We start from the raw sequence: 72,089 nt of genomic DNA on the forward strand, positions 1-72,089 counted from the left end.
CAAGTACGAGCAACGCATGAACAACGTGGGCTTGTGCCGCCTAGATCGCAAGATGCGATCTAGGCAGCATGTCGCTTACCTGGTAGAAACCCTCGAGACGAAGGAGTTGGCGATGCGCCGAGATTGGTTTGTTTTGGGTTGAACGTGAGTTTTTGTTTATTCCATAAACCCTAGGTACATATTTATAGTCCAGGGGACTTTCTAACGTGGGAATATCCCCACCGTACACGAGACAAACTCTAACTTTTAATCCATGACGCAATCTACTATAAAAAGATACACGGGTAAACTAGCCCAAATTCTCCACATAAGGCCGCTTCAGAAATCTTCCACGTGTAATCTTCCAAGCCCATCTCTCTCGCGGCCCACCTCCTAATTTGACCAAAATCTGGTGATAACAGACACGCACACTGACAGATATGAGACACATACCTGGCATGGCTAGCAATTTGATCTCTCTCAGTATCCTTGATGTTGATGGGCATAAATACTCCGGTTCTCGTTCTGAAGGTATCAAAAGGTTCCCTCGTTCACATGATTGGTGATATGAATTATGCGAAATTATATGTTCTTAGAGGTAGCACTTTGTCTGGTGTTGTTGCTGATGTTATTCTTGATGAACCTAGTAAAACTAATCTGTGGCATATGCGTCTTGGACATATGAGTGAACATGGCATGGCAGAATTGCACAAAAGAGACATGCTAGATGGCTGCAATTTGAGTAAGTTTGAGTTCAGTAAGCACTGTATTTTTGGTAAGTGTCGGCGCAATGGGACCCAGGGTCCACAGGATTACGCCGCGGTGCACGTGGGCTCCAGCCCATGGCATCTCGGATGCAACTACGATAGGCAACCCAGGTATGACTCGCGTTAAAAAATGGCCTAACTACACTAAAGATTCGCCTTTTTGACGTAGGCTCTCCGGAAGAGAACAAGCGCTCCCATACAAAGGCAAGTCTGGATGAACAAACATGATACGAAGATCAGGACAAACTGGGAAAGGAGCTGCCCACGGCCTCCTCCCGGGAACATCCCATGGAGAAAGGCTAAGGACACGGAAGCGAGGAAACTAGGCCAAGGCGTAGCTCAGACTGCCCCGGGAAGGGCTCGGGAGCCTTCTCTCCTTGTCCAGGCAAGGCCAGGGAGCAAGGGAACAACTGGGTTTGATTGGACAAGTCAGTACTTGCGTGGGGAACATGCGAGGCGCCTGCACCCCTGCGCGCCATCATGGCGTAGAGCGATAGAGGCCTGCGTCGCGGGAAGGAATGACAACTCACTGCCCGAGCTGTCACGCCATCATCACAAACGTCAGTGCATCGCCCGTGGCCGTCCACTGGCCATGTGACCCACCTGCTGGTATGTATTATTACCAATAAGTCGGTAACTCGCTCCATTATACAGGAGAATGGAGTCATAGTCATTTTACCCATTAGACATGCTTCGCATCTATCAAGTGATTCAAGAAGTCCATTGGAATGGAGTTTCTTCATGCGCTTCTCTCCAATGTGACCAAGATGACAATGCCACATATATGTAGAATTATCATTCAATTTAATTTGTTTAGCATCAATGTTATGAACATGTGTATCACTACTATCAAGATTTAACAAGAATACACCATTCATCTCAGGTGCATGACCATAAAAGATATTATTCATATAAATAGAACAACCGTTATTCTCTGATTTAAATGAATAACTGTCTTGCAATAAACAAGATCCAGATATAATGTTCATGCTCAACGCAGGCACCAAATAACAATTATTCAGATTTAAAACTAATCCCGAAGGTAGATGTAGAGGGAGCGTGCCAACGGCGATCACATCGACCTTGGATCCACTTCCAATGCGCATCGTCACCTCGTCCCTCGCTAGTCTCCATTTATTCCGCGGTTTCTGTTTCGAGTTACAAATGTGAGCAACCGAACCAGTATCAAATACCCAGGCACTACTACTATTACTAGTAAGATAGACATCAATAACATGTATATCAAATATACCTTTCTTCTTGACTTGGCCGCTCTTCAGATCAGCCAGGTACTTGGGGCAATTGCGCTTCCAGTGCCCATCACCCTTGCAGTAATAGCACACAATATCAGGCTTAGGGCCAGCCTTGGGCTTCTTAGGAGGCGCATCAGCTTTCTTGCCGCCCTTCTTGAAGTTGCCCTTTTCCTTAGGCTTGCCCTGCTTCTTGAAACTGGTGGTCTTATTGAATATCAACACTTGGTTCTCTTTCTTTATCTCCACTTCAGCGGTTTTCAACATGGAGAAGAGTTCAGGCAACTCCTTGTTCATGCACTGCATGTTGTAGTTCATCATGAAGTTCTTATAACTAGGTGGAAGTGATTGGAGGACACGATGAATACCGAACCGGTTAGGAATCAGTATTCCCAGATCATTGAGCTTCTTCGCGTGCCTAGACATCTTGAGCACGTGTTCGCTAATGGAGCTACCCTCTTCCATCTTATTGCCAAAGAACTGTTCTGAGGCTTCATAGCTTTCCACGCCTGCATGAGTTTCAAATATTGCTTTGAGCTCACAGACTGTCTCACAAGGGTCGTGGTTTTCAAAATGCTTCTGAAGCTCTGCCTCTAGGCCGTACAAGATGGCGCACTGAACTGCGGAGTAGTGAGTTTTCCGAGTGAGGTAAACATTTTTGACCTCATCGGGAGCAGTTTCTGTAGGTGGGGCATCTAGCGGTGCATCGAGCACATATTGCAGTTTTCCAGTAGTGAGGACAATCCTCAAACTATGGAACGAGTCCGTAAAGTTGCTTCCATTGCTCTTAAGCTTTTCTATCTCTGATTAAAATTGATGGTGGGGGCTGCCATGATCTACAACATATTTGCAAAGAGTTTAGACTAAGTTTATGATAAATTGAGTTTAATTTTAATTCTTAAATTAACTAGGTGGACTCCCACTCAAAACAGCATCCCTCACGTTGCCTTAGTGATAACACGAACAAAATCCACTACACCAAGTCCGATCTTCACGACATAAGAGGTAGTTTCAAAGGCGATCATTCAACATGTTCATCATATCATTCATATGACTCATGCTCTACCTTTCGGTATCTTGTGTTCCGAGACCATGTGTGTACATGCTAGGAACGTCAAGTTTAACCTTACTATCTGCATGTGCAAATCTAGCTTGCACCCGTTGTATGCACACGTAGAGTCTATAACACCTGATCATCACGTGATGCTTCGAAACGACGAGTCTTAGCAACGGTGCATACTAAGGACGAACACTTTATTATCTTGATATTTAGTTAGAGGGATCGTCTTATAATGCTACCGTCGTGATCTAAGCAAAATAAGATGCATAAAAGATTAACATCATATGCAATTCATAATATGTGATATGATATGGCCTTTCTTCTTGTGCTTTTGATCTCCATCTCCAAGCACGGACATGATCTCCATCATCACCAGCATGGCGTCAAGTTCAGTGGCGCCGCTTCATGGTTGTCCATCACTAATAGCAACTATAACAACTACTTGAAATAAAGCTATTACATGATGAATAGACACGCATGTCTTAACAAATTTAAAGACAACCATTAGGCTCCTGCCGGTTGCCATAATACAATAATGATCATCTCATACATCAAATATAATCACAATCACATAGCCATATCACATCACATGCCCCTGCAAAAACAAGTTAGACGCCTCTAAAAAGTGTTTGCATGTTTTACATGGTTTGGGGCTTTCGAGTAAGATCCGATCTACCTACGAACAAGAACCGCAACGCTGATACAAGTGTTGTCAAGTGCAGATTGTAAATTGGATCTTAACTATGGTGAGAGAAACTGACACCCGCAAAGCCACTTATGCAATAAAAGTTGCATGTTAAGCGTGGAGCAAGTCTCATGAACGCGGTCATGTAAGGTTAGCCCGGGCCGCCCCATCCCCCCATCCCGCAAGATGCAAAGTACATGAAAAGCAAGCGACAACAAAAGCATCAACACCCACAAAACTATTGTCTTCGTCCAACATATCTCTGCATAGACACCGCTCTGATACCACTGTAGGGTTCGCTGCATGGAAAACAAAAAATTTCTACCGCAAAGACGAATAAATCCATCCAATCTATGGAAAAGCCAAGATCTAATCTATGAGATCAGAGCAACGAGATAGAAGAGAGACTAACCCTCAAAGATCCAAAGCCTTAATGAGATCAGATCTCGTGGTTGATGAAGACGATCCTTTCTATCCCGCAATCCGGCATCACTTCCGTACTCGGTCACGCGTACGGTGTTGATGAAGTCCTTCCTCTCCCTGTTGTAGCGGGCAGCTGAGGAGTAGATGTAGGGATTCGTTGCATAGAAAACAAAAAATTTCCTACCGCGAGAACGCAATCCAAGCCAAGATGCAATCTAGAAGACGGGAGCAACGAGGGGATGATCAAGACTCACCCTTGAAGATTTCCAAAGCCTATAAGAGTAGGCTCTTATTGCTGCGGTAGACAATCACTTGCCGCTTGCAAAAGCGCGTAGAAGATCTTGATCACGGTGCCACGATCGGGCAGCACCTCCGTACTCGGTCACACGTTCGGTGTTGATGAAGACGACGTCCATCTCCCCGTTCCAGCGGGCAGCGGAAGTAGTAGATCCTCCTCGGAATCCCGGCAGCACGACGGCGTGGTGGCGGTGGTGGTGGAGATCTCCGACAGAGCTTCGCCTAAGCTATGTGGGAGAGATAGTAGGAGGGAACCGCTAGGGTTTGGGAGAGGGGGCACCGGCTAGGGAAGCCTTGAGGGGTGCGGCCATGGTGGTCTTGGTGTGGCCGACCAGCCCCTCCTCTCCCCTCTTTATATAGGTGGAAGCCCCAAGGGTTAGGTCAAAAAGTCTCCGAATAAGACCCCAACATAAACCTTCCATATGACCAAACCTAGGGGGAGTGGGACTCCCCCCTTTCCTTTGGTGGGGTGGCCGGCCACCATGGGGAGGAGTCCACTTGGGACTCCTCCTCCCTTTAGGCTGGCCGGCCAAGGTGGGTGGAGTCCCTTTGGGACTCCACCTTCCATGCCGATTTATTCCGGACTCTTCTAGTGATGTCCTGGATCCCATCCGAGACTCCGAACAAAACTTCGAACTCCATTCCATATTTCCATATCTACTTAAACGACATCAAACCTTAAGTGTGTCACCCTACGGTTCGTGAACTATGCGTACATGGTTGAGACTTCTCTCCGACCAATAACCAATAGCGGGATCTGGAGATCCATAATGGCTCCCACATATTCAACGATGACTTTAGTGATCGATTGAACCATACACATACGATACCGATTCCCTTTGTCACGCGATATTTTAATTGTCCGAGGTTTGATCATCGGTATCTCTATACCTCGTTCAACCTCGTCTCCTGACAAGTACTCTTTACTCGTACCGTGGTATGTGGTCTCTTATGAACTTATTCATATGCTTGCAAGACATTAGACGACATTCCACCGAGAGGGCCCAGTGTATATCTATCCGTCATCGGGATGGACAAATCCCACTGTTGATCCATATGCCTCAACTCATACTTTCCGGATACTTAATCCAATCTTTATAACCACCCATTTACGCAGTGGCGTTTGATGTAAACAAAGTACCTTTCCGGTATAAGTGATTTACATGATCTCATGGTCATAAGGACTAGGTAACTATGTATCGAAAGCTTATAGCAAATAACTTAATGACGTGATCTTATGCTACGCTTAATTGGGTGTGTCCATTACATCATTCATATAATGACATAACCTTGTTATTAATAACATCCAATGTTCATGATCACGAAACCATGATCATCTATTAATCAACAAGCTAGTTATACAAGAGGCTTACTAGGGACTCCTTGTTGTTCACATAACACACATGTATCAATGTTTCGGTTAATACAATTATAGCATGGTATGTAAACATTATCATAAACACAAAGATATATAATAACCATTTATTATTGCCTCTTGGGCATATCTCCAACAGCTTCTCCCACTTGCACTAGAGTCAATAATCTAGTTTACATTTGTAAAGATATAACACCTTGGCCTTCGGGTGCTTTATCATGTTTTGCTCACGGGAGAGGTTTTAGTCAACGGATCTGACACACTCAAAAACGTATGTATTTTGTAATTCATTTGCGTCTCAATGCATCACTCATTTCCAAATGAGTCGGCATTAAATATGTTTGGTATTCTGGTGGAACCTTAATTCTGCGGTCTGAAATATGTCACTAATATTGTCACACACAATATAGCTTCAAAGTTCTGACTCTGTCGGAACTACACCAAGTTCTCAAAGAACCTCTTGACTTTAACATCCTTTCTCATTGTCAAAACAATGACATACTCTGCCTTCTTTCGTAGAATCCGTTACAATATTTAGAACTCTTCTAAATCTAGCATAGACAATTTCTAGCTTATTGTGCTACCTTTTAAACAATACTTAGTCTAATTTGAGATTTGAAATTTTATTTTCATATGTGACAAAAAAAATATCGGTGCAACACCTTACAGCGATTTGTTTGTCATTTCTCCATACAAAACTATATATATATATATCCTTGGTTCTTCTTAAGTACTCAAGAATTTTCTTACTATTTTTCAATGATAATCACATGAATCATTCTGGTATATGCTCATAACATTTTTAAGAGCACATGACATCTGATTGTGTACATATTATTTGTGATCTATAATCACTCATGTGTTTTTACTCATTGAGTGTCAGATACACTCAAGTCTTATTAAAACTTCACATGACAAGAACATTTTCTTAATATTTCTATATTGAACTACTTCAATATCCATTCTATGTACTTTGACTTAAACTTATTATGTGTTTCCATCTATCTTCATAGATCTTGACACTAAATTTGTTTCAGTCCATATCCTTTCATTGAAGTTAATTTCTCAATGAAACCTTTTTAATCAAGTATATAATTATATCATTTATAACCAACTATATGTCATCTACATAAAGTATTATAAATATGTCTCAGCGCTCCCACTTAATTTCTTGCAAATGCAAGCCTCTTCATCGTTTCTGATGAAATCAAAAACTCTTTGACTATTTCATCTGGTGAAGATTCCAACTCCGCGATACTCACTTCATCCAATTGAAGTTCGTATACCTATCTAGTATTCTACGGACTAGCAAAACTCTTGTTTGTATCTTGTATACACCTTTAATACACACTTCTGATAAGTAATGTATTTTGCCATCCTACTAGCATATCCCATAAAACAAATATGTAGTGATTACTAGAATAATCCACATAGACTATAAGAATTGCTACGGAAGATCTAATCTTATCGTAGTCAACTCTTTGAACTTCTTATCGTAAACAACTTTTCAACAAGTCGAGCTTCTTCAAGGATATTTCATCCAAGTCCATCAATTTTATAGATCCATTTACTTTCAAAAAGTATTCATCTATCTTGGATTTCATGGCGTATAGCCATTTTAACGGAGTCAGGGCCCATCATAACTTCTTTGCATGTAGTTGATTTATCATTGTTCAAAAAACAATCCTTTGTCCACAAATCATTTATTTGATCACAAAGTAAACCATACCTACAAGATTCAATAGGTACTTCGATCTCCATGGCTAAAACACTTTGTAGTCATGGGAGCTATGATCGTCGTGGCCGCTTCCGGAACCAATTCCGATGCTGCGCTACTCTGATTATTATGCTCAGGTTCATAAACCTTATCAAGTTCTATTGTCCTCCCACTCAAATACTTCGCTAGAAACAATTTCTCGGAAATAAGAAACATTGACAAACACTTTTATCTTTGTCTCGTGGGAAGAATTCCCATTAAATCTCTGGGATAACCAACAAAGACATTCATCCGATTTTGGTTGTAAATTTATTTACTCATGCTATGCATACCAAAATTTAAGAAAAGACTATCAAGGTTCATACCCATGTCATAACTCGTATGGTGTCATTTCAACGGATCATGATGATGCTTTATTCAGTGTAAAAGCGGTAGTCACTAAAGCATAATCCACAAAAATATAATGGCATCAATATTTTATCTCATCATTGACCCAACAAGGTTTGGATACATCTCTTGGATACTTCATTATCACTATGATACTCCAAGAAACGTGAGTTGTAGAACAATTTCATCACTCTCTTAGAGGTTCGCTAAAACTCGTAATTCAAATATTTCCACCATGATCCAATCATAGATATTTGACTTTTCTATTACGATGATTTCCACTTCATGCTGAAATTTATTTGAATCCATTCAAATGTTTCAAACTTCTTCCTTATTGAATATATCCACATATATATACTCAATTCATTGTTGAAAGTTTTCATGAAGTAGAAGAATCTCCCGCACACAACTATGCCCAGTGAACCACATATATCATTATGTATGTTTTCACTAAGTTAGTTGCCCGTTCAACTCTCGGCCTATGAATGGTATTTCAGTCATTATTTTTAGAAAAGATTTTGCAAGCGCCAAACGATTCAAAAAACCAAATGACTCCAAAAATCCATTTGCATGGAGTTTCTTCATGCGTTCCTTTCCAACATGACCTAAATGGCGGTTCCACAAATAAGTGGAATTCAAATCATTTGCCTTATGGCATTTTAGCGTCAGTGTTTATGTATGTGTGTTTTACCATTAAGATTTATAATAACTTTATCCATCGTACATGGAGTAATGTCATAATTTGAACAACTCATTGTTTTCATTTGACCAGAGCAAAATAACAATTATTAAGTTCTTTATTATAAATTCTAAGGGCTAGATAGAATGCCAACGACGAACATAATAACACTTTATTTTGTTTCAGACGTGTATTCCTATCATATTCCTTGTCAGTCACTTAGGCCATTGTATTCTTGTATTATGTTGTTTTGTATGACACTTCATACCAACCAATATGGTACTAATACCCAAGAATTTCATTGTGTGACCTAACTAGGAATACAACCATAACATGTATATCATTTATATACACCTGAGCTAGACTTTCTAGTCTTTTCTTTTCTTTCTACCAAAATATCTTTTGTAATTTCTCTTTTAGCTTTCCTCATTATTCAGAAAACACTTCATTTTCAATAACTTCTAGGTTTGTTGGTCAAATACCAATAACCTTGAGGTTCTTACTTTGAAGTTGATCATCATATGACAAGTGTTCCGGATTTCACTTATTAGTAACCTTTTAATATGATGAACAATTTCACTCATAATTTTATCCATCATATCATGACGACTTTTCGAGACCATGTCTGTACATGCTAGGCTCGTAAAGTTTAAACCTTAGTATTCGCATATGCAAATCTGGCTTGCACCCGTTGTATGTACACGTAGAATCTATCACACCCGATCATCACGTGATGTTTCGAAACGATGATGGCGTGTATTTCACACGTTCGTTGGGCAACCCCAAGAGGAAGGTATGATGAGCACAGCAGCAAGTTTTCCCTCAGAAAGAAACCAAGGTTTATCGAACCAGGAGGAGCCAAGAAGCACGTTGAAGGTTGATGGCGGCGGGATGTAGTGCGGCGCAACACCAGAGATTCCGGCGCCAACGTGGAACCTGCACAACACAACCAAAGTACTTTGCCCCAACGAAACAGTGAGGTTGTCAATCTCACCGGCTTGCTGTAACAAAGGATTAACCATATTGTGTGGAAGATGATTGTTTGCAGAGAAAACAGTAAAAACAAGTATTGCAGTAGATTGTATTTCAGTAAAGAGAATTGGACCGGGGTCCACAGTTCACTAGAGGTGTCTCTCCCATAAGACGAACAGCATGTTGGGTGAACAAATTACGGTTGGGCAATTGACAAATAAAGAGAGCATGACAATGCACATACATATCATGATGAGTATAGTGAGATTTAATTGGGCATTACGACAAAGTACATAGACCGCCATCCAACTGCATCTATGCCTAAAAAGTCCACCTTCGGGTTATCATCCGAACCCCTCCAGTATTAAGTTGCAAAGCAACAGACAATTGCATTAAGTATGGTGCGTAATGTAACTAGTGACTACATCCTTGAACATAGCACTAATGTTTTATCCCTAGTGGCAACAGCACAACACAACCTTAGAACTTTCGTCATCGTCCCGGTGTCAATGCGGGCATGAACCCACTATCGAGCATAAGTACTCCCTCTTGGAGTTAAAAGCATCTACTTGGCCAGAGCATCTACTAGTAACGGAGAGCATGCAAGATCATAAATAACACATAAGCATAACTTTGATAATCAACATAACAAGTATTCTCTATTCATCGGATCCCAACAAACGCAACATATTGAATTACATATAGATGATCTTGATCATGATAGGCAGCTCACAAGATCCGACAATGATAGCACAATGGGGAGAAGACAACCATCTAGCTACTGCTATGGACCCATAGTCCAGGGGTAGACTACTCACTCATCACTCCGGAGGCGACCATGGCGGTGTAGAGTCCTCCGGGAGATGATTCCCCTCTCCGGCAGGGTGCCGGAGGCGATCTCCAGGATCCCCCGAGATGGGATCGGCGGCGACGGCGTCTCAGTAAGGTTTTCCGTATCGTGGCTCTCGGTACTGGAGGTTTCGTCACGGAGGCTTTAAGTAGGCGGAAGGGCAAGTCGAGAGGGGGCACAGGGGCCCAGATGACAGGGCGGCGCGGCCAAGGGGGGGCCGCGCCGCCCTAGGGTTTGGCTCCCCTGTGGCCCCACTTCGTTTCGTCTTCGGACTTCTGGAAGCTTCGTGAGAAAATAGGCCCCTGGGCTTTTATTTCGTCCAATTCCGAGAATATTTCTTTACTAGGATTTCTGAAACCAAAAACAGCGAAAACAGCAATCGGCACTTCGGCATCTTGTTAATAGGTTAGTTCCGGAAAATGCACGAATATGACATAAAGTGTGCATAAAACATGTAGATAACATCAATAATGTGGCATGGAACACAAGAAATTATCGATACGTTGGAGACGTATCAGCATCCCCAAGCTTAGTTCTGCTCGTCCCGAGCAGGTAAAACGATAACAAAGATAATTTCTGGAGTGACATGCCATCATAATCTTGATCATACTATTTGTAAAGCATATGTAGAGAATGCAGCGATCAAAACAATGTGTATGACATGAGTAAACAAGTGAATCATAACGCAAAGACTTTTCATGAATAGCACTTCAAGACAAGCATCAATAAGTCTTGCATAAGAGTTAACTCATAAAGCAATAATTCAAAGTAAAGGTATTGAAGCAACACAAAAGAAGATTAAGTTTCAGCGGTTGCTTTCAACTTGTAACATATATATCTCATGGATATTGTCAACATAGAGTAATATAATAAGTGCAATAAGCAAGTATGTAAGAATCAATGCACAGTTCACACAAGTGTTTGCTTCTTGAGGTGGAGAGAAATAGGTGAACTGACTCAACATTGAAAGTAAAAGAATGGTCCTCATAGAGGAAAAGCATCGATTGCTATATTTGTGCTAGAGCTTTGATTTTGAAAACATGAAACAATTTTGTCAACGGTAGTAATAAAGCATATGCATCATGTAAATTATATCTTATAAGTTGCAAGCCTCATGCATAGTGTACCAATAGTGCCCGCACCTTGTCCTAATTAGCTTGGACTACCTGGATTATCACCGCAATACATATGCTTTAACCAAGTTTCACAAAGGGGTACCTCTATGCCGCCTGTACAAAGGTCTAAGGAGAAAGCTCGCATTTGGATTTCTCTCTTTTGATTATTCTCAACTTAGACATCCATACCGGGACAACATAGACAACAGATAATGGACTCCTCTTTTAATGCTTTAAGCATTTGACAACAATTAATTCTTTTCTCATTAGAGATTTGAGGATATTTGTCCAAAACTGAAACTTCCACCATGAATCATGGCTTTAGTTAGCGGCCCAATGTTCTTCTCTCACAATATGCATGCTCAAACCATTCAACTCGGTGTAGATCGCCCTTACTTCAGACAAGACGAACATGCATAGCAACTCACATGAAATTCAACAATGAGTTGATGGCGTTCCCTAGTAAACATGGTTATCGCACAACAAGCAACTTAATAAGAGATAAAGTGCATAATTACATATTCAATACCACAATAGTTTTTAAGCTATTTGTCCCATGAGCTATATATTGCAAAGGTGAATGATGGAATTTTAAAGGTAGCACTCAAGCAATTTACTTTAGAATGGCGGGAAAATACCATGTAGTATAGGTAGGTATGGTGGACACAAATGGCATAGTGGTTGGCTCAAGTATTTTGGATGCATGAGAAGTATTCCCTCTCGATACAAGGTTTAGGCTAGCAAGGCTTATTTGAAACAAACACAAGGATGAACCGGTGCAGCAAAACTCACATAAAAGACATATTGTAAACATTATAAGACTCTACACCGTCTTCCTTGTTGTTCAAACTCAAAACTAGAAATTATCTAGACCTCAGAGAAACCAAATATGCAAACCAAATTTTAGCATGCTCTATGTATTTCTTCATTAATGGGTGCAAAGCATATGATGCAAGAGCTTAAACATGAGCACAACAATTGCCAAGTATCACATTACCCAAGACATTTATACCAATTACTACATGTATCATTTTCCAATTCCAACCATATAACAATTTAACGAAGGAGAAACTTCGCCATGAATACTATGAGTAGAAACCAAGGACATATTTGTCCATATGCTACAGCGGAGCGTGTATCTCTCCCATAAAGTGAATGCTAGGATCCATTTTATTCAAACAAAACAAAAACAAAAACAAACCGACGCTCCAAGAAAAAGCACATAAGATGTGGCCGAATAAAAATATAGTTTCAGGGGAGAAACCTGATAATTTGTCGATGAAGAAGGGGATGCCTTGGGCATCCCCAAGCTTAGACGCTTGAGTCTTCTTGATATATGCAGGGGTGAACCACCGGGTGCATCCCCAAGCTTAGAGCTTTCACTCTCCTTGATCATGTTGCATCATACTCCTCTCTTGATCCTTGAAAACTTCCTCCACACCAAACTCGAAACAACTCATTAGAGGGTTAGTGCACAATATAAATTGACATATTCAGAGGTGACACAATCATTCTTAACACTTCTGGACATTGCATAATGCTACTGGACATTAGTGGATCAAAGAAATTCATCCAACATAGCGAAAGAGGCAATGCGAAATAAAAGGCAGAATCTGTCAAAACAGAACAGTTCGTATTGACGAATTTTAAAATGGCACCAGACTTGCTCAAACGAAAATTCTCAAATTGAATGAAAGTTGCGCACATATCTGAGGATCATGCTCGTAAATTGGCGTAATTTTCTGAGCTACCTACAGGGAGGTGGACCCAGATTCGTGACAGCAAAGAAATCTGGAACTGCGCAGTAATCCAAATCTAGTACTTACTTTTCTATCAACGGCTTAACTTGGCACAACAAAACTCAAAACTAAGATAAGGAGAGGTTGCTACAGTAGTAAACAACTTCCAAGACACAAAATAAAAACAAAGTACTGTAGGTAAAAACATGGGTTGTCTCCCATAAGCGCTTTTCTTTAACGCCTTTCAGCTAGGCGCAGAAAGTGTGTATCAAGTATTATCAAAGGGTGGTACTTCTACAGCGGGGTGTGAGCTCTTCTCAACCAGGCATATTATATTAGATACATAAGTTTTAGCATCTCCCTTTTCATTAGTCTTAGGCGTGCTACTCTCATCAAACAAATTTTCAGGAACAAGCCAAGCATAATTATTTTCTAGTGCATCATTCATAGCTAGGAGCTTGCATGGTATTGGTGCTTCGATCTCCCCACAATCATCAATATTATTAGTGTATCTTATTCTATCCATATCCATCTTTTCAAGGAGACTAACAAAATTAGTAGGAGAACCAAGCATATTAAATTTAGCAAAGACCTTTCTAGCTTCTCTTGCTAGACCACCAAATTCTCTAAGAAGGGTTTCTAAAACAAAATCTTTCTTTTCCCCTTCTTCCATATCACCAAGTGTGAAAAACATATATTGGATTATAGGATTGAGATTAACAAATTTGGTTTCCAACAAGCGAACTAAATGCGCAGCAGCAATTTCATAAGTAGGCGCAAGGTCTACCAAGTGTCTATCTTCAAAATTTTCAATGGTACTAACATGGTTGAAGAATTCTTCTATATTATTTCTCCCAACTATAGACCCACGTCCTACCGGTATGTTCTTTGTGGTAAAATTAAAAGGAAACATGATGAAATAAGTAAAGTAAATGCTAGTAACTAATTTTTTTGTGTTTTCAATATAGCAAACAAGATAGCAAATAAAGTAAAACTAGCAACTAATTTTTTGTATTTTGATTTAGTGCAGCAAACAAAGTAGTAAATAAAATAAAGCAAGACAAAAACAAAGTAAAGAGATTGAGAAGTGGAGACTCCCCTTGCAGCGTGTCTTGATCTCCCCGGCAACGGCGCCAGAAAATATGCTTGATGGCGTGTATTTCACACGTTCGTTGGGCAACCCCAAGAGGAAGGTATGATGAGCACAGCAGCAAGTTTTCCCTCAGAAAGAAACCAAGGTTTATCGAACCAGGAGGAGCCAAGAAGCACGTTGAAGGTTGATGGCGGCGGGATGTAGTGCGGCGCAACACCGGAGATTCCGGCGCCAACGTGGAACCTGCACAACACAACCAAAGTACTTTGCCCCAACGAAACAGTGAGGTTGTCAATCTCACCGGCTTGCTGTAACAAAGGATTAACCGTATTGTGTGGAAGATGATTGTTTGCAGAGAAAACAGTAAAAACAAGTATTGCGAGTAGATTGTATTTCAGTAAAGAGAATTGGACCGGGGTCCACAGTTCACTAGAGGTGTCTCTCCCATAAGACGAACAGCATGTTGGGTGAACAAATTACAGTTGGGCAATTGACAAATAAAGAGGCATGACAATGCACATACATATCATGATGAGTATAGTGAGATTTAATTGGGCATTACGACAAAGTACATAGACCGCCATCCAACTGCATCTATGCCTAAAAAGTCCACCTTCAGGTTATCATCCGAACCCCCTCCAGTATTAAGTTGCAAAGCAACGGACAATTGCATTAAGTATGGTGCGTAATGTAACTAGTGACTACATCCTTGAACATAGCACTAATGTTTTATCCCTAGTGGCAACAAGCACAACACAACCTTAGAACTTTACGTCACTCGTCCCAGTGTCAATGCGGGCATGAACCCACTATCGAGCATAAGTACTCCCTCTTGGAGTTAAAAGCATCTACTTGGCCAGAGCATCTACTAGTAACGGAGAGCATGCAAGATCATAAATAACACATAAGCATAACTTTGATAATCAACATAACAAGTATTCTCTATTCATCGGATCCCAACAAACGCAACATATTGAATTACATATAGATGATCTTGATCATGATAGGCAGCTCACAAGATCCGACAATGATAGCACAATGGGGAGAAGACAACCATCTAGCTACTGCTATGGACCCATAGTCCAGGGGTAGACTACTCACTCATCACTCCGGAGGCGACCATGGCGGTGTAGAGTCCTCCGGGAGATGATTCCCCTCTCCGGCAGGGTGCCGGAGGCGATCTCCAGGATCCCCCGAGATGGGATCGGCGGCGACGGCGTCTCAGTAAGGTTTTCCGTATCGTGGCTCTCGGTACTGGAGGTTTCGTCACAGAGGCTTTAAGTAGGCGGAAGGTCAAGTCGAGAGGGGGCACAGGGGCCCCAGATGACAGGGCGGCGCGGCCAAGGGGGGGGCCGCGCCGCCCTAGGGTTTGGCTCCCCTGTGGCCCCACTTCGTTTCGTCTTCGGACTTCTGGAAGCTTCGTGAGAAAATAGGCCCCCGGGCTTTTATTTCGTCCAATTCCGAGAATATTTCTTTACTAGGATTTCTGAAACCAAAAACAGCGAGAAAACAGCAATCGGCACTTCGGCATCTTGTTAATAGGTTAGTTCCAGAAAATGCACGAATATGACATAAAGTGTGCATAAAACATGTAGATAACATCAATAATGTGGCATGGAACACAAGAAATTATCGATACGTTGGAGACGTATCAAACGACGAGTCTTAGCAATGGTGCATACTAAGGACGATCACTTCATGGATATGCGAATATCGTTAGTGCCCCAATAGTTGGAGGATTGTGACGCCCAGCATCTTCAACCTTCATACATTCCCATAAAACTTATGAGTTTATGTAGTCTCACCAAATTATATTCTATCATCTTGCAATAAGGTCTTAGATATCACATATATCTCATACCTTGATTATTTCTAAAAACTAAATTTTCAGCTCCTTACTTTTCAAACAGATTTGAACTTCAAGTTTCACGGAGACAAGATAACTTTAGGTACTTATTGAAACCATAGTTCTTTGAATCAACAATGTGAGGTTTACTAAAAGTTTGCAATAGGACTTAATCAATTCTTGATTCTTTAATAATACGGTACCAATCCGTAAAGTTTCTTGTCAGATTTTAACAGTATTTCTATCTCAATTACGAGACTAGCGCATGGTAGAAAACGGATGCCAATACTACAAAATTAATTCAAAATACTACTCAGACTATGTTTATGATAATTAGTTCATGTTCTAATCTAATTACTAATGAACTCCCACTTAATACAACATCCCTCATAGTTGTTAAGTGGTACACGATCCACATCCACTACACCAAAACCGATCATCACGTGAGATGATGTAGCTTCAATGGTGAACATCAACATGTTGATCATATCATCCATATGACTCGTGTTCAACCTTTCGGTTTCCGTTGTCCCGAGGCCATGTCTGTACATGCTAGGCTCGTCAAGCAAACCCAAGTATTCCGCGTGTGCAACATGGCTTACACCCGTTGTATGTGAACGTTGAGTCTATCACATCCGATCATCACGAGATGCTTCAAAACGACGAACTATATCAACGGTGCATACGAGGGGAGAACACTTTATTATCTTGATATTAATGCGAGGGATCATCTTATAATGCTACCGTTGCGTTCTAAGAAAAATAAGATGCATAAAGGATTAACATCACATGCAATTAATATGTGATATGATATGGCCCTTTAGTCTTTGCGCCTTCGATCTTCATCTCCAAAGCACGGACATGATCTCCATCATCAACGGGCATGATCTCCATCATCGTCGGCGTAGCGTCAAGGTCCATGGCGCCGTCTTCATGGTTGTTCACCTCATGTAGCAACTATTACAACTACTTTGAAAAACTACTCAACATGAAATTTAAAGACAACCATAAGGCTCCTGCCGGTTGCCACAATACAATAATGATCATCTCATACATATTCATCATCATATAATGGCCATATCACATCACCAAACCCTGCAAAAACAAGTTAGACGTCTCTAATTTGGTTTGCATATTTTACGTGGTTTAGGGTTTTCGAGTAAGATCTAATCTACCTACGAACATGAACCACAACGGTGATACTAATGTTGTCAATAGAAAGAGTAAATTAAATCACTATGGTGGGAGAGACAGACACCCGCAAAGCCACTTATGCAATACAAGTTGCATGTCGAACGTGGAGCAAGTCTCATGAACGCGGTCATGTAAAGTTAGCCCGAGCCGCTTCATCCCACCATGCCACAAAGATGCAAAATACTCGAACTAAAGACAACAAAGCATCAACGCCCACAAAACAATTGTGTTCTACTCGTGCAACCATCTATGCATAGACACGGCTCTGATACCACTGTAGGGATTCGTTGCATAGAAAACAAAAAATTTCCTACCGCGAGAACGCAATCCAAGCCAAGATGCAATCTAGAAGACGGGAGCAACGAGGGGATGATCAAGACTCACCCTTGAAGATTTCCAAAGCCTATAAGAGTAGGCTCTTATTGCTGCGGTAGACGATCACTTGCCGCTTGCAAAAGCGCGCAGAAGATCTTGATCACGGTGCCACGATCGGGCAGCACCTCCGTACTCGGTCACACGTTCGGTGTTGATGAAGACGACGTCCATCTCCCCGTTCCAGTGGGCAGTGGAAGTAGTAGATCCTCCTCGGAATCCCGGCAGCACGACGGCGTGGTGGCGGTGGTGGTGGAGATCTCCGACAGAACTTCGCCTAAGCTATGTGGGAGAGATAGGTAGGAGGGAACCGCTAGGGTTTGGGAGAGGAGGCGCCGGCTAGGGCAGCCTTGAGGGGTGCGGCCATGGTGGTCTTGGTGTGGCCGGCCAGCCCCTCCTCTCCCCTCTTTATATAGGTGGAAGCCCCAAGGGTTAGGTCAAAAAGTCTCCGAATAAGACCCCAACATAAACCTTCCATATGACCAAACCTAGGGGGGTGGGACTCCCCCCTTTCCTTTGGTGGGGTGGCTGGCCACCATGGGGAGGAGTCCACTTGGGACTCCTCCTCCCTTTAGGCTGGCCGGCCAAGGTGGGTGGAGTCCCTCTGGGACTCCACCTTCCATGCCGATTTATTCCGGACCCTTCTAGTGATGTCCTGGATCCCATCCGAGACTCCGAACAAAACTTCGAACTCCATTCCATATTTCCATATATACTTAAACGACATCAAACCTTAAGTGTGTCACCCTACGGTTCGTGAACTATGCAGACATGGTTGAGACTTCTCTCCGACCAATAACCAATAGCGGGATCTGGAGATCCATAATGGCTCCCACATATTCAACGATGACTTTAGTGATCGATTGAACCATACACATACGATACCGATTCCCTTTGTCACACGGTATTTTACTTGTCCGAGGTTTGATCATCGGTATCTCTATACCTCGTCCAACCTCGTCTCCTGACAAGTACTCTTTACTCGTACCGTGGTATGTGGTCTCTTTTGAACTTATTCATATGCTTGCAAGACATTAGACGACATTCCACCGAGAGGGCCCAGAGTATATCTATCCGTCATCGGGATGGACAAATCCCACCGTTGATCCATATGCCTCAACTCATACTTTCCGGATACTTAATCCCACCTTTATAACCACCCATTTACGTAGTGGCGTTTGATGTAATCAAAGTACCTTTCCGGTATAAGTGATTTACATGATCTCATGGTCATAAGGACTAGGTAACTATGTATCGAAAGCTTATAGCAAATAACTTAATGACGTGATCTTATGCTACGCTTAATTGGGTGTGTCCATTACATCATTCATATAATGAAATAACCTTATTATTAATAACATCCAATGTTCATGATCACGAAACCATGATCATCTATTAATCAACAAGCTAGTTATACAAGAGGCTTACTAGGGACTCCTTGTTGTTCACATAACACACATGTATCAATGTTTCGGTTAATACAATTATAGCATGGTATGTAAACATTATCATAAACACAAAGATATATAATAACCATTTATTATTGCCTCTTGGGCATATCTCCAACAGTAGATCCCCTCGGAATCCCAACAGCACGACGGCGTGGTGGTGGTGGTGGAGAATTCCTGCAGGGCTTCGCCTAAGCCGGAGCAGGAGAAACTGGGAGGGAGGAGATTTGGCAAATTAGGGTTGCGTGCGGAGCCGCTATGGCTGGCCAACCCATCCCTCTATATATAGTCGGGGGTAGGGTTAGGGTTTCCCAAAACCCATCTAGGATCGGCGCCTGGTGGGCCCAGACCATGTCTGGGCACGACCTGGGGTAGGCCCGCGCCCAGGGGTGGTTTGGCCCACTCCTAGCCTTTCTCCGTCTCCCCTTTTGACTCCGTCTGTGTGAAAGAAAAATAGGAGTTCCTATTTTTGTTTTGTCCAATTATGAAAATATTTCTAGAACAACTTTTCTGAAATACAAAATAGCAGAATTCTTCTAGAACAATTCCGAAACACAACTTGCCTCCGGACCATTCCGGACCTCCTCGTGATGTCCTGGATCCCATCCAAGACTCCGAACAATATTCGGTCTCCAACTCATATTCCGTATCTACTAAACAACATCGAACCTTAAGCGTGTCACCCTATGGTTCGTGAACTATGCAGACATGATCGAGACTCCTCTCCGATCAATAACCAATAGCGGGACCTGGAGATCCATAATGTCTCCCACATATTCAACGATGACTTCGTGATCGAATGGACCATTAACATATGATACCGATTCCCTTTGTCGCGTGATACTTTACTTATCCGAGGTTCGATCATCGGTATCTCTATACCTAGTTCAACCTCGTTACCGATAAGTACTCTTTACTCGTACCGTGGTATGTCATCCCTTGTGACCTTGTCACATGCTTGCAAGCTAATTGAATGAAATTCCACCGAGAGGGCCCAGAGCATATCTATCCGTCATCAGGATGGACAAATCTCACTCTTGATCCATATGCCACAACTCATACTTTCCGAATACTTCATCCCATCTTTATAACCACCCATTTACGAAGTGACGTTTGATGTAATCAAAGTACCCATCCGGTGTAAGTGATTTACATGATCTCATGGTCGAAGGATTAGGTTACTATCTATCCAAAGCTCATAGCAAGACGAACTTAATGACTTGATCTTATGCTAGGCTTATTATGGGTGTGTGTCCATTATACCATTCTCCTAATTACGTAACCTTGTTATTAACAACATCCAATGTTCATGATCAGGAAACCATGATCATCTATTAATCAACAAGCTAGTTTAACAAGAGGCTTACTAGGGACTCTTTTATGTTTACATGACACACAAGCATCAATGTTTCCAGTTAATACAATTATAGCATGGGATGCAAAGATATAATAATAACCGCTTTATTATTGCCTCTTGGGCATATCTCCAACATGTCCTGCATGTGTGATCTATATTTCTCTGGATTGGAGATGAACTAGACGATTACATGGAGAAGGAGACTCTTTCTAGGGCTCCCGGATACAGGATGAACTATCCAAAGACCTATCTCTCTTTTGTTTCGATCGCCCTTCTACTAATCACCTCTTAGATGGCCTCCTTCCTTTTCTCCTAGTCCATGATCCTCCTTTTATAGCGTAAGGGGATACCACAGTGACCTTGGATGCTCATGCCACTTCCACTTGGCTTCTTCGTCATGTTGAAGGCGACGGGCGTATGACCGTGTTCCGCTAGGGTCCTATCTTATCTCTGATCTTGGATCATCGCGCTTTGCCCACCTTTTGCTTCTTGGGTTTTGGCCTTATTATCTTGTTAGATTGCTAGGGTACCTCCTGCACTGGCCTAGCTACGATCCTCCTAACTACGGATACCACACAACCATATATTTATTTGTATCCTCCCTTTCTTTACTCATGGAAGAGGAAATCCCACCATGCGAGGTAGGAGGCCCCCGCCGCTGCCAATCGCACTCGGAGATGAGAGTCCGACATCGCCATCTGCTAGGAGGTGCTTTGCTAGACGGCTTTGATGTGGGCATTACCCTTCGGGTACCCGAAGTTTCCCTACCTCCTCTGGCCCAACAAGGGGCCCATCTGAAGCACCGCAGCCCAAGATGGACCAATACACCGGTTGCATGGTGGAAAGATGGAAGGAGATAGATCCTTGAAGAACAAGGCAAGAAGACGTCGAATAAGGAAGGGATAGATCGAACCTCTTTGTATTGTAGTCGAATCCGTGAAGGACTATCGGAACCTGGCCTCCTATATAAAGGCCAGGAGAGGGCATGCCGGATCCTATATCATAATCTCGTACAACCACGCTGACGAGGGATCACCTCGGCAATGCCTACGTATTGTAGACTTGGGTTTCGGGAGAGAGCGACGATGGAGATTCCGGGAGCGAGATTAGGCACATGACGTACCCAGCTTCGGGTCCCCTCGGTGGAGGATCCCTACGTGCTGCTAGCAATCCAGTATATGATCATAGATGTGTTTACAGGGTGCCGCCGTAAGCGGAGCTATGTTGTCTATATTCTGTCTATCTCTTCCCTCCTCTATTTCGGGTGCCCTGGCTAGCTTTATATATGCAACCAGCCTAGGGTTTTACAAGAGTCCTAGTCGACTACTTCTTCGGGTTGCCTTGTTGGGCCTTCTCCATATTTGATCTTCTCCATATTGGGCCGAGCCAGGTATACTAATAATGGGTAACCGAAGGGTATGCCCATGTCAGTAGCCCCCGAGTTTATAGGGAAGTCAAAGACTTGCGTAGAAACTCCAAGCATAACCATCTCCGAAGTCGAAGAAATACAAGGCGAGGTCCATGTCGTAGATCTTGTGTAGTGTAGATGATGTCGATGATTCTCGAAATTGTTTTTCTATCGGGTGCGCGGCAGCGCTCCCGATGGGAGTAGCCCCCGAGTCTATGGGCAAGTGCTTGCACTTGGGCATAGACTCAAGTTGTACTACTCGATGAAGAATTTAACTATATTTCTAGAGGACTTGATGAAATCCATGGACTCCCGATGGGAGTAGGCTCCACTCGAGTCGTAGAATCGAGTTGAGTCTACAAACCTTGATTGTCATAGATGCTGTCGAAGTTATTTTTCTATCGGGTGCGCGACCAGCGCTCCCGATGGGAGTAGCCCCCGAGGCTATAGCCAAGTGTTTGCACTTGGGTGTAGGCTCAATTTATTTTAATCGACACCACAATTTTTCTTCTTTCTTTTATCTTATCAAGAGGGTGAACAATACTCTCGATAAGAGGAGCCCCCGAGCCTATGGGCAGGTGCTTGCACCTAGGCATAGGCTCGAGTTGTACTACTCGATAAAGAACTTGGCGCAGCCCCTCTTTTTATCGACTCCAGGCCGTTGCTATTTTTATTTGACATCCATATCTATATTTTACAGGGATAATGGTAATTGGGGCTAGTTCATCTGACGGATCAGGTACTAGTTAACTGCTCTAGTGGCAATCCGCAAAAACCTACTTCAAGATCACATCCTTGGACATGATCCCGGGATACTGGTGTTAACTCGACAGGTGCCGCTTAAGGTCTTACCATCTGTCGAGCCCCAGTCATGTTTTATCGGGTCCACAGCGCGTCCGCTGGGATATTTCTTCACATCTGTTGATGTGGAAAAAAGTAGCAGAGCGCAGTCTCTGGCGATGCCACACCACACAGGACGGACCCGGGGTCTTACCTTCGCAAAGTTTTGCGGCATTCAGAGATTATTCGCGACTTTGGCGCTCTGAGAATATTTTGTCAAGTGCCTTGTTCAGCTGATGCAATGACCCATTTTGCGGGTTCTTCTATTTTTCTCTCGGGCTTGATGAGATAGCCGAATATATTGGATTCTTCTATATTGTCGGGTTCATCACCGATGCTCTTGCTCGGAAGAATATGACGAGTCAATGGACACGAAGATTTGTCTATCCTCTTCTCTTTCCTTTTTTTTTGGTTCCTCCTTGATAATAATTTCGTCGAGTTCCTCCTTCAGGAAAATTTCTTCGGGTCCTCTTTGAGGACAATTCTTCGGGTCCTCCCTGAGGACAATTCTTCGGGACCTTCTTGAAGATAATTCTTCGAGACCTCCTTGAGGATAATTTTTCGGGACCTCCTTGAAGATAATTTTTCGGGACCTCCTTGAAGATAATTCTTCGGGACCTCATTGAAGATAATTCTTCGGCACCTCCTTCAAGATAATTCTTCGGCACCTCCTTGAAGATAATTCTTCGGCACCTCCTTGAAGATAAATTTTCGGCACCTCCTTGAAGATAATTTTTCGGGACCTTCTTGAAGATAAATTTTCGGCACCTTCGGCACCTCATTGAAGATAATTCTTCGGCACCTCCTTGGGGATAATTTTTCGGCACCTCCTTGAAGATAATTCTTCGGGACCTTTTTGAAGATAATTCTTCGGGTCCTCCTTAAGGATAATTTTTCGGGTCCTCCTTGATTAAAATTTCGTCGGGTTCTCTTTTGAAGAAAATTTCGTCGGGTGCTATTTTTATTTCGTCGGGTTCCTCCCTGAAGAAGATTTCGTCAGGTGCTCTTTTGATTTCGTCGGGTTCCTCCCTGAAGAAGATTTCGTCGGGTTCATCCTTGAAGACTTTTTTGTAGGCGCAATTATTCTTTCTGTCGACCTGAGATGTAAAGTGAAGAAGTATGGCGCAGCCCCCGAGTGTCGGGTGCGGCAAAAGTAAATGATAATCAACTTTATGCAAATCAAATGAACACTTAGCTTATTGGGCACGACGGAGTCGGCGCGATGAAGTCTTCGAGTGCGGAGAAGAAATCGAGCCGAAGTAGAAACCACCAACTAGCGAAAATAAATGCCGCCAAATTGTTTGATGAAGAAATAGCCGAGCCCCCCAGCGCTGCTAGGGTGATGTCATGATTGTTGCTTAGACGCTGTGTCACCATTGTTACTCGGGACGAAGTCATTGTCGAGCCCCTGAGTATTATCCGTGTCGCCGAAAGAAGGCCATTAAGGATGAAATACTGAAGATGAAGTCCGAGATGAAGTACTTGAGATGAATCCATATTAAAGATTACACTATCATATATTGAAGATGAATCCGCCGATATCATAGAGGATGAATCCATTGACCCGAAGAATCCAGTAATAACCATAAAAGATGAATCCGTTGATATCATAGAGGATGCATCCATTGACCCGAAGAATCCAGTAATAACCATAAAAGATGAATCCGTTGATATCATAGAGGATGAATCCATTGACCCGAAGAATCCAGTAATAACCATAAAAGATGAATCCGTTGGCCCGGAAATGCATCGGGTAATATTGTATAAATGAACCAATAATAACCCAAAGAAAACCAATTTAGTAATCCGGAGAGAATAAATCCACTTAGCCGAAGAAGATAAATCCACTAAGTCGAAGAAAATAATTTCACTAAGCCGAAGAAAATAATTTCACTGAACCGGAGAAAATAATTCCAGTGAGCCGAAGAAGATAAATCCAGAGTCGAAGAAAAGAAATTCACCAAGTAAACGAATATATTTGTGGTAACAAAGTAATGGTACAACCACGAGTGTCGGGTGTATTTGTTGTAATGATGTAATGGTGCCACCCCCCGAGTATTCAGGTGTAACGGAAGTAAATAATAATTGAATCTTGAAAGAGGGACACTTAGCTTTTTTATCGGATGCGGTGGCGCCGACATGAAAGGAGGTCGTGCGGTGGACACAGTCGATGTACTCGCGCGGCGCCTGGCCGGTAGCAGTTGATGAAGAGGACACAGCGATATGGAGGATCCGCGACAGGTGAACCCCCAAGTGTGGCGAGTGCGCGACGACGAAGTAGTTGGAGCTTATTCCGATCCGTAATTGTATTGAAGCGAAAAGATTCTGCGCGCAAGTAACAACAACACGAGCCGAAAATATTTGACCAAATAAATATTGCAAATTGTAATTAATTGGAAATATAGCACCTCATGGTCCTTGTGTCTGATGGTATCGATATGGCAGTGTTTGTAGTCGAAATTGTTGGCGGCCATACTGAAATCGAAGTATCCTTCGAGTTGCCCGTTCGGCCCCGTGACTTGTTGGTACAGTATACTGCCGACTCGTCGTCTTCATCGGAGATAACGCATATGGACGCGAGGTACAGTTGATCGATCTCGGCCTTCCTTTTCTTTTCTTTTTGCTAGTCTAGCTTCTCATGAATATCCTTTACACTTGCGATCTTGCATGAAAGTAAGCTGCTTCTTTCCTCTTCTTTTCCCTTACGAGCACTTCCTTGACCCGTGCGCTTCTATGATCTTTTTCTTGTGTGCTTGGATTGAACTCATACGTGAAACATGTAGGTATTAGAGATTCAGATAATATAAAATATTCAAAAGAATGTATGATGCGGCATAGAGGTCACGGTTTAGTCTTTGAGGAACAATGACTCGGAAAATTTGAAGACTGATTGCGAGAATGACAAGAAACTTTTCAAGCTACGTATATGGTTAAATCTTGGCAAATAATCAACTACTAGATAGGTAATTAATGCAAGAAAAGGAAAGTGAGATTCAATAGAGGAAACCGATCAGCTGCATGATTAAGAGCCATTGTCGGATGCGCTTGTTTTCTTTCTTCTGGAGCCTTGATGGAGACGTGCGCACGCACGCTAGCAAGTTTCCGATCTTCCAATATTGTTTACCATGCTCTTCGACGGATCTGGTACTGTTATCAGATTTGAACTTTCGGATTCTCCGATCATGTTGACGATGCTGCTGGCGAACTTTGAAAATTTTCAAGATTGTTGATGATGAACTCGACGGATCCCGCCCGGATAACGAAATCAAATCGTCGCGATCCCCACAGACGGCGCCAATTGACGAGGGATCACCTCGGCAATGCCTACGTATTGTAGACTTGGGTTTCGGGAGAGAGCGACGATGGAGATTCCGGACCAGCTTCGGGTCCCCTCGGTGGAGGATCCCTACGTGCTGCTAGCAATCCAGTATATGATCATAGATGTGTTTACAGGGTGCCGTCGTAAGCGGAGCTATGTTGTCTATATTCTGTCTATCTCTTCCCTCCTCTATTTCGGGTGCCCTGGCTAGCTTTATATATGCAACCAGCCTAGGGTTTTACAAGAGTCCTAGTCGACTACTTCTTCGGGTTGCCTTGTTGCGCCTTCTCCATATTTGATCTTCTCCATATTGGGCCGAGCCAGGTATACTAATAATGGGTACCCGAAGGGTATGCCCATGTCACACGCACACACCAAACCCTAGAAACCTTGCCTCTCAGCGAGATCACCACCACGCAGTCCATCTATCCCATTGTAATCGATTTCACCTATAATCAAGATCAGACATACATGACGTAAGGGTATTACTTCATCGAGGGCTCGAACCTTGGTAAATCTCGCTCCCCGCTTGTCTTGTATCCGATGTCTCGTGCTAACCTGCAGGATTCCGCTAACCCTAAGCCCATCATGGTGGGCATTGCCGAGGAACCACCTCGTCAGGCTTCCTTCCGACGGCGGCATGGAGATGCGTGGGAGGATCGGAGGAGAGGTGAGGGACGTCATCGACTAGGGTTTCGCCTGAGCGCCCCCTGGGAGTGATGCGAGCATTTTTTTTCCACCCAAGTTCAAGATGTTGGGAGGAGAAGACATGGATACTAACGTCATGATAAATTCATTGTTCGATAATACTAACCATAGCGGAGTAACTTAGGAAGTAACATGCAACTACATGCATTGCTAATTAGGCAACTTGATGACATGGCATGACATCAAATGTAGATATGTGCTTGTAGTAACTAGCTATATTACCACACCATCTCACTAATTTTCAATAAATTTGCAGTCATCCATACGACACTATGCACTATGAAGATATTAACTGCACTAGTCTATGTTACTCTCCACTATGACCAGCCTTGTAGTCCACTCTAAATATTAACTACACTTGACAAGTAGCATTGGTATGCTAAAAATTATTCATCATCCGACCAAATACCAATATTGGTAGGGTAAATATTGGCCACAATGAACTTTTCTCTAGCTGGTGGTGAGATGGAAAGATAGCGAGTGAATATCGATGGTAAGGGTTACTCCAGGGCGATAATCGCGCAATCAGGTGTTCCCGGTGACACTCATATCCTCTATGTTGCCGCCAACTGGTGGCGAAAGCGAGGCCTCTACAAAGCTCTCTTAGTCTTCCTGCACGAGCACACCCCTGTCTTTGTCGCCCCTCTAGCGATCCCCGTCTTCCTCGGCGGAATATATGCATGATAGGCTACATCGTTTCTTTGTCGTTTTCCCTCGAAGCAGTGCCATACCACCCCATGGAACTTCCCCTTGCTCAGGTGCATGGTCTCTCCCATGTCCAGAGGGTTGGATCCAGGGGCCGGGCAGGCTTCTGAGGGCATGTAGAGTATCTCTCCCGCAGAATATGTCCTGGAGATGATTCACCGAAAGTCGTGGTGCTGTCTAGATCTAGAGTCGTTGGGGCAGATTTTTGATTTGGAATGGGTAGGTCCATGATTGAGGGTGTTGTTCGCATCTTGAGAGTGTGTGCTTTTTCCCGACCTGGCATGCGTGTTGTTGGTGTTCTTAGCAGGACTGGATCCCCACGTATTGTAACACCCCATTTTTCAGAACCTGCATATTTTCCAAACAAGTTAAAATTTTGAGCCAACAAAAACTTTGGTTTAGCACTTGTGTTTGAATGTAGGTTAGAATCTTGCTTAACTTGAACTCAACTACCTCCTTTGTGTTTTGTTTTGTATGTCACCACTTTATGAACTAGGCAAGCACACCACTTCTTATTATTTTCATGGTAGCACTTTTTAATTTATTGGGCACCATCTCCGGTGCACCTCACCCTCAAAACCCTAACCCCGGCATGGTGAGCATCACTTCAGGTTAAGAGGGAACACTTGCCCCTCTTCTTTACACCACCACCAGCCCACCTAGGGTTACATCACCAACACCACCCTCACCTTATTTTATTTTCCCAAAAACTTTCTACACCTGTGCATATGCACTTGGTCACATCTTGGCACATGCACACGGCATGGCCCCCTCTCTTTTTCACCCCTGCCCCTTTTTCCTTATCTCTCTCTTCTCTCTTTGGTTTTGGCCGAGAGACAAGAGGGGGAACTTCCCCTCTCTTTTTCCTTTCTCTTTTCTCTCTCTTTCTTTTCTGTTTTGGGCCGTGGACACCACCACCTCTCTCTCTTTCGGCCCAAACCTCACCAAAGCACCTCTCTCCCGCCCAAAACCCTAGCCCCTTAAACACACGCGCGCGCCACGGCGCGGGGAGACATGATGGCGTCGCCTCGCACGACGCGCCATCGGCCTCGACCGCCCGCCCACCGCCTCGACTCCCTCCCGACGCTGACGCCACCAGGGCGACGTCACCGTGGGGCCAGCCTGTGACGCCAGCCCTCGCGCGCCCGTTGGCCGTCGCCACCGCCCACGCCACTACCGCGCCCCCGCCTGCCTATAAAACCCTCCCCAAACGCCACCCTCTCCCTTCAGCTCCCACCTCCACAGCGCCGTTAGGCTGCCCCACTCCACCCCTGGCCGCTCGAGCTGCCGCTCGGGCCGCTGCCACCACTGCCCGACGCCATCCCGTCGTGGTCACCGCGAGGGTGACGCGCAGGTGGTCACCGTCGCGACGCCGCCAGCACTCCTCTCCTCACTCTCTCTTCACCCGCACCCTCTTCGCTTGTCCTAACCCCTGCTCCCCGCATCCGACGCGCAGATCGGCGGCAGAACGACGACGCCGACGACAAGCCGACGCCGCCCGTGTTGCCGTTGACGCCGCTCGAGGAGGAGCGAGACGCCCCGGACGCCGCCGGTACACGCACCCGACGCACGCCTACGCCTCCACACCACCCGCACCGATCCGCGCCACCGCCGGCCGCCGGTAAGCCCCCGGCCGCCCCTTTTTCCCCTCCGCGCCGGCGAGCGCCTCCGACGTCGCGCACGCGCCGGATCCGGGCCGTCGGATCCGGATCGGGCGGGCGCATGGCGCATGCACGGCCACGTCGGCGTGCATGGCCACGTCGGCCTGCCCGGCCCGCCACGGGCCCCGGCCATTTTTCTTTTTTCTTTTTCACCGGCCACGGGAGAGCCCCACTGGGCCGGCCCATTCGGCACAACACCGGCACGGCCCAGGGCGTTCCCGCCCTTTTCTTTTGTTTGAAAATTAATAAACAGAAATTAAAATGTAAAAAGGGCAGTATACTGTTTTGCTAATTAAGTTAGTTTGGTAACTCTGATTAATCTAATTCCAATTGCATTAGCACCGGCATAAAATTATCTTTCAGATGCCACTGGCCTAGTATTTTTAGGATTTTTGTGCGATTTTTAATAAATATAACAAGATTTCTGTTTCTGGTTAGTATTCCTAAATCCTAAAATTGAAAAATTAATATTTTTGAATGATTCCAACTCGGGTTAATCTTATATTGTTACTGTGCACCTAGAATAAATACCTGGAGCCTCCGATAGTAATGTTAGTCTCTGGTTATGTTTATATGTGTGCCACATGCAATGATAGGTTATGAATTAGAAGTTCTTAATTAAAATATTGATGCATTATTTATAAAAATGGCCAAATCATGTTTTGCTATCTGTCAAGCAACTCCCCGCATATTCTTCTGTTTTATTTTAGTTGCTCTTGTTTCTTAAGCTATGTGTTGATTGTATGCAACGTTTATTTTTGCGACGCTAGATACCAACGAGGGAGAAGTAGAAGGGGAGGACTTTGGTGAAGAACTTGAGGAAGACCAGGGACAAGCCAACCAAGGCAAGCCATCTTTGATCTCTGATTGATGTCAAGTGGATGTCATTTGTGGATGTCCCAAAGTATCTTGTTTCTTTGTGTGTTGTTCTCTTTATATGTGTCATCTTTATATGATTGCAAGTGGGGTACTCTCTAGTGGTGCTACCCCACCTTTGCTCTTATGTTGGTGGGAATGCATGGTATTATGGCCGTGCTACCCTCATTGGTCTACTAGAGTACCCAACATGATCATGTCTTGTTCCAAGATAGAGGTCTACATCACACCCACCACTTTGTTAAATCTAGAGGTATCCAAGTCATGAATCTTGGTGTAATTCTCAACTTGAGAGAAGTATGCCGTGTACCCTTGTGAATGTGGATTGGATAGTGAACCATCACCATCCAAGTTGTATCATAACACCACCAAATCTGAAAGTTGATCCACCCTATATTATCATCTTACATGCTTACCTTAAGCAAGTGAGACCCTTTTCTTTTACCACCCACTTATACTCTCATGGCATGATGACCCTCATCTCGGCCATGGTGCCATAGTAGTTCCTTCTCAAGAAACTTTAGGATGGGAACCCCTCAAGGTTTACCTTGTTGTAAATGTTTATGAAAACCTTGGGTGAGTCAACCCAAGTGTATGGTTTATGAAAGCAAAGGATCTTGATAAAGATGTTTGGGAAAGATATGTATGTGAGATGGTTGAGCAACCGTGGTGTTGTGGGGAAAAGGAAATGGTTTTTCTAAAAGGAGCACTCGCGTATAAGTGTTCGCCGTCCCAACTTTTATTCGCGCAACCACATTACCCAAAGTGGGCACGGGCTTAGTCCGTAGTCCGTTGAAATTGGCATAAGCACCCTTCACAACTCTCTAGGGAGGGTCAAGAGGACCTCCGACGCCGGGTTGCGCTCCGGAGGAGGCAATACACCGTCTTAACCGATAGCCGGACGATTGCGAGGGTCTTCCGTCGTGGCGCCGGAGATACGCTCAAAAGGAGGTATCGTCGCCGGGGTGCCGGGAAGGGGTAAGCCCGCGAGGAAGGACTTGTGCCAAGGGAGACGGGCGAAAGACTATGACTAATTATCCGAGACTCGCATACTTTCGTATGACAACCCGGGGATGATCCCGGCGGATTTATTAGTTCTTGTGGGGAAAGTGTGCAAACTCTGCAGAGTCAAATCTATTCGAATAGCCGCGTCCGCGGTCATGGACGGGTTGAGGTGGCCATACTTAATCGGGGCTTGTGTTTTGTTTTGATAAATGCTTTGCAAAGAAAGTGTTGTGTTGGATGTACCGGAAGGGTACGGAAAAAGGGTGTGTGTCGACCATATGGAGATGGTCGAGGAAAAATGAGACCAAGTGGGGAACTCTTTCCTAGTGTTTCATGTTGAGGAACTCCTCTTCAATAAAGATATAGAGATGTCATAGAACATTCCCTCGCATATCCATCAATTGAGATGGAGAAATGCAACTCCTCTTCAATAAAGATATAGAGATGTCATAGAACATTCCCTCGCATATCCATCAATTGAGATGGAGAAATGCAACTCCTCTTCAATAAAGATATAGAGATGTCATAGAACATTCCCTCGCATATCCATCAATTGGGATGGAGAAATGCAACTCTTCTTCAATAAAGATATAGAGATGTCATAGAACCCCATTAGTGCTCACTTCACTTGAGAAGCCGAGACGCTATGTAGACAGTTGTTGATGCACGCTATATCCACCAGAGAAATTGTTCTTCCTCTCGTGTCTCCTTTAGATAGCTTTTGTAGCACCCCTTTTGATGGTTTGCGAGTACAATTCCAAATGTACTCACGGCTTTGTCCCTGGCTATTAACTTGGCCAGACTATGAGGAGGACTATGAAGAGGACGGAGGATATCATGACAACTATGCGACCTAGGACGCTTTCCAAGTCGGTCGCTCGTAGGTCTAAGGCATGACTTGGGCCCGACGACGTTGATGTGTATCCGCTGCATGTGTTTGGTGAACTTGCCCATCGAGGCATTTGTGTAAGCTTGGTCATGTGACCCGCATTGTAAGACTTTATTATTCGGTACTCGTAATGGATGATGTAATTCGGATATTCAGTTCGGTTATGTGCTCGCGATGCAATGATCATGGGGTCGTGAGTTGAATGCATAACAGGGTATTTCGGACAGCTAGTCCGGGGTCCCCACGAGCTGGTATCAGAGCCATCCTGACCATAGGAAGCCCTAGTTAGCATGGACGTTAAGATAGTGAAAAAACTATTTTCTACAATAAAAACGAGATGACTATATGCTGAAATAATGCCTAGTCTCTCCCCTACTTTCTCTTAGATGTTAACTTTACTTGCATTAATTATTACTCGTTTTACCTTATGCACTTAAAATTTGGCACACTTTGATCATCATACTAATTAAGGAACTTAAAAATTTTTGTAGATGGATCCACCGATGTTCACCGAGAGCATCCAGCTTGGCTACAAGAAGCCTCCCTACCTGTTCGAGACCTCCCTTGTTGAGGTGTCCCGGGCTGTTGGACGCCTGGCGCCTGAAGTGAAGGGAGGACAGATGGAGAGCACCAAGGACGGTGAGATGTCCTGGATGGTGGTTTGCACACTCCGAGGCTCACATGTGAAGCAGCTTGAGGAGATTGAGGTCCAGGTCTTTGACCGCACATGGGAGGACGGACTTGTGAGGGTGCTCCAAGCGGCCCTCTCTCGTCTTGTCTTTCACCACCGTGTCGAGTTGGAGGCCATGGGACTTCCTCATGCCTTCTTGGGACGCCGCAATGAGGAGGGGGTTCCCACCATGATCCCCTACTTTTGCCCCCTTGGACGTCAAGTGAGCCAGATGGAGAACTTGTTGTTCAAGACACAGCTCAGCCTTGACTCCAACAGGATGGAGAATGAGGTGTTGAAGCATGAGATGGAGGGGCTCAAGATGGACTTGAAGTTGGCTAAGCTCAAGCATCGTCGCCAACAGAAGAAGACCCTCCGTGTTCGCGAATCCAACTACATGCTCAAGGTTAAGGTTATGCACCTCAAGGCCGCCCTCCGCGAGGCCGAGGAGAAGCTTGAAGAGACTCAGGATGACGGCGAAGATATCCGCAAGGAGAACACCGCCCTTGTGAGCGATGATGAGGACTACATGGAGGAAGAAGGACTTGATGGGCTTGATGATGAAGATGACGAGGACCGCGCCTTCATCAACGACGCGATCGAGGAGCCCGCACCCCTTCACACCGTGGAGGCTACCCCGGATGATGAGGAGGATCCCGAGGAGCCCCCGTTCGATGGCCCTTCCGCACCACTTGATGATTTCTAGATGAGCACCTTCGAGGCTTGGTCGATGTTAGGATGTCCCTGTTGATGCGATGAACTTGTTGGTCCGTATGTGATCATGTTGGTTGTGAACTAAATGCTTTTGGTGGTATCTATGTTTGGGATTTCATTTCAAAAATTGAGTTGGTTGTTATTTCCCTTTTTGTTGAAGTTTCTTTTATGCATGCGCATTCCTTCCCCTTATTTCACGGGCACTTGAACCACCGAACTTTTCCACCATCTTATTTTCCCGTATGTCGTTTTCCCCTCCGCAGATGGTTGAAACCCGCCATGGAGGTTCCACTTCCGGAAACCCACCACCACCACCTCCGGACCCTAGCATGGCTCAGATCCTACGCCTCTTGATGGAGGATCGCCAGCGTGCCCGCCAGGAGAGTGAAGCCAACATTGCCGCACTTCGGCAAATCGCTCAAGCAGCAGCGGGAAACCGCAACAATGAAGAAGGAGAAGGACACGGCGAGGAAGCACCAAGGTCACGCCTTAGGGACTTCCAGAATACCAACCCGCCCGTGTTCTCCAAGTGTGTCGCTCCCCTCGACGCAGATGATTGGCTCCGCACCATTGAAAATAACCTTGAAGTCGCCGCGGTAGGAGATCACGAGAAAGTTCTTCTCGCCACTCATTTTCTCTCGGGACCCGCCCGAGCTTGGTGGGAGAATGTCAAGGCCATGCAAGCTCCCGATCATGTCATCAACCGGATGGAATTCACCGCCAAGTTCCGTAAGGCTCACATTCCCACGGGTCCGATCAAGATGAAGCGTGATGAGTTTTTCAACTTGAAGCAGAACAACTCCAACGTGGTGGATTATCTTGAGAAGTTCAACACTCTGGCCAGGTATGCCCCGCAAGATGTAGACACCGACGAGAAAAAGCGCGACCGTTTCATGAATGGTCTGCATGAGGAAATACAGAGTATCCTTGTGGCTGTACCTTACCCCGACTTGGAAGCGCTGGTAGACGCCGCCATTTTGGTGGAGTCTAAGCGCAAGGCTGCCTACGAAACCAGGAAGCGCAAGATGCAACAGCAGCAGAGTGGACCCAACAATCCCAAGTACCGCAGCCCGCCCTCATCAAGGCCTGCTCACCCTCCCCAGAGGAACTCAAACCCAGCTCCAACTTATCGCTCCAACAACTACACCCCCAACCGTTCAGCTCCACAGCACCGTTCCGGAGGGGGAGGGTATAATAACAACCCTCGCCCCAATCAGCCGGCTCGTCCTCAAGGAGATGGATGTTTTGCTTGTGGGAAGCCGGGGCATTTCTCTCGAGATTGCCCTACCAAGATGAGGACACCTCGGCGTGCCAACGCCCCTGGACCCAATCAAGCTCAAGCTAGGACAGCGTCAGGAAAGAAGCCGGTTATCAAGAAGCAGGCAAATCTTGCTCATGGCCATCTGAACCACGCCAACGCTGAAGAAGCCGAGGAAGCTCCGGATATCGTGATGGGTACGTTTCTAGTTAACTCCACTCCTGCCCGAGTTCTTTTCGATTCCGGCGCATCTCATTCCTTCGTTACCGAACCTTTCGTTAAAAAGAGTGGGCTAAAACCAACCATAATGAAACGCCTCATGTTAGTCCAAATTCCAGGATCCACCGCCAAAACCCGTTTATCTTGCAAACAAGTTCCTATAATTATACACCAAGTACCTTTCCAGGCAGAACTCATAATCTTAGGAGCCCAAGGCTTAGAGGTAATACTAGGAATGGATTGGATGACCAAGTATAAGGGGCAAATAAACTGCGTTGAAAAATCCATTACCCTCACCAATGATCAAGGTCTGCCAGTAAAGTACACTGCTACCGTACATTCATCCAGAGCCTTCTGTAGGAAAAGCATCTCTAGACCCCACCCCGAACAAGTCCCTATTGTCTGTGAGTACCCTGATGTCTTTCCCGAGGAATTGCCCGGTATGCCCCCAGACCGCGACATCGAGTTCATCATAGAACTAATTCCGGGTACCGCCCCCATAGCCCAGAGACCTTACCGTATGAACCCCCAAGAACTAATCGAGTTAAAGAAACAATTGGATGACATGTTGGCCAAAGGACTGATTCGACCTAGTGCTTCGCCCTGGGGATCGCCTGTGATCTTTGTGGACAAAAGAGACGGAACCATTCGCTTATGTGTGGATTACCGGAGGCTCAACGAAGTCACCATTAAGAATAAGTACCCTCTGCCCAAGATCGATGATTTGTTCGATCAGATGAATGGAGCTAAAGTTTTCTCCAAAATTGACCTTCGCACCGGGTATCACCAACTTAAAGTGCGGGAATCCGACATTCCCAAGACTGCTTTCACTACTCGTTACGGACTGTATGAGTACACCGTAATGTCTTTTGGACTCACTAATGCCCCCGCCTACTTCATGAATCTCATGAACAAGGTTTTCATGGAATACCTGGACAAGTTTGTTGTGGTGTTTATTGATGACATCTTGGTTTATTCCAAAACTGAGGAAGAGCATGAAGAACATCTACGACTCGTTTTGGGCACCCTTAGGCAACACCGGCTGTATGCTAAATTCAGTAAATGTCAATTCTGGCTCAAGGAAGTTGGATTTCTTGGTCACGTATTGTCAGCCGAAGGACTCTCTGTTGATCCCTCTTTGATCAAGTCCATTGTGGACCGAAAACCCCTAAGAATGTTACAGAAGTGAGATCCTTCCTCGGGTTGGCAGGATATTACCGCAAGTTCGTTGAAGGATTTTCGAGTATCGCCAAGCCAATGACCCTCCTGCTTAAAAAGGGTAAGAGGTTTGAATGGACGGAAAAGTGTGAAGAAAGTTTCCAAGAGTTAAAAAGGCGGCTTGTATCCGCCCCCATCTTGACCATGCCCGATGTTACCAAGGATTTTGTGATCTATTGTGATGCTTCCAAAATTGGGCTTGGGAGTGTCTTAATGCAGGAAGGAAAAGTTATCTCTTATCTCTCTCGACAGCTGAAGCCCCACGAAGCCAATTACCCCACTCATGACCTGGAATTAGCAGCCGTGGTTCATGCCCTCAAAACTTGGCGCCACTATCTCATCGGAAATAGGTGTGATATTTACACCGATCACAAAAGCCTTAAGTATATCTTTACCCAGAAAGAGTTGAATATGCGACAGAGGAGATGGATAGAACTCATTAAGGATTATGACCTTAGTATCCATTACCACCCAGGAAAGGCTAATGTTGTTGCCGATGCCCTTAGCCGAGAACCATGTTCCCTGAACTCTCGTTTAAAAATCGAGCAACCCTTGCTGTATCAAGAATTCGAAGAATTCGGATTAGAATTAGTCAGCCATGGATTCCTTGCTGCCATGGAAGCCAAACCCACCCTTCGGGATCAGATCAAGGAAGCCCAAGTTGGGCATGATAGTATTGAAGGGATCAAGCGTCGCATGAGCTGGAAAAAGCTAGAAGGATTTTCGATAGACCCCAAGGGTGTACTTTGGTACAATGGGCGCCTCTGCGTACCCAATATTCCCGACTTGAAAAATCTTATAATGGAGGAGGCCCATAATACCCCTTACTCTATTCACCCTGGAGGATCCAAGATGTACCAAGACCTCAAAGACACTTTTTGGTGGCATGGGATGAAGCGGGATATTGCCTTCTTTATTGCCCGTTGTGACATCTCGCGAGAAAGTTAAAGCTGAGCACCAACGCCCGGCCTGGTTTGTTGCAACCCTTGAAGATACCCGTGTGGAAGTGGGAAGAGGTTGGTATGGACTTTATCACCGGACTTCCCGGATCTAACCGAGGACATGATTCCATTTGGGTGATAGTGGACCGTCTCACCAAAGTCGCTCACTTCCTGCCGATCAAGACCACCGATCACGGAAAAGCGTTAGCCGACCTCTACATCTCCCGTATTGTTAGCCTTCACGGCGTTCCCAAAGTTATTGTATCCGATCGAGGCACCCAATTCACATCTCGTTTCTGGCAAAAACTTCATGAAGCTTTGGGCACCAAGTTATCGTTCAGTACCGCCTATCATCCCCAAACCGGAGGACAGACCGAAAGGGTAAATCAAATCCTGGAGGACATGCTCCGAGCCTGCGTTCTCGCTTACGGGACTAAGTGGGAAGATTGCTTGCCCTTCGCCGAGTTCTCATATAACAACAGTTATCAGGCCAGTCTTCGGATGGCACCTTTTGAAGCCCTCTATGGGAGGAGATGCCGAACCCCTCTCAACTGGACCGAGACCGGAGAAAGCCAAGTGTTCGGACCAGATATACTTCGAGAAGCAGAAGAACAAGTACAGCTTATCCGTGACCGTCTCAAGGCTGCACAGTCCCGCCAGAAGAGCTACGCTGATCCCAAGCGTCGAGAATTAACCTTCTGCGCCGGAGATTTTGCTTATCTCCGGGTAACTCCTCTCAAGGGAATGAAGCGTTTCCATGTTAAAGGCAAGCTTGCGCCAAGATACATTGGTCCTTTCAAAGTACTAGGGCGAAGGGGAGAAGTATCTTACCGGCTGGAGTTACCTCCCGAATTGTCCGAGTTCCATGACGTTTTTCATGTCTCCCGGCTTCGAAAATGCCTCCAAGCACCAAGCAAGCCTGAAGTTTTTAAGGATATTGATTACCGTGCCATTGACCTCAACCACGACTTAACCTACCGAGAGAACCCTATCCGTATTCCGGATGAGGCCGTTAGGGTCACCCGCCGAAGGAAGATCAAATTCTTCAAGGTCCGGTGGAGTAACCACTCGGAAGACGAAGCCACCCTGGGAACGGGAGGATTATCTGAGACAAGAATTCCCACACCTATTCAAGCTCTTAGCCGTGGAATCTCGGGACGAGATTCTTCTAAGGGGGGAAGGTCTGTAACACCCCATTTTTCAGAACCTGCATATTTTCCAAACAAGTTAAAATTTTGAGCCAACAAAAACTTTGGTTTAGCACTTGTGTTTGAATGTAGGTTAGAATCTTGCTTAACTTGAACTCAACTACCTCCTTTGTGTTTTGTTTTGTATGTCACCACTTTATGAACTAGGCAAGCACACCACTTCTTATTATTTTCATGGTAGCACTTTTTAATTTATTGGGCACCATCTCCGGTGCACCTCACCCCTCAAAACCCTAACCCCGGCATGGTGAGCATCACTTCGGGTTAAGAGGGAACACTTGCCCCTCTTCTTTACACCACCACCGGACCACCTAGGGTTACATCACCAACACCACCCTCACCTTATTTTATTTTCCCAAAAACTTTCTACACCCGTGCATATGCACTTGGTCACATCTTGGCACATGCACACGGCATGGCCCCCTCTCTTTTTCACCCCTGCCCCTTTTTCCTTATCTCTCTCTTCTCTCTTTGGTTTTGGCGAGAGACAAGAGGGGGAACTTCCCCTCTCTTTTTCCTTTCTCTTTTCTCTCTCTTTCTTTTCTGTTTTGGGCCGTGGACACCACCACCTCTCTCTCTTTCGGCCCAAACCTCACCAAGCACCTCTCTCCCGCCCAAAACCCTAGCCCCTTAAACACACGCGCGCGCCACGGCGGCAGGAGACATGATGGCGTCGCCTCGCACGACGCGCCATCAGCCTCGACCGCCCGCCCACCGCCTCGACTCCCTCCCGACGCTGACGCCACCAGGGCGACGTCACCGTGGGGCCAGCCTGTGACGCCAGCCCTCGCGCGCCCGTTGGCCGTCGCCACCGCCCACGCCACTACCGCGCCCCCGCCTGCCTATAAAACCCTCCCCAAACGCCACCCTCTCCCTTCAGCTCCCACCTCCACCGCGCCGTTAGGCTGCCCCACTCCACCCCTGGCCGCTCGCGCTGCCGCCCGGGCCGCCGCCACCACTGCCCGACGCCATCCCGTCGTGGTCACCGCGAGGGTGACGCGCAGGTGGTCACCGTCGCGACGCCGCCAGCACTCCTCTCCTCACTCTCTCTTCACCCGCACCCTCTTCTGCTTGTCCTAACCCTGCTCCCTGCATCTGACGCGCAGATCGGCGGCAGAACGACGACGCCGACGACAAGCCGACGCCGCCCGTGTTGCCGTTGACGCCGCCTGAGGAGGAGCAGACGCCCCGGACGCCGCCGGCACACGCACCCGACGCACGCCTACGCCTCCACACCACCTGCACCGATCCGCGCCACCGCCAGCCGCCGGTAAGCCCCTGGCCGCCCCCTTTTTCCCTCCGCGCCGGCGAGCGCCTCCGACGTCGCGCACGCGCCAGATCTGGGCCGTCGGATCCAGATCGGGCGGGCGCATGGCGCATGCACGGCCACGTCGGCGTGCATGGCCACGTCGGCCTGCCTGGCCCGCCACGGGCCCCCGGCCATTTTTCTTTTTTCTTTTTCACCGGCCACGGGAGAGCCCCACTGGGCCGGCCCATTCGGCACAACACCTGCACGGCCCAGGGCGTTCCCGCCCTTTTCTTTTGTTTGAAAATTAATAAACAGAAATTAAAATGTAAAAAGGGCAGTATACTGTTTTGCTAATTAAGTTAGTTTGGTAACTCGATTAATCTAATTCCAATTGCATTAGCACCGGCATAAAATTATCTTTCAGATGCCACTGGCCTAGTATTTTTAGGATTTTTGTGCGATTTTTAATAAATATAACAAGATTTCTGTTTCTGGTTAGTATTCCTAAATCCTAAAATTGAAAAATTAATATTTTTGAATGATTCCAACTGGGTTAATCTTATATTGTTACTGTGCACCTAGAATAAATACCTGGAGCCTCCGATAGTAATGTTAGTCTCTGGTTATGTTTATATGTGTGCCACATGCAATGATAGGTTATGAATTAGAAGTTCTTAATTAAAATATTGATGCATTATTTATAAAAATGGCCAAATCATGTTTTGCTATCTGTCAAGCAACTCCCCTGCATATTCTTCTGTTTTCTTTTAGTTGCTCTTGTTTCTTAAGCTATGTGTTGATTGTATGCAACGTTTATTTTTGCGACGCTAGATACCAACGAGGGAGAAGTAGAAGGGGAGGACTTTGGTGAAGAACTTGAGGAAGACCAGGGACAAGCCAACCAAGGCAAGCCATCTTTGATCTCTGATTGATGTCAAGTGGATGTCATTTGTGGATGTCCCAAAGTATCTTGTTTCTTTGTGTGTTGTTCTCTTTATATGTGTCATCTTTATATGATTGCAAGTGGGGTACTCTCTAGTGGTGCTACCCCACCTTTGCTCTTATGTTGGTGGGAATGCATGGTATTATGGCCGTGCTACCCTCATTGGTCTACTAGAGTACCCAACATGATCATGTCTTGTTCCAAGATAGAGGTCTACATCACACCCACCACTTTGTTAAATCTAGAGGTATCCAAGTCATGAATCTTGGTGTAATTCTCAACTTGAGAGAAGTATGCCGTGTACCCTTGTGAATGTGGATTGGATAGTGAACCATCACCATCCAAGTTGTATCATAACACCACCAAATCTGAAAGTTGATCCACCCTATATTATCATCTTACATGCTTACCTTAAGCAAGTGAGACCCTTTTCTTTTACCACCCACTTATACTCTCATGGCATGATGACCCTCATCTCGGCCATGGTGCCATAGTAGTTCCTTCTCAAGAAACTTTAGGATGGGAACCCCTCAAGGTTTACCTTGTTGTAAATGTTTATGAAAACCTTGGGTGAGTCAACCCAAGTGTATGGTTTATGAAAGCAAAGGATCTTGATAAAGATGTTTGGGAAAGATATGTATGTGAGATGGTTGAGCAACCGTGGTGTTGTGGGGAAAAGGAAATGGTTTTTCTAAAAGGAGCACTTGCGTATAAGTGTTCGCCGTCCCAACTTTTATTCGCGCAACCACATTACCCAAAGTGGGCACGGGCTTAGTCCGTAGTCTGTTGAAATTGGCATAAGCACCCTTCACAACTCTCTAGGGAGGGTCAAGAGGACCTCCGACGCCGGGTTGCGCTCTGGAGGAGGCAATACACTGTCTTAACTGATAGCCGGACGATTACTGAGGGTCTTCCGTCGTGGCGCCGGAGATACGCTCAAAAGGAGGTATGCTGCCGGGGTGCCGGGAAGGGGTAAGCCCGCAGGGAAGGACTTATGCCAAGGGAGACGGGCGAAAGACTATGACTAATTATCCGAGACTCGCATACTTTCGTATGACGACCCGGGGATGATCCCGGCGGATTTATTAGTTCTTGTGGGGAAAGTGTGCAAACTCTGCAGAGTCAAATCTATTCGAATAGCCGCGTCCGCGGTCATGGACGGGTTGAGGTGGCCATACTTAACTGGGGCTTGTGTTTTGTTTTGATAAATGCTTTGCAAAGAAAGTGTTGTGTTGGATGTACCGGAAGGGTACGGAAAAAGGGTGTGTGTCGACCATATGGAGATGGTCGAGGAAAAATGAGACCAAGTGGGGAACTCTTTCCTAGTGTTTCATGTTGAGGAACTCCTCTTCAATAAAGATATAGAGATGTCATAGAACATTCCCTCGCATATCCATCAATTGAGATGGAGAAATGCAACTCCTCTTCAATAAAGATATAGAGATGTCATAGAACATTCCCTCGCATATCCATCAATTGAGATGGAGAAATGCAACTCCTCTTCAATAAAGATATAGAGATGTCATAGAACATTCCCTCGCATATCCATCAATTGGGATGGAGAAATGCAACTCTTCTTCAATAAAGATATAGAGATGTCATAGAACCCCATTAGTGCTCACTTCACTTGAGAAGCCGAGACGCTATGTAGACGAGTTGTTGATGCACGCTATATCCACCGGAGAAATTGTTCTTCCTCTCGTGTCTCCTTTAGATAGCTTTTGTAGCACCCCTTTTGATGGTTTGCGAGTACAATTCCAAATGTACTCACGGCTTTGTCCCTGGCTATTAACTTGGCCAGACTATGAGGAGGACTATGAAGAGGACGGAGGATATCATGACAACTATGCGACCTAGGACGCTTTCCAAGTCGAGTCGCTCTGTAGGTCTAAGGCATGACTTGGGCCCGACGACGTTGATGTGTATCCGCTGCATGTGTTTGGTGAACTTGCCCATCGAGGCATTTGTGTAAGCTTGGTCATGTGACCCGCATTGTAAGACTTTATTATTCGGTACTGTAATGGATGATGTAATTCTGGATATTCAGTTCGGTTATGTGCTCGCGATGCAATGATCATGGGGTCGTGAGTTGAATGCATAACAGGGTATTTCGGACAGCTAGTCCGGGGTCCCCACACGTATCTCGGGCCGGTAGGCCGGTAGCAGCAATCAGAATTTTGTCTTCTCTGCACCATTGTGGTAGCGTCTGGCTTCCGGTGCTATGTGTGGAGATTCAATGAAAACCTTGCATGGCAGTGGCCATCGTTGGCAACGATGACACCTCTAAGTGCCGTTCCCCTGAAGGTGTCGTCTTGAAGAACCTTGTACCTAGTTTGCCGGATTTTGCCTCTCCGCTTGAACTTTCTCTCCTCCCTATCTCGAAATGGCACGAGCTTATCTCGTAGTGACTTTTGGATCACCTTGTCGCCACTTAGTAGTCACAGTTACGTACGGATTCTAGTATTGCTGCTTTATACATGACTTCCTTCTCGTCCTAGTGGTCGTTCTAGAGCCTAGGGCGACTTTCCAAGTCGACATCTAGCCACCGATGGTTGGAGGATTGGGATTTGGAAAGCTTTTCAAGTCCTTGGTTCCGAGAGCAACGACGATCATGGGTACCGTTCTCCTTCTTGGAGCTCTTGTCTGAATCCTGTGTCAGCAGATGCGGGGAGCAGCATACGAAATCGGTATGTTCACCCAAATCCCCCTCCTTTAGATCCACGTGTCCTGCAAGGTTACATGCATGTCTTCCGGAGACAGTTTTGGAGTGGATGAGGTTTGTTTGTTTGGACATTTTCGATGTTGGTTTAGTGCAACAGCAGAAGATTAGACTATCAAGCAATCTTCATTAGTTTAGCTCGCTCCGCTTAGATTTGCTTGTTTCCCGTATTTGTTGTTTCTTTTGTCTCTTATAATGTTCACTTGGCTCGTGTTAATCTTTTGTTATGAATGTTTTTATTATTAACTAGCAAGGTGGCCCTCGCAAATGCGAGGGAACCTTTGTAGTGTTTGTGTGAAAGATAAGTCTATATATGTTACATTACATGCATCATCTTTAATGTGTAATGATTTTTTGAATATAATAGCAAAATAAATTTTTCACGATGCAATTAATTGAAAATAAGTTATCGCTTGTTGATTGGTAAGACAACTAACTAATGAGAAACTTTATTGCGTTGGGTGCAATTTTCTTCGTCTCATTTGATATACCCGTTTAAAATCCCTAACACTCTTTATCGCTTATTGATTGGTAGGACAACCAACTAATGAGGAACTTTATTGCGTTGGGTGAAATTTTCTTCGTCTCATTTGCTAAACCCGTTTAAAATCCCTAACACTCTTCTAAAATATAGTATATTTTAAATATGAACATGTACTCCAAGTCTCAGTTGGTGCATTGTTTTGTATATGAATATTTTCTTAAATTAAGATTAATAAACACAAATATATAGGGATGGTTACATTTTAATATTTCTTTATATCAATGGACAATCTATATAGGGATGGTTACATTTTTTGAAAATTAGAAACCCTCCAAGACAGAACTCTTTATCGGCAAATTGGAATATTTCGGTCCGAGTGGACACTCACCTATAGAAATTGATCATCATTTAGGTATAGTGCTAGGAAGTCTCCAACTCCTGATACGGCAAAATATTTTAGAAAATACATTTTCGAAACATCTCTATTCCTTTACATGTTTTGCACTAAATTAAAAAATAATCAATCATAAATACATATAGATATACATTGGTGATCAACATACTTGACTTCATATAGATATATTCATTAATTTATATTTGAGATCCTACAATAAATTTTCCATCATGTTCAAGTTAGCTTGTGTAGCGTATGGATATTTTTTTCGGACACAGATAGAGTGGTTAAATCTAACATAAAAAATGTAGATACAAAATATGCTCCAGTAATCTAGGTTGATATTTCAAAGATGTGTAAGCCCGTGTATGGAGAGACAATAAATATGATGTGAACGCAAAGAGACAGAGGAAATCTTTTTTGCGAAACACGGTACAGATATAGACGCTCATATATACGCACATACACTCACCCTACCCTATGAGCACCTCAGATCGTGTCAAAGAAACTTTATCCGACAGGTCTTGAGATTAACGAAGTCACCATAGACATCTCGCTGTCGACGGAAACATCGCCTCCCACTGAAGAATATTCCGTATTTAATGAGACACCAAAGTATCAAACCTTGGGTTTGAACTCGCAGTGAGCATGGGATGCCATTGTCCTCCTAACCACCCAACCATAGGTTGGTTCTCGAGACAGGGAATCAAAACCGTCTCGAACTTGCTTAGATGATTATTGATTTTCTTAGCTTTTTTACATTAGCCTATCGCAAGTTCACAAGATGTGGTAGTTACGTGAGATGGATTTTTAATCTAATGGACCGATCAAAATCAATACAGTAGATTAAAAATACCCATCTAATGGACCGATCAAAATTAATACAGTAGATTAAAAATACTGGAAAATACGGTTGTCACCTACAATATGCAAACTACAAAACTGAGCCAAAAAAGAATAGTCAACCTTTCAAAGAAAAGGAATTGTATGCATTGGGTCGGGCGGTCTGGTAATTCAAATTTGGAAAGTGCTGGAGGAGATCTAAAATGTAAAACGCGAGGAAGTCCGTAATTTTTGTATGTGCAGCTGCACATGTCCCTACGTGATATTAGAATACTTTTAATTACATGTATCCAGGTAGGTCCGTTCCGTACATGATTTGGGAATCACTTTAATCGTTTTAGCAAAATTTGGCAAGAAATCTATCCGGCCGGATATGTCACAGACAATTATTTTTAAAGAAACGTGTGTACGTGCCATAAATTTACTTTTGTACACATATAATGTTGTACGTAACACCTTTTATTTTTTAATCTTAAGCGTTCAGATTAATATCAACGGTTTATATTTTTTAAGCATATGTGGATCAATCTAATGCTTCGAAAAACACCCTTATTTTGCTTTTAGTATATAATAGATTTAAGGTCGTGCTTATGTGAGCCGTCAATTTTTCTTAAAAAGTTGGCCAAAAATCAACATACACACATCCTAGTATCCAAAGAAATAATAACAAATTGCACAACAACATGATAGAGAAAACTAAGACAACATAAACAACACATAAATACACAAGTAAATTACATCAACCAGCAAATGTTACAACTGTCACCGAGAAGCGGAAGAAGATGCAAGGCTGTGAATGGAGCGCGGGCAGCTATCCTCTGCTCAAGGACGCGAAGAGCTTCTTGGGCGCCTCCCCTTGGCGCGGTACTTTGCGGCAGCCTCCTCAGCCGCGACGATCTCCTCGCCGCGCCGCGCCTCCGCTGCCGCACGCTTCTCCTCGGCCGCCTTGTGCACGGCCGCGGTGGCGTTCTTGAGCTTCTCCACGTACTCCGCCTTCTTCCTCTCCAGCTGCTCCTGCACGTACGTGCCCCGGCCAACCACAATGTTAGTAGTAGCTTACGGTACGTCACTCGCACTACGTACTGTCGCTGCCCATGCATGAATATGTCAACTGGCAAGCTGTAAGATTTCAGAAAATTCCCCATGTCCGACTTACTTGCAGCTTCTTGTGCTCGGCTTCCAGTTGCGCAGCCTTGGAGTTCTCCCACGAGGTGATGTCCGCTAGCAACTTTGCCGTCCTGGGCGAGGCGTCACAGGGAAGGGAAAAAAAAACATGGCTTAGATGACAGACACAAATTTATCTGAACTTTGAATTACTTGGTGCGATGTTTCGTGTCCACCACGTGCCGCAGAGACGAAGTCTGAACTTTGGGCGTCACAGCTTAAGTGCGGACAGGGATGGAGACATCTCGGTGAATTACACCGGCCGGCGCGGTTACTTCTGAAAATTATGACTCACTTGTTCTCGGCCTTGGCCTTCTCGTTCTCCTCCCATGCCTTGATCAGCGAAATCCTCTTCTCGGTCGCGACCCTCTCGAGGAAAGCGTCTAAATTAAAGAAGGAGCAGAGGTGCAACATCAGTTGCCGACATGCCGTGTAAGACTCAAAAACATCACGTTGAATACATGCTTGGATGAAGAGAAGGAGCACCTCTTCCGTGTGAGCCGTCTGTAGCTGCAGGCTTCTCACCATCTGATGACAAAGAGAAGCATGAAAAAGATTAATTAACACATCTGACCAAAGTTCCTCCGCTCCTAACCATGGAGCAACCTGCACAGACGTACCCTCCGCCACGACGAGGGCCTTCTCCTCGGCGATGTCCTTGGCCGGCTCTGGCGCGGGCGGCGCCACCTCCATCTTCGCTTCCTCCGCCATGTGATCGACCTCGCTGCCTCTCCAACGAACGACTCGACCAAGATATTTAGCAGGAGCTCAGGATATGTTGTGTTTGTGCTGGTAGGACGTGGTGGTCAGGAAAGTAAAGCCAAGAGTATATGTAGCGGCCGGGAGAAGAGAGATGAGAGCACCCGCATCAACTAATTTAACTGGCGAGGTTGACTCAGGCTGGATGTATAGAGATTGATTAGGTCAGGTGGCATTACTTCTCTCAATCTTTATGTTCAGGCTGTCGTGTTATTTCTTCCAGGCCGGGATGATAGTACAGTACGAAACAGAGACGTAAGCAACTCACACAGACTACAATCACGCCACCACACGTACTCAGCGTACGATGGATCGTTCACAGGTCGACCGCGCGCCGAGAGTCACAGAACGGCGAGATATCGTACGCTTGGCGGGGAAGCCGGCGGAGCCATTTGTGGTGGCGGCAGCTTCCAATAGTACATAGATAGGCACGCGACAGGAGCAGTTGTTTGCAGCCGACGACGATCCATCACACCGGCGCGTCGCGGTCGTCCGCGGATGGGTGCGTACCGAGGTGGACGAGGCGTGTCGCGGGATCAAAACTTCGAGGTCACGAAATGGTCGCTTGCTGGCCGGCGACGGCGACGTCGCGGGCACGACGACAGCGAGCTGGAGCTGTGGCGGGGACGGAGATTCATATGTTAATCCGAGAGGCGCGTGCCCACGTTTGCAGCGCTGGGATACCATCTGGGTGGATTCCATCCTCCTGGGCGTAACCTGTCGCCATCTTGTTTTATAGATGAATGAATCTATATATCGCCATTAAGTTAGCATATCTGCTGATTAGTATTGCTGTATGATCCGGTTCTGTTCCATGGATGTTCTGCTGGCTGCGGCTGATTTCCACCTCTGGCGGGCAGAGCTGGAATTGATGATTGGCAACAAGGTGTGTAGTTCTTCTTTCCACCCAGCTCCGAGCACGACCAATCCTGCTGTCAGGGGGTCAAAACATCGGGCTGCTTTGCACGGTCAACATTAACCAGGTGGACTAATTTTAACGAAATAAAAAACTAATCTATATATGATAGTATGATAGTATGTCTTTGTGAAGCTGTCATGCGGTTGGATTGTTCTCCGTCTGTAAAAGGGGGATCGTATGCACTTCAGTTGCACAGGTGGCATATGATTGCATCTGCTGTAATTAAAACCAAAGTAGGTCACAATTAGGGTACCCTCTACCCTTTTAATTTATTTTTAAATTAAGAATAAATCACACTGCTTACCGTCTAGTTATGTGCTTGTGACTCTAACTACCCGTCTAGCAAAAATTTGTGTAGGTTGCCTCTTTCAGAAGCGTTAGACCGTGGTGCGTGACTAATGGGCAAGGTGTCACGTGATGACCGGGTTCCAAAATTATTAAGACATTGGCATGGAATGGAACATGTGGGTAAGATAAGTCTTGACATAATCGTCGTGGATGCCCACTAATATTTACACATTTTATCATGACACATCGATGTATCATGCATGCCCTATCTAATTAACAATAACTAGAAAAATGCTAAACTGGGGTTAAACCGCATTCGAAGTCTACTAAATGGGATATATTTTGGTAAAAGTTTGACCAAATAGGGTAATGTATGTTACAAACACATAACTCCAATGTAAAGGGAACCGTACAATGGTTCACTTACATCTCTACTCCCCATGACGGTTGCTGATGGTGATCTGAGAAGTGAAAGATCAATCTCGGGCGAGAGGAGACACATATGTGAAGGGTCGATTACAAGTCCTTACGTAGCCGGCTTGGGAGGGTGTGCACGCGGTGGGCAATAAATTCCGGCGGGGCTACTGAGATGAAGGGCAGACCAGATGGCCATGCAGATGAGCGGATGCAGCCTTTTGATCTGGGAGTCGCCTTCACATGGAAGGAAACCGATAAAATTACGGCAGGGAGGTTGCGCGGCGGTGGTGCGTCACTAGGCAATGACACGCTTGACCAGTCAACATCCGCATATTCTTGTGCCTCATTTGACTTACCACGGCAGTAGAACACATCGCTTTTGATTACCCACCTACCATCATGGCATAATTATGTGCCGGTATGGATTCTATCAAGGTGATTAAATATGTGTCTGCTTTGCTAGCCGTTAGGTAAACCCTTATGTTGTGAATTTTTTCGGTGAGATGTTTTGTTAAAAATATCCGTCGGACCAGTTTTTTTTTGTAGTGATAGGAAAACATATGCCATCGTGTTGCCCATCTATCTCCCTTTGATGAGGAGGTGTGAAATTCAGTCTTGTACAAGCTTGGGAAAGTTTGGTCGGATTTTAACGGTTACATCTCTTGGGCAATAATCATTGTTAGAATACCAAGAAATTCCGCATGAAATCGGGACAATAATCATTGTTGAGAGCGGTGTAATGATGTGCCTTAATGCTTGGGCCATAATGTTAGTATACTCCCTCTGTTCCATAAAGGTTATCTGAGATTTATCAAAATTTAAATATATCTATGCACTAAATAACATTTAAGTACATCAAAATATTTATAATTATATTTAAATTTTGATAAGTCTCAGACAACTTTCGTGAGATGGAGGGAGTATTTAGATTTGTTAACGAAAAAATTAGAGGAAAAAGAGCTGCATGGAGCTCGATGTTTATAGACCACAAATGATAGGACATACTTTCTCTAATTTTTCAAATTAGTATCTGCATATTTATTCGTTCAAAACATATCTGCATATTATAACATGTTCAGATACATGAGCATCTAGGAATTGATCAATTCATTTAAAATAGAGGGAGTACACTAGGAGCAGGCAACGTTTCCACGTTTCTTTGCATAGGGCAACAAAACAAAAAGGCAGCAAGCTATGTTTTCAATTGGGCGATGAATCAGTATCGCTTTCTTTCTCTACTAGTAAGATTGCACGTGCAATGCACGTCTCGACTAATAGGAATTTAGCCATACACAAATTAGAAATGGTAAATTTCTAACAACTAATCATAGATCTTTTTGAGTACCCAGAACATACATTATATAGTTAACTATATATCCATAATTCTAACGTCTAAATACACAATTCTGTCAAATAAGAAATGGTAGATAACTGCATATATCACGCACTTCCAAACTTTTGCTGCTAATTTCACTCCATCAAAAGCAGCTCTAAGTCTATTTCTACTGGTAGCTCCAAGCACATTGAATACATGCACTATAAAAGTAACATCCTCATGTTTGTTTCTAGCCAAGCTAATATTAGACTGAGCACTTGTGATAATTCCGTATACACTGCTACAGCACTGTCATTGATTAAGAGATCGGACTGCAATCTTTATGACATTTAGCTTAAAAAAATTTAAAAAAATCTGACGATCATTCTAGAACCATTGTGAGTTTCTTCTTCATGCTCTCCATTGCTCTACCATGAACATAACCGTAGTAGCAGGGTATTTGGCTCGATGCAGGGTCCTGAGAACAAGCAAGCATCCTCATTAGCTATCAAAATAAAAATTGCATTCATCTATCAGGAGAAGGATAGCAGAAATTTGGTCAGTAGTATTAGCATAGATTTGATCACATGTTTTACACACTGAAATTTCGGCAAACCTGCAATCAAACATATAAGACAATAATCGATGAAACGTTATTTTGAAATAGAAGAACAAACATATAAAGCCATTTTCGTATTTCATGCCAATTTGTTGATTATAAGCAAAGATTAATAGAGTAGATTACTTTAGTTGTTCTAAACCATAATCTTGTGGAGACTATAAAGATGTCTGACACCATGGTAAATAGGAAATGTGGAGCTCGTACAGTTCTTTATAAATATTGCGTTGATATCTTCTGGCCAATGTCCACTTTTTTTAGCGAACTTGGAATGCCGATGAACAACATCTAGAGCTTTTAGCCAATATATTGAATGGAAAATAACAGACCATGATCAATAGAGTAAAATCAGAATATCCGTACAGAACTGTTATTTAGGACAATTATGATGCTGACAAAAAAAAATCGGGAAGAATAATGATCTGTTAACAATATGGCTAATAAGGGCTGTATGTAAATCTGGTTCATACTCCCTCCATCCAAAAATAAATGCCTCGACTTTTTCCATGTATTTACAACCAAGATGTGTTTAGATACATCCGTATGTAGATAAAATTAACACATTTATTTTTAGACGGAGATAGTATATTTGTTATGGGCCAATGTGTGCCAACATAGAAAACATGTTATGTGATATCAGCTCAGCAAGCAAAATAAAAGTAGTTCTTGCGAGAAGAGCTGAGTAGAAATAAAGTATAGCCACATAATATTCACACTATCCAAACTGATTGCTCACAAAATATGATGTACTTACAAGGATAGCGTAAATGCTTAATAAATATAGCTAGCTGCAGAAAAATGAGCATGTGAATGATAAATATTATTTAGCCAAACACACAACAAAAACAACACTTCTCTGACATGATCTTAACAATTAGAATAGTGGAGCAAAAGCTAAGAGCGGAAATTGCATAAATCATGATCTCCCTGTAGAAACGAATAACTAACTTGGAAATCACATGGGCATCCAATTGAACCCCTCAAGTTAGTAGACAATAACGTAAACTGAATTAGCATAATATGTATCTAACTGAGCCCTCACCCAACTTTCCTTCAAAATCATTATAAGTAAACATGAATATCTTGTGAACCCGGAGTAAGGACTAATGAATCACGGCCAGAAAAAAATAGGACATGCACAATCCAAATTAGCACAACTGAAGTACACATGGTGGGAGATGGATGCGCTAATACCTGCTGCATAGATCACGTCAAGATCTGGCAAATATGATTGAGAAGAGGAGATGCTCAGGCATCCCAAAGAAAATCACTCTCGTCTTTCGGCTGGGTAATTCCTAGTAGGAAATCAAAAAATTAAACCACCTTGTGATTTTCTCAAGCACTCGACATGTATAAACAATTTAATCTATGCCCAGGCTAGGAGAATAGAAGAACCTGTGGGATCGCTGAACCAGTAACAACAATGATCCGAGGACCGGGAGGCGGCGGCGTCCATGTCGGAGGGACTCGATCTGCGTCGGTTAGACCAAGAACGGCGGCGTGTCCACCTTGAAGTCGGAAGAGTCGTGCATGTGGGGGCAGTTTCTATCGTAATTTTCGGATCTAAACAAGGAGTTAGCTCGTGGCCCTGTAGGAGTAATTAACGGAATTGTTTTGTTGCGGGGAAAATTGGAGGGAGGGAGATCAAATGATTTTGGACCGTATGATATAGACGGATGGATGGTATGGATTCAATTTTCCAATGGCACTTCGTGCCTTTATAAGTAGTAGAGATAAAACGACACTCCTTTAATACCAACCAAGTCGGTGCCGCACGCCTCTGTCTTTTGGGCCAGGCTCATATAGCGAGGTTTGATTTCTATCTGGTTTTTCAGTAGTTCACCTGGTTTTCCAACTAGTTGGCCTTTGGAAAAATGTACTACGATAACCTTTCAAATTTAAACATTTTTAAATCTGAACACTTATTAAATTTGAGTTTTTTTAAAAAATTGACCATTTTAAATATCTTTTTTTAAATGAACATTATTTTTTGATTTTGAGGGTTTTAAAAAATTGAATAATTTTGACAATTGAAACAGTTTTTTACAAAATGTACATTGTTTTTAAAAAGTTCTGGGAAAGCTGAAAAAAACCACATAGAAAACACAAAAACATGAAGGAACACAGAATTCAACGGAAACACCAAAAGACATGTACGGAATAACCATAGGCGGCGATATTTGGGCCAGGGCCATGCCCTGTGGGGTGTGCGTTGCGTGCTATACACCGACCGGTTGACGACATACCCTATATGTCGACCATGAACACCATTAGGCTTTGTTTTTTTCTACTTTATTATTTTTTCCTTTTCCTTTTTCGTTTCTTTTTTTTCAATTTCTTTTTTCTTTTCAGTTTCTTTCTATTTTAAGTTTCTTTTTCTTCTAATATTTGAAAAATCTAAGATTTTAAAAAGTTTAAATTTGAAAAATATGCAGATTTTAGATAATGAGCAAACTTAAAAAATGTTTAAATTTAAGAAATGTTCAAATCAAAGATGTTCAAATTCAAAAAATGCGGATTTAAATTGTTCAAATGTAAAACTTGTTCAATTTTTTTAAAATTTCAAATTTTAGAATGTTTAATTTAAAAAATACAAATTTGAAAAATGTTATTTTTTAGAAAGTTTAGCTTTTGAAAATGCCCATTTTGTTTAAAAAAGTTCAAATTTGAAAATTATTAAAATTTAAATTGTTTTGAGCTTTGAAAATGTTAGGACACTTTTCAAAAACCGAGAAAATGAGACCTACACTAAAAAAGGGCCAAAAATCAGGATACCATAAAGAAAAACCAGGCATGGTATATGGGCTTGGCCCAAAAGCGGAAATAGGGAGTGCGGCGGGCCATCTGGCATATAGGAGCTCCGCCGGCCGACCGCTCCGTGTGAGACAACATTGAGATGTTTAATGGGCTGGACTAGTGGAATTGAGGCATGCAAAGCAATAGAGCTATAGCTTGACCCCAATTTCTACACGACGTGCTAGCCCGAATTAAGTAACAGTATAACGGAACCACTACGGCCTCTCCACAGCGATTTCAGCTCGTGAGCCGTCCGATCGGATGATCTGACGGACCAAAACGCTCTTGCCTAACCCGAACAGCCATCTCGTTCCCGCACTTGCATCGATCCCGTTAAAAGGGCCTTTCTTGTCCTATAGGCCCAGTTTCGTTCTAGGGCTGCTACTCCCGAAATTGTGTTAGGTCGCACCGTACTATTTGGACCCGAAACGGTTTAAGAGCCTATGTACTTTTGGGCTTTAAACAACACCTACCGATCGAAGGAAAAAAAATCTATCTTCTTCTCTTTCGTGTGCGCCGCCTATTATTCCCCTTCCCCGGCTGCCAATGCTCCTCCGCACGCGCCCCTTTCTTCCTCTGCGTGGCAGCACCAGCTGGCGAGACCTGCAGATCAGCGCCCAAACCAATAAATCATTTGCTGCAGCCCACGCTGGCCTATTAAGAAGACCACACTCCATCACCGAACTTGGTGCTGGAGCCCCTCTCATCTACCCCACCGGAAGAAAAATGAGGAGGGCAGCGGTGGTGTTGTTCCAACTTGAGCGACTGGATCCGATCGAGAAGGGCATGAACAACGAAGGTAGGTTAAGGATTCTCCAATCTTGGCGTTTTTTTAGTTTTATTTCCGCCTGATTTGTAGAGTAGCATTGACCATATTTGCCTCTTTGTAATATCCCAGGTTTAGAGACGATCGAGGGGTAGATTTTAGAAAGGGATGTGCATTGCATTGTAATATACGGGGAAATTACGCGCTTTTAAACTAAAACTGCATCGAAGAGGGACAAGTTTCTCTCTCGACACCTTACAGGGTTAGGGTCTCGAGAGTGCGACAAACCTGTTCCTTATTCAACTAAACTAGGGTTTTGAGAAAAGAGGGGAGAGTTTGCATCACAAATTTAAGTTGCATGATTGAATTACAAGTTAAGTTGTTTGATTGAATTCAAACCAAATTTGAATTTGAATTTCAAATTCCAACATCAAATAATCATCACATAATTCAAATTTGAGATAATTTCACAAACAATTACCATTAAGAAATAATACAAGTAATACAACTATTACATTAAGCTCAATAAGGAAAACTTGGGCTTTATTGATCATCACACATATAATACATTGTCTTTACAATATTCAGATTTGAATTATGGAAATACAACAAATTACAAGAATTGAATAATAATGAAAAGAAAAGAAAAGTACAATTTAATGTTCTATCCTAACACTACAAGCTAGTCTTCATCTAGTCTTGTACTTGATGATCTCCATGATCCTTGGAGCATCAGGTTGTTTTCCTGCACACAAACATAAAGCAAATAAAAACAAGTGACATGCCAAGTGGCAATGCCAATTGGCAGGTTAGCAAAAATATTGCATCAGGAGGGGATATGATCAAGACTGCCGAGCTGATCCACTCTCACAGCCAAGTGCACAGCACTTGCACACACACACAACCAGGCAGCTCACCAGGCTGTGTGCATGCACAACAGCACACACAAGCCGGGGAGTCACCAAAATGGTGCCAGTGCTCAGTCTGTCGACCAGGAGAGCAAAGTGAGGATGATATAAAACCTTTTTCCATCCAAACCCTAAACATTCCATCGACACAAGCTCCTGGGTAAGTTCACCAAGAACAACAAGAACACTTAGAACAGGAAGAACAACAAGCCACCAGAAACCATCCAGAGGCAGTTTCACCAAGAAGCTGTCGATCGTGAGCAAGTACCGGATGGAGTAAAGCACCACAAGCTTGCAAGGAGGAGCAGGGCAAGCAAACCAAGCATCACGAAGCAATCCTCTACACCAACACCTAATTCTAGGAGCTGGAGTGTGGTATACCACACAAGAGCCCGAGCAAGATCATATCTTGCTCATACTTAAGCATGCTTGCATCACGAGAGCACTGAAGGGTAGGAAACCCCGGGTGTATCATCATTTGGTTACTAAACCAATTGGTGCCGAGCAAGTACAACCAGGGCTAAAAGGAAAATAAACCGGGGAACACTGGTTGTGACAACACGTTGTCAAAACCGGAGAAATCCAGCATGGATTTACTCCTTGCGACCATTCGGATTCACAAAGCACCTATTGGCCTAGCTAAACCATCAGATTGACAGGCAACATGTGCCTATCCTATTTATCAACATCAAGGCTACTAGAAATTCACTAAGTGACTAGCCAGTGAGCATCTATCCATCACAGAAAGCCACCAAATAGGGGAGCTATCCTAGGGCAGCACATGAATACTGCCAGGATCACCTCAACCACTAAAACAGCCAAACCACCAAGCCAAACACAAATATCATCACCCAGATTGGGTTCAAAGAAAAGCTAGGGTCCCCAACCGATGTTGGCATCCCTCTAGCTACATCCAATTCATCTATATGATCATCACTGTTAATTAGTTCACATCATTTATCCATCTAGTAAAACAAGGAATTACAGATAAATGAAATAGTCCAGTAAAAAAAGCACCAACATCTTGTCAGTGAACCAAAGGCTCACTGCAAGCATCAGATGATGCTTGAGCCAGCAACAACACACACAGGCTAAGCCTGTATGTAGCACAAACAGCACTGAATGAGCACCAGAGTGAACCACAGTGAGGCACATGCAACATAGAGCAGTTCTACAAGCAACTGGTGATCATATGACCACCAGGAGCATGCAAGAGCATGCTACAGTATGCTAAACATCAATTATAGCACCAAAAAGGCACTGGCTCTTGCAAACTTGCAAGGATTGCATACTGCAATCAAGTCAGGGCAATACATATGAATACACTTGAACAATTGGCAAGAATAGCATCAAGAACAGAGGCACAGAGAAGCACAAGCACAAGCACAAGTGTGGATACAGTAGCTGTGGCCATGGTAATAGCACAGCAGCAGCAGATGCTTAGCAGTAGAGCAGCAGTAGCTAGCATCCAGGATAGCAGCGAGAAGCCTAGCAGCATGCGCACAGCAACAGCAAGCATCGCAACAGCAAGCACAGCAACAGCAGCTAGTAGAGCAATAGCAGCAGCACGAGATGGTCTCTCCATGAAGGGGAGTAGTCGCATCTCAAGCTAGGAGGAGAAGAAATAGAACACAAAGGAGAAGAAGGAGTGGCGCACTTACCGTGGTCGAGCAGATAGGCGCGGCCATGGCGGCCACGGCGGCACACGCCAGGGCGCGGCGGCGCCAGGCCAAGCCAAGCCATGGCGGCGCCACAGCACCACCCCACCATGGCAGCACAGCCACGGCGGCGCCATCACGCCAGAGAGCTCTGGGAGCCGCGGGATCACGCGGATCCCGTAACCCTAGCCATGGCGAAGAGGGTCGAGGACGAGCGGGAGCGGCGACTGCTCCAGATCGACGCGGATGGAAGGGATCGCCATCACATGGCGGTTCGATTGCTGTTATCACCAGAATTTGACCGGATCAGAGGTGGGCCGCGATTGGAGATGGGCTTGAAGAATATACATGGAAGGAATACATGAATCGGCCTTATATGCAAAGTTTGGGCTAGTTTGCCCGTGTATCTGTAATATAGTAGGATACGTGTCGGTTAGATAGAGTTTGGGCTCGTGCCCGGTTGGGATTATCCCCACGTTAGAAAGTCTACGGACTATAAATATGTATCTAGGGTTTATGAAATAAACAACAATCACGTTCACCACAAACCAATCTACGCGCATCGCCAACTCCCTTGTCTCGAGGGTTTCTTCCGGGTAAGCATCATGCTGCCTAGATCGCATCTTGCGATCTAGGCAGTACACGTTTATTCGTTGTTTATGCGTTGCTCGTACTGAAGCCTTGTTGATGGCGAGCAACGTAGTTATCATAGATGTTTTAGGGTTAGCATTGTTTCATCGTATCATATGCTTTCGTCCATGCAACCCTTAGACATCTAGCCGCCCTTACACCTATCTTTGGTGTAAGGGCGGCACCCCGCTTGATCATTATTTAGTGGATCCGATCCGTCATGATTGCTCCTTGTTCTTCAAGGATTAGTTTAATATCTGCATAGTTAGGCCTTACAAACGGGTTGAAGGATCCAGTGGCGCGTAGGGTGTAGTTTGCTAGCCCTAGACAGGATGTTCCGAGGATCAACTTCGTGTTGGTTTTTAGCCCTTGTCTAGGGTCGGTTTACGATCACCGTGCGTGGCCGCCAGGCTCAATCACGAGTAGGATGTTCCGATTATGTGGTGAAAACCCTAAATCGTAGTAGGTCGTTTTAGCTTTATTTTGATCAAGCAGGACCACCATCCGATCGTACACCTCGTACGGATCATGGGTGGATCGGCTCCTTGAGCCGATTCACAGGACAACCTCGAGAGCCGATCGAGGCTCGTATTTAATGTTTACGTGTATGCCATGCAGGAAACTAAGCGAGGCACATCCAACACCTTCCCGACCAGGTATAGGTCAGGTGGCACGCCCTTGCACCAAGCATCGGACGTGCGTGCCGAGTCTTTGCGGGCCGTCGCTCGGAGGGACCAGGGCCAGCCGCTGTCCCGGGAGCCTCCCGGCTCTACGGTGTTGCCCGTCGCTGCTCGCCGGTGGGTTTCCGACCGCAACACATTCTGGCACGCCCGGTGGGACCATCTTCGACATCAATCGCATCGCCATCTACATCCGAGATGGCGGAAGGCACTCCGATCACGTACGTGGACCCGACCGAGGAGCTCAAGAAGAAGTATGACGAGATCAAAGCAGTCCTCGAAGCCGACCTCATCGGCTCTTTTCACAGAACCCGCTCACATGGCATCAGGTGGAAAGGGTTCTCACCTGAAGGCGCGCTCGATGGAGTGGACCTGTCCGCCCCGTCAGAAGAACGCACCAGGTCTCTGCGTCAGAGATTAACTTCATGGTAGCTCATTCGCCGCACCGCCATTCTGAGAGCCTGGTGAACACTTTGGAGCGTGTCGCTCTTCGCGTGATCTAGGAAATCATGAGGCATCAGTACTCTCCGTCAGGACCAGCTCTGGGGACTCACCAAGGAGAGATGCCACTCCAGTCCCGTCCACCGCTGCCATTCGCGTTGGCAGCACCAGAAGTGCCGAATTCACCGGCATACGTCGTCTACAAGATCGGTGGTGACCCTAGTGACTACCAGTTCTTGCATGAGGCGCCTAAGGAGATCCCTCACGGATACACGTGCACATACGTGCCAGACCGCGAAGAATCGGGCACTCACGAACCAGGCTGCAACAGCAGGGACTTCTGGAACAGCAGGAGGAACTTCGGGAACAGATCTTGAGAAGCAGACGTGGCTAGCTAAGTATGCCACTCCGACAAACCTCCAGAGCTCAGCTCTTGCAGTTGGCTCAGAGCTGGAAAAGCAAGCATGGCTGGCTAAGTATGCCACCCCGGCGAATCTTCAGAGTTCGACGCCTGCAGCCATCACCGCGGATCAGATCGGTACAATCTCGAAAGACCAGTTCGGCATGGTGCCGAAAGGAGGACAATCGGCTATACCAAGCCGTACCCCAACGAGTACGAGTTGATCCCGCTACCACCCAAATATCGGCTCCCTGATTTCTCCAAGTTTAATGGATCGGATGGTTCCAGCTCCATCGAGCATGTGAGCCGATATTTGGCACAGATCGGGCACGATCTCGGCATCGGATGAGCTGCGTGTGAGGTTCTTCGCACGATCCCTCACAGGATCGACTTTCGGGTGGTACACATCGCTGCCACCGGATTCAGTCCGGACTTGGAAGCGGTTGGAAGAGCGAGTTCCACATGCGGTATCACTCGGAGGCTTCCGAGCCTCGGCATTGCCGATCTAGCACAAGTACGACGAAGCGCGGAGAAACGAGTGTCGGAATATGTCCGGCGCTTCAGGACCGTTAGGAACCGATGCTATTCGGCTCATGTGACCGAAAAAGAAGCAGTCGAGTTGGCGGTGGTGGGTCTCGCATCACCGATCAAGGACGTGGCCTCCCAAGCGGACTACCCTTCACCGGCGCACATGGTGCGTAAGCCATCGGCATATGAACAGGCGCCACCCGGATGTATACCGGGATAAATTCAAGCATGCGGTGGTCCTGGTTGAGGCGGATGAAGATGAAGGCTCGCGGGAGATCAAGAGGTAGCAAGTGGCTGAATGGACTCGGGGGCAAGCCCCGTGTCCTGTAAGTGGGTTAAGCCACAAGGTCCTCCAAGAGGGTTTGACTTCGATGTCACCAAGGCTGAGCAAATTTTCGACCTCTTACTTAAGGAGAAGCAGCTAAGGTTACCCGAAGGCCACAAGATCCCCACGGTGCAAGAGCTGAACGGAAAGCCATACTGCAAGTGGCATAACACGTTCACCCATGCCACCAACGACTGCAGGGTGTGGCGTCAGCAGGTCCAAATGGCGATAGAACAAGGGCGTCTAATTTTCAGCCAGTACGCCATGAAGGTCGACACACACCCCTTCCCCGCCGTTAACATGGTGGAGTACACTTACCCTGGAGGGTGCCAGCCAGGATTCTCGTTCAGCATCAACATGGTAGGACCTGGGCACCACTCTGGTAAGGACGGAGACGAGGGCAGCTGCTCTCATAGCAAGGACACAGAGGAAGCCGTTCCACACGATCGGCTCCGTCACGATGGCAAGCGCTACATCACAGAGGGAGAAGTGAGGAATGTAAGGTACCAGCGACCTCTCTCTGATCACCTCCTAAACAAGTATGGAAGTCAATACGACCAACGCCGACGATACAACGACGATGATGAAAGAGATCGTCAGGCTAGGGACGCCAGGCGACACCGTCGGCATGATCGCGACGAGGAGAGAGATGAGCGCCACGCCAAGGAAAAGTCGTGAGAGCAAGACGACGTGGATAGGCACTGGGACTGCCCCTTCTCCAGACACTGCTGGGATTCAGGAATGAGCCGATTGCCTACAATCGGCAACTGCCCAGAATGTAGACAGAAGAAGAAGGAGGCAGCTAACGTGTACGTGTTCAAACGTCTAGGGCCTCTCCCGCCTCGGAACAAGCACGCTGAGTCCTCCCGGGTAGAAGATCTCGAGGAACTAGAAGACGATGATGAAGAAGAAGATAAGTACCACCGGCCAAGGTGGTGCCCTGATGGACTCAGCCGTTCCCAAAAGCGTAGGGTTCAGCGACTACGTGGTTTGGAGGAAGCCGAAAGGTTATACCTGCACACGTTGAGGAAGGCGCGGCCTGATCTGGCCGCGAAAATTCAGCGAACCCTGGATGAAGAAGGTCGGCCACAAAGGAAAGAGTGGCGCCCCAGACAAAAGAAAGCCGATGATGAGACATCGGCTGGCACAAACATGGTGTTCATCCTGCCGACGGAGTTTAGTGCTCCAGGATTAGACGAAGCACCTGTGGCACAACTTGACTGCGGCCCACGACCGGTTATCTTTGAGAAGCCACAAGAAAGAAGCAACAGACACCTGAAGGCCTTGTACTTGCGAGGCTATATCAATGGGCAGCCTGTCAACAAGATGCTGGTGGACACCGGAGCGGCAGTCAACATTATGCCATACTCCATGCTACGTCGGTTGGGACGCTCTAGCTCGGATCTGATCAAGACCAATGTGACACTGAGCGATTTCAACGGCCAAGCATCTGACGCCCAAGGTGTTCTGAACGTGGATCTGACCGTAGCAAGGAAAACTATCCCTACGATGTTCTTTATTGTCGACAGCAAAAGTACCTATGCTGTCCTGCTAGGAAGAGATTGGATCCACGCCAACTGTTGCATTCCATCCACAATGCAACAATGCTTAAAACAGTGGGATGGAGATGAAGTAGAGGTCGTCCACGCAGATGATTCAGCCGAGATATCAACGGCTGGCATGAACGTTTGGGAGACAACAGGCCAAGAGCCACTCTCAGGCATCAATTTGGACGACTGCGAGCGCATCGACGTGACAAAGGACGGGGTGAGGCTGGTCTTATCCACCGGCCTAACCGTGTAACAAGAGCAACATCTATAAACAAACGTGGCGATGCCGATCCGTGTGATCGGCCCCGAAGATCTATGGAGGAACATTATAAACCTTCATTGAGCGATTCAATCAACATGGAGGCCGATTCCAGCAATCGGCCAAAATTATCCTCACCATACGTTTTGCCTGTGTTCAACGTCGATCTAATGGGCAGCGGTTTTACGTTGGCTGATGAGCTGGAAGAAGTCAACATTGGTCCTAACGGAGCCGACGTTCAAATACAGTGCCTTGGCTAGCTACAGAGCCGATATCCGCAGCTACTCCGGCAGATTCGGCTCGGGGGCACCTAATCAGATGAACATGTGCGATGCATGTGCAGTGAAATATTGGGGGCCGATAGAAAAATCGGCCAGTAAAAAAAAATTTCTCACGATGTACAGCCGATGCACGGACATCGACTTTAGAGCTAAGGAGCAAAGCCGATGCACAGCCATCGACTCTAGTACAATTACACAGGATCTACCCGCTGCGTGTTCAAGACAACGGGAGCTTCCTCAGCGGCAATGAGCCGATTTGGCATGCAAGGCAGCTTTTCGCTCATTAAGCCGTTGGAGTTTCGTCTGCAATATCGGCCTTCAACGGTGGAAGAGGCGATCGGCTCTGTTGTCTCTGCGGTCAATTTGGCCAAGATGAGCCGAGGAGAGGATGGAGCTGCCCTGCCCTTTGGTGGAGTTTGGCTGTCTCAAGATGGCCTGAGTTCGAGGCTCTCCAACTGAATTGTGTGTCCTCACCGCCGTTCTCGCCTTGACTGAGGCTCGGGGGGCAACTGACCTGGTAGATGCTCTGTTTTTAAGAAGCCGATTGGGGTTTCATCGGCTGATCTCCTTCAAAGGTGGTGAGTTCTTGCAGAAGAGGATCACTGGAGCTGGTAGAAGGAATTCAAGGAGGGATCCGTCATCACCGATAGGGAGTTGGCTCTGGGCCATCTGGTTGCTGCAAAGGAACAGAGCAGGGTTATAAAGTATCTCTGAGGAGATTTGCGAGCAGGTAACATCTGTTCTGCAGAAGTATCGGCTTCAGCGTCAAGTCGTTTCAGCAGCGGTTCTAGGGCTCTCTTGAAGACATTGGTCTTCCACATTCTCCACCAGAGCTCAAAGTCACCGGTCGAAGAGATGAGGGGCGGATTATGAGGGACCGATGCGTTGCCATCGGCTCATTGAGCATTGGCTAAGTGGACGATCGGCAGGGTCAGTATGAGGGGAAATCGGCTAAATTAGCTTAAAGGAAATCGGCAAAATCAAATTGGGGGAAATTCTTCATTGATAAACAGGATTTCTTACATAAAGAGCTGATTGCTCTCAAAAGGAAGTACCAGGGGATACATTGCCCCATCTACTACTACTGATCCTATGCTAAGGGTCCTATCTACGGGCCGTCGCTGCCCTCGTCGTCACCGTCGTCGCCGCTGTCGGCGCTACTCCCGGCGGGCTCGTCGTCGATGCTGTAGCGGCCGCCGGCAGGACCCTCGTTGTCCTCTTCCTCCTCGTCAGCATCGTCGTCGTCGCTGTCGAAGTCGCTGAGGTTCCCCGGCCAGGGGCAGAAGCGCTTGGCCGGCGGTTCGTCGGAGGAGGTGTCGTCCTCCTCCTCCTCCTCCTCCTCCTCCTCCTCCTCCTCCTCGGAGGGGGTGAAGTCATCACAGGAGAAGCGACCGTCATCGCTCTCCTCCTCCATTTCCCCGTCGGCAAGGAAGCGGAGGTCACTTTCCCCGTCGGTTGAGGACTTGTCGTCCTCAGACCAGACGGAGAAGTCGTGACTGGACTCCTCCCCGGCTTCGATGGCGCGGCGGATGTTGGCCGCATGGGCCTCCTCCGGGTCCCACTCCGGCGTCGGCTCGCGGGAGGAGGAGGATTGGGTGGAAAGATCCGATGAGGCGGAGGAGGAAGAAGACATGGTGGCGCAGGAGGGCTTTTTGAGTGCTAATGCGAAGGGGATGAGGAAGCAGACTGTTTGGAGCGGTTAAATAAAAGGGGATATAGTGGAGATTCAATGCCACAGCAGTTTCCGAGGAAGTGGTGCCCAACAGAGAAAAAAAAATTGGCAGGTCACGCGGAGAAATGGAGGAGGCAAGGCATCATGATGAAGGATACTGCGGCGGTTCTGCTCTGCCACGACATGACGCGACGAAGGAAAAACAGAGTGATTTTGGAATTGTCATTTCCAAAACCAGGGGGGCATGTGTTATCACCAGAATTTGACCGGATCAGAGGTGGGCCGCGATTGGAGATGGGCTTGAAGAATATACATGGAAGGAATAAATGAATCGGCCTTATATGCAAAGTTTGGGCTAGTTTGCCCGTGTATCTGTAATATAGTAGGATACGTGTCGGTTAGATAGAGTTTGGGCTCGTGCCCGGTTGGGATTATCCCCACGTTAGAAAGTCTACGGACTATAAATATGTATCTAGGGTTTATGAAATAAACAACAATCACGTTCACCACAAACCAATCTAGGCGCATCGCCAACTCCCTTGTCTCGAGGGTTTCTTCCGGGTAAGCATCATGCTGCCTAGATCGCATCTTGCGATCTAGGCAGTACACGTTTATTCGCTGTTTATGCGTTGCATTTAATGAAGCCTTGTTGATGGCGAGCAACTTAGTTATCATAGATGTTTTAGGGTTAGCATTGTTTCATCGTATCATATGCTTTCGTCCATGCAACCCTTAGACATCTAGCCGCCCTTACACCTATCTTGGGTGTAAGGGCGGCACCCGCTTGATCATTATTTAGTGGATCCGATCCGTCATGATTGCTCCTTGTTCTTCAAGGATTAGTTTAATATCTGCATAGTTAGGCCTTACAAACGGGTTGAAGGATCCGAGTGGCGCGTAGGGTGTAGTTTGCTAGCCCTAGACAGGATGTTCCGAGGATCAACTTCATGTTGGTTTTTAGGCCTTGTCTAGGGTCGGTTTACGATCACCGTGCGTGGCCGCCGAGCTCAATCACGAGTAGGATGTTCCGATTATGCGGTGAAAACCCTAAATCGTAGTAGGTCGTTTTAGCTTTATTTTGATCAAGCAGGACCACCATCCGATCGTACACCTCGTACGGATCATGGGTGGATCGGCTCCTTGAGCCGATTCACAGGACAACCTGAGAGCCGATCGAGGCTCGTATTTAATGTTTACGTGTATGCCATACAGGAAACTAAGCGAGGCACATCCAACACCTTCCGGACCAGGTATAGGTCAGGTGGCACGCCCTTGCACCAGCATCGGACGTGCGTGCCGAGTCTTTGCGGGCCGTCGCTCGGAGGGACCAGGGCCAGCCGCAGTCCTGGGAGCCTCCCGGCTCTACAGTGTTTCCCGTCGCTGCTCGCCGGTGGGTTTCTGACCGCAACAATTGCGCCCCATGGCGAAGGCCATGGCGGCCGGAGACCGCCGGAATCGGCCAGCGACGGTGAGGGCGACGCAGGTCGCCAGAGAGAAAGGGGATTAGGGTTAGGTCAAGGCGGCGCGAGGTGGTGATCGAGTGAGCGACCGCTCGGGTCGGTTGGACCCGAGCTGGTTTAGCCCAATCCACTGGGCCACCCTGACAGGTGGGCCCAGGGGCAAAAATGACTTTTCACAATTCAATAAAAACATGAAACTTTGAAATATAATAGAAAATTGATAAAAGCTCCTAAAAATAAATTAAAAATATGAAAAAGGATCAGCATAAAATTCTCTATTTAAATAAAATATCAAAGAGAATTTTTGAAGACAATTAAGAATAAGTCCTATTTTGAAGATTTAAATAATGATTTAAATCACACATATTATTTTCAATAATGAAAATAAGTCCATTAATTTAATTGGACTTCCAAAACACCTTGACAATATTTCAAGGTTGTATTTACCCTAAACAGAGTATCTCCAAATCTATCTTAGTATTAACCTCTCATAAAATAATAACGACATCGGAAGGGGGGAACAAACCCTAAAACTGGAATCATGCATAATTGCTTCTTTAACCATTGCCCTTATCGGACAATGATGCTATTTTTTCAGAAACAGAGGACAAGGGTCAGTCCACACCTTCCAACTGCAAAACTTTGCAGTGTTCGAGCAAGTTCATCACTTGCTCATGTCATTCGAGTATCTTTATCAAATTACTTGCAAAGTACTATGATTATCACTAATGCATAAAAACCAAAACCACTATTTTCATAACTATGAATATGACTATGTGGTTGGCAATGGAACCATGGATTGTGTTGATATGGTGGAGGTTCCATTGCAAGGGTTATATCCATCTAGGATTAACAACAAATGTCGTCCAGTGATTCTTGTGCCGTAATACCCGTGTTAACCATAAGATCCGGAGTGGGACGGAGTATTCAAAAGTGTTTCCACCTCTCGTTCATCAACGGATGCTCATTACTGGGTGCACATGATCTTGCGAGACATGATGCAGGGGTGGGAACCCGTAGAAGTCCCAACGGTAATGAGGTCTATGATGGGTTGCAGCTGCCGGCGTAGGAATGTATGGTAGAGCCCTGCATTGTCGTCGTGGTCGGGGTCCACCCTGAAATCTATGGGAATAATGGGACCGGCGTGGACACAGGGTCGGAGTCTGCAACAAAGGGTGGGTGTTCGAGGTAGCGGAGGAACATGATTGGCTAGACCTTATACCGGGCCTCACACCAAAGGAAGTGTGGACGGGAAAGCTGCCCGGTTGGCACCAAGGTTAAGATCTCTTATGGGTAAAGCAACACACCTCTGCAGAGTGTAAAGAACTGTGACCAGTCACTCCCTGTTTCGGGATATGGAACTACGAACGCGGCCGGAAAGGAGCTCCATGAAGTTCTAGTGAACCGGTGAAGGCTGACGGACATAGCTCTTTGAAATAAAAGCAATCTCTTGAAGAAATGTTTATCAAAACCTGCATTGGTATTAGACTTTCTGGCCTAATACCGTAGATAGTGCATTAAACACCTCTTTCCTATAATGAACTTGTTGAGTACGCTCGTACTCATCCCACTCTTAAATCCCTTGCTTAGATTGTCTGAATCGTCTGGAGGAGGACTACGACAACCTCCGAAGGAGCCGAGATCATCGGCTATGAAGAACCAGACCTCTCAGGAGGTATTGAAGGCGTAGACTATCTCATAGTCTACGGAACCGGGGAGGCTTCCGGTGGAGATCAAGCCTAGAAGAACCAAGTAGTAGTTGTAGCCGAGCAGTGGGAACACCTAGTATTTAGCTGCTCGTGGTAATAAATGTATAACCTAATGAAACTTCTATATTGTAAGTTAAGGTGGGTTCGCCTCGAACCCAGGAGTATCCCTCTTAGGACCCAAGAGGAGCTCCAGGACAATATATGTTTGATGCTTGTAATAATAAGTGAATGAGTTATGGACCCTGCTATGTTCCGTTGTACTACTCGAGGGATGTAATATTTGCGGAATGGTACTTCGTGAATGTTATATCAACGGCTGGCATACTACAACATGCGATGGTATGCGGTGGTCACCACAGTTGGTATCAGAGCAAAAGCTTTGACCTTAGGTTGGAACCTAGTAAATGGGACCAAACGTTAGGAGTCAAATAGGATTAGTAAAGAATTCTCTAAAAATATGGTGTATATTCAATTGAGAATATAACAATCATATCTTTTAGTGCGATAATTCTTTATTATCTCTATTATGATGCTTTATTACTAATCTTATATTCTTTCTATTTCTACAGCCAACATGGCAAGTTCACGTCCCGGACGAAACGTGAAAGTGATGGATTCCACACTGAGTGAGTACGAAGGAGGACTTGCAGATATTCTACGAGCCATGTTACTTGAATTTGGGTGTGATTCCCAGATTCAAGTAAAGAAATACATGTACTATGATGGTACTGTATTGGCCAAGTGTAGGGTAGGGCTACGACTTCCCGAATCTTTGGGAATGAGCGTAGTAATGCCAGCAGGGGAAGCCAGAACCATGAACACAGCCTACCATATAGCCGTTATGAGAGCCATAACCGATATTCGGGAGCATAAGACGAAAGAGCTTATGGGTTCCGAATTCACACACATTCCTCATATGGAGGAGGACGATGATCCCATGCTGAACCATTTCAAATATGCAAAACGCAAACCAGGGGAAGCCGCAAAATACATGGACAATAGCCGCAACTTACTATCGTTGTTCTTTCAGTTGAACCGTCATTTGACGGGAGCAATTGATACAATGCTAGAGGAGTTTATTGAACCCAAGGAGGAGACAAAGGGGAAGGAACCTATGGAGAATGAGGTGCACACACCAGTTTACTCAGCTGGTGACTATATTAGTATTGACCACCCTGAACGAGAAACTACACCCATTACACCTGGGAACTATCTTAGTAGTTCCTATAGAGGATATGAGGGTGGAGAGGAATCCGGAAACAATCAGCGTTCCGTGACTCCGATAGAAAACTCCACGGGTTGGCGTTGGGGGTCTGATACTGGAACTCATAGTACCTCAGCGTATTATGACGGGGAGATGAATGAAGATGCCACAACCCAGCACCAGAGTTATCCGTGGAATGAGGAAGAAGTTGGAGGGTATCCGACACAGGTTGAGTCGGATACGAATGTAGAAAATACCAATGGTGTAGGTACAGGGGAGTACACCCGATGGGTGGACTATGATGCACTTAACGATCAGTTTGTGAACACTGATTTCTCCCTAGGATCATCATCTGATTCAGATTACCAGCCGACGGGGAGACCTTATGTTCCAGGGTCTATCAGGAGGACGACACGTTCGACCGGATGGAAGCCTGGGATGTACCGGGAGTGAAGATCGACTAGAGTCCACCAAGGGAGGCGAGGCTATAATACACTAGTACCACGTGTATTATAGTATGTAATATTTGTATAAATTTGTACATATACTTTAATAACTGAGATTGCATACTCACATCAACTTGAGTATTGTAATAAGACCACTTAAGTATGTATATACATGGTATATGTTTTGTATGATTTGGATTTGCTTCTTGATTTCCATTGCGTGACTAGTTCTGTGCACAAGGTTGAGCTCAGAAAACTTGCGCATGGAGTAATTATGAGTATCATCTTGTGTTGCAGAACTAGGGGGTTATGTCGGGAGCGTTAGGAGAGGAGACCGAAGCGCAGCGCATGGAGCGCGAAGCAAAACAAAAGGAAGAGGCTGAGGGAGCAGCCAGAGATCAGTTTCCACCACCACCACCACCCATGACGCAGCAGAATTTTGTTCAGTACATGCAGCTAGTGGAGGAAAGACAACGTGTAACGTTGGAGCAGCAGAACAAATTCTTCCAAGAATTGCTGCAACAGAACAGGGTGGAGAGACCTGAGAATCCGGGAGTCACCTTAGCAGACTTCCAGAACACCAAGCCTATATCTTTCGCATACGCGCCCGAGCCAATGGACGCGGAAGATTGGCTTATGGATACTGAGCGAAAGCTCAATACCGTTGGATGTAACGACCAAGAGAAGGTTCGTTATGCTACCCACCTGCTGTGTGGACCTGCCGCATCGTGGTGGGACAATATCGTAGCCGTTTATCCGGCTGAGAAGGTATTTACCTGGGAAGAGTTTAAGAGGAAGTTCAGGGAATCAAATGTCCCTGAGAGCATTGTGGAACTGAAGCGTCGAGAATTTGAAAGTCTCGAGCAGAAGGACAAGGCCATCCTGACTTATGTCAGGGAGTTTTCAAAGCTGTCCCGGTACGCTGTTGAGGAGGTCAACACCGAGGACAAGAAGAAGAAGAGGTTTTTGAGGGGGTTAAGTCCCCAGTTCAAGGTTCAGCTCAGGATGATGAGGGCGACAGAATTTCAAGAGTTGGTGGATGCAGCCATCACTCTTGAAGATGACTTCAAACAACTGCAAGATGAGAAGAGGAAGAAGGCCAAGTTTGAGCCTAAGAGGTTTGTTAGCAACAAGCCCAATACCGGCTTGAGTTTCAAGCCAAGGTACAACAATAACAACAACAACAACTACAACTACTACTACTACTACAATAGCAGGAAGAACCAAGCGTTTCAGACTGCAAACCAAGTTGTTTGCCGTAGCTGTGGAGGTACGGGACATTTTGCCAAGGACTGCAAGAAGCCCAGGATAATCTGTTTCGGTTGTCGTGAGGAAGGACATATGCTTAGGGATTGCCCTAAGAATAAGAATAAAGGAGGTCAGTCCGGAGGAGGAGGAAGCCGAGGAGGGAACTGGAAGAACAAGAAACCCTTCGGCAAGTTGAACTGCACCAGCTTGGAGGAGGTGGTTAACTCCGATCAGGCAGTGATAGGTACGCTCCAGATACTCACTCATCATGGCAAAGTACTTTTTGATACTGGTGCAACTACATCATTCATTTCTCAGCAATTCATCATCAAACATGGGATTAGTTGCACTAAGTTAGATACACCCATAACTATACTTTCCGCGGGGGGAACGATAGTAGTAACCCATACCAAACAAAAACAAGTCATTATGATCAATAAGTGCGCATTTGACGCAGACCTGTTCATTTTACCGATGAAGGACATTGATGTCATTCTTGGTATGAACTGGTTAGAAGCTAACGGAGCATTGATCGACTGTGTGAGCAAGACCGTGTCTTTGAAAAGCCCCGATGGAAGTAGAATGATCTATCAAGGAGACAAACATACCCAGATCGAAGTCGAGTTACAGCTGAACAACATGAAGGAGGTGAAGTTAGAGGATATACCTGTAGTAAATGAATTCCAGGATGTGTTTCCTAAGGAATTACCTGGAATGCCACCAGATAGGGAGATAGAATTTACTATCGACCTAATTCCAGGAACAGCACCAATTGCAAAGGCACCATATAAGATGGGGCCTAAGGAGTTGGAAGAACTTAAGGAGCAATTGGATGACTTGGAACAGAAAGGATTCATACAAGAGAGTGTTTCACCATGGGGATCACCTGTGATCTTCGTAGATAAAAGAGATGGAGGTAGAAGGATGTGCGGAGACTACAGGAATTTGAACAATGTCACAATCAAGAACAAGTACCCACTTCCAAGAATACAAGATCTATTTGATCAAGTTAGAGGCGCGGGAGTCTTTTCCAAGATTGATCTAAGATCCGGTTATCACCAGATAAAGATCAAGAAGGAAGACGTTCCAAAAACTGCCTTTGTTTCAAGATATGGACATCATGAATATCTTGTAGTGCCTTTTGGATTAACCAATGCCCCAGCAATTTTCATGAATCTCATGAATAAGATTTTCATGCCATGTTTAGACAAGTTCGTCATCGTATTCATCGATGATATCTTGATCTATTCCAAAGATAAAGCTGAACATGCTGAACATCTGAAGATAGTGTTGCAAACACTAAGAGAACATCAACTCTATGCCAAATTCAGCAAGTGTGAATTTTGGCTAGATCAAGTAGAATTTCTTGGTCATGTCATTAGCAAAGATGGAATAGCTGTTAACCCGAGCAAGGTAGCAGCAGTTTTAGAATGGGAAGCACCCAAGACTGTCAAAGAAATCCGAGGATTCCTAGGAATGGCAGGATATTACCGGAGGTTCATTGAAGGATTCTCCAAAATAGCAGGACCAATGACGAAGCTGTTAAGGAAGAATACACCATTCGTGTGGTCAGAGGAGTGTGAGAAGAGTTTTCAAACTCTAAAAGAGAAACTCACCACAAGCACCGGTGTTAGCAGTTCCTGAAGTTGGCAAGGATTACACCGTGTACTGCGACGCATCCAAGCATGGATTGGGTTGCGTACTCATGCAAGATCGGAAAGTGATATCTTATGGATCGAGGCAACTCAGACCTCATGAAGTGAATTATCCAACACATGATTTAGAGCTAGCAGCAGTTGTATTTGCACTCAAAACATGGAGACATTTCCTTTATGGAGCCAAGTGTGAGCTCTATACAGATCATAAGAGTCTCAAATATTTCTTCACTCAGAAGGAACTCAACATGAGGCAGAAAAGATGGCTAGAACTGATCAAGGATTATGATTTGACCATCAATTACACTCCCGGAAAGGCCAATGTTGTAGCAGATGCCTTGAGTAGGAAGAGCACCGGCGGAGTGGAACAAGAAATATCACCGGAGTTGAGGAAGGAAATAAGTCAAGCCCAAATACAACTTTGGGAGAAGGAAGCTCATGAGGGACTATCGGCTTTGCAAGTAGCCGATGAGTTGAATGTTAACCTGAAGAATGAGATAATGATGGGTCAGCTGGACGATCCATTCATCGTGGAGGAGATGAGAAGAATAGATGAAGGAAGACCATCAGAATTTCACCGTGGAGAAGCTGGATCATTATGGTTCCAGAAGAGAATTTGTGTTCCGGATATTGCTGAAATCAAGGAAGTAATACTCCGGGAAGCCCATCAAACACCATACTCCATTCATCCGGGAAGTACAAAGATGTACATGGATCTAAAGGAGTTATTCGGTGGAATAATATGAAGAGAGAGATAGCACAATATGTGGCGGAATGCCATACCTGCCAAAGGGTGAAGGCTGAACACCAAAGTCCGGCGAGAAAGTTACAACCTTTACCCATTCCAGAATGGAAATGGGAGGAGATAGGAATGGATTTCATCACCGGACTACCCATGACTAATAAAAAGAAGGACATGATATGGGTAATCGTGGACCGGTTGACGAAAAGTGCACACTTTTTAGCAGTAAACCAGCAAGATAAAGGAGAAAAACTCATTGATCTTTACATCAAAGAGATTGTGAGCAAACATGGAGTGCCCAAGAAGATCGTGTCGGATCGAGGATCCGTGTTCACATCAGCATTCTGGAAGCAACTACACGAAGCTTTAGGATC

The 72,089-nt window shown here is 45.3% G+C and overlaps 1 protein-coding gene across 1 annotated transcript; it reads right to left on the bottom strand.

The window, feature by feature from the left end:
- Positions 1-45,469: 45,469 nt before the first annotated feature.
- Positions 45,470-47,044, bottom strand: LOC124698537 (remorin-like). The gene is made up of 5 exons (XM_047231022.1): positions 46,661-47,044; positions 46,527-46,568; positions 46,336-46,423; positions 46,033-46,114; positions 45,470-45,890 (listed from the first exon to the last, which is right to left on the bottom strand). The coding sequence occupies exons 1-5, from the start codon at positions 46,749-46,751 to the stop codon at positions 45,699-45,701; spliced, it is 495 nt and encodes a 164-aa protein (XP_047086978.1). The 5' UTR covers positions 46,752-47,044; the 3' UTR covers positions 45,470-45,698.
- Positions 47,045-72,089: the final 25,045 nt, after the last annotated feature.

This window comes from Lolium rigidum, chromosome 3 (assembly GCF_022539505.1).
Source record: "Lolium rigidum isolate FL_2022 chromosome 3, APGP_CSIRO_Lrig_0.1, whole genome shotgun sequence".
NCBI lineage: Eukaryota > Viridiplantae > Streptophyta > Magnoliopsida > Poales > Poaceae > Lolium > Lolium rigidum.

Bases quoted from the DNA above. Each gene is read 5' to 3' on its own strand.
- LOC124698537 (XM_047231022.1), bottom strand. From the start codon at position 46,751: ATGGCGGAGGAAGCGAAGATGGAGGTGGCGCCGCCCGCGCCAGAGCCG. The intron at 46,424-46,526 runs GTGCTCCTTCTC...TCTTTAATTTAG, and splicing joins AGACGGCTCACACGGAAGAG to ACGCTTTCCTCGAGAGGGTC. The intron at 46,115-46,335 runs GTGAGTCATAAT...CGCCTCGCCCAG, and splicing joins AAGGCCAAGGCCGAGAACAA to GACGGCAAAGTTGCTAGCGG.